Source organism: Gossypium hirsutum, chromosome D08, assembly GCF_007990345.1.
Source record: "Gossypium hirsutum isolate 1008001.06 chromosome D08, Gossypium_hirsutum_v2.1, whole genome shotgun sequence".
In the NCBI taxonomy this organism is placed as follows: Eukaryota; Viridiplantae; Streptophyta; class Magnoliopsida; order Malvales; family Malvaceae; genus Gossypium; species Gossypium hirsutum.
The window spans coordinates 63827835-63898989 of record NC_053444.1 but is presented as its reverse complement, the minus strand read 5'-3'; the positions used below and the strand labels follow the sequence as shown (position 1 = coordinate 63898989).

Genomic DNA, 71155 nt, shown 5'->3' with positions numbered 1-71155 from the left:
AAGCACTTTTGACTTCAGAAGCTATATGTTTAGAAATGCTTATATCTCCAAAAAAAAAACTTCAAGTTTAGGATCTAAAAGTATTTTTGGTGTGGAAAGTGTTTTTAAAACCATAAACAATGTTAAACAAAATACTTTTTGGATACTTTTGTGTTTAGGAAAAGCATGTTTAGAGTCAAATGACATTTTAACTTTTATTCATAATCCAATGTAATATTTATATTGGGTATATAATTATTTTCCTATTGAAATTTATTTCAAATATATAGCATTATATATTTAAATTTGTAATAGTTATATTTAAATATTTAAAATATAGTTTATATATTCAAATTAAAATTTACAAATAATTAATATTAATTATTTAAAAAATTTAAAATTTATATTTCATAAATCAAAATATTAATAATGAGTTACGATAAATTATTTTTTAATATTATTCTTTCTAATATATAATAATATTAGCAAATTTGAATATTATTTAAATGTATATTTTTACTTTACAATATTATGTCTAAAATAAACATTTTTATTTCTCAACAATATTTTTTGACAGTAATACTAAATACTATAATTTAAATCAAAATTTTCAAAAATATTTTTCATAACCTACATTTTTTAAAAGCAACCAAAAACTAACCAATAGTTTCCTCTAATTTCTCCTCTCTTTAACATAATTCAAAGGTTACGGATATTAATACTTAATTTTTTCTACTATATTCAAATAAAAATTTTTAATTTATGATTTGATCTTTAAAATATATTTATTTTTATTTCGGTATTTTAATTTTTTTTTTCACTTTAATACCTAAAGTACTCATTTAACAAATGTTAGAAAAAAATGAATAGTTTTAACTAATAAAAAAGTGCCGCCTGACATTCTTTTATAAATATATAATTTTTCTTGATAAAATATATATAAACCATTAACAGTTATAAAAAATAAAAAAATCTAAAAAGTATGTCAATTATAAAAATGGAAAGAAATTATAAAAAAAAGTATATAAATAATCTTAAAAATATATGTGAAATAATATAATATATAAAAATTCAGAAAGTATATAAAATCTGAATACATGTAATAAAAAATTATAATTTTTTTTAAAATGCAATGCAAAGATAAAAAACTATGGCTTCGATTTGTTCTTTTTTTTTTAATTATATTTCGTTTTGCTAATATGAGATTTTGCAATGAGAATCCGACGGCAGCAAACACGACAGCGACTGAAGGTGGCGGTGATGGCGGAGGAGATAACTGAGATTCATGAGGTTTCAAGGAGTTGCTCAGCATCTATCAAGATTTCTTCGATTCCTTTATGCAGCAGTCTCTTTTGATCCTTTCACCACCATCGTCTCAAGCATTACTGCAGCTGGAAACTGAGCAGAAGCTTTAAGCTGGTCTCCAATCGCCGCCGTATTCCGCTGTGCCAAAATCTTCGAAGTGTTTAAACAACCCACCGGTAACGCCGAACTCGTCTACCATCTCGTCCTTATCGAAAGAAGGGGCGAATATTAACGAGCAAAGTACCAAAGCTGGTGATGAAGAAGAAGAAGAAGAAGAAGATGATGATGATGATGATGATGAAGACCAAGACAAGAAAAAGAAACACTAAGTTAAAAAGCTGTTTTTTTTTTCTTGATTTTCTAAGGTATGGATTTTGGTTTGGTATATGTTTTTTAATCATTTTAGGGGTAATAATTTTTTTAGATTTTATTTTATATATTTAGAATGTAATTAGATTTTATATGTTTTTTAGATTATTTATATATTTTTATAGACATATATATTAGATTATTTATATTCTTTTCTGAATTTTTTATATTTTTAATAATTTTTAATGGTTTATATATTTTTTATAAAAGAAAATGTTATATTTTATAAAAGAATGTCATGTATTTACTGCAACATGTCAAGTGGGTAAAAAAACTTTGACCTAATTTAATACCAAATTTGGAAAAAAAAAAAAAGAAAGAAAGGATATGATAGTGAGAAAATGGGTATAAGCCCGTGAAAAACCAAATTTCTCAATGCGTCTCAATTCAATTTACTCACAGGTATCCATGGAACAATGTCCTTCTACAGTTCTTTACCGAAAGCAAACTGCTACAATTTTCAGGGTGCAGGTAACCTCTTCAGCCATCTTTTCCCAGCTACTCAAGTAACCAAAGTTATAGTTTGTACTTGTTGGCAATGGCTCCTACTCCTACTTCACGAGATTCTTGACTATTCTACCCGTTCCTAAACTTCCCATTCAATCTGCTAAACGATGTTGCAATGGTGGTGTGCATTTCCTTGTGTAGTTCAAAACAATTGGTGATGTATTAGCTCATCATCACACACAGGTAATTCACTGATTCTAGAATATGGGAAACTTGCCAATAAGAAGCCTTGCCGTTTGTTTTTGTACTTCTAATCAACAGCTACTCACATAGCACAACCAAAACGATACAAGCTTTGTTTCATAATTTGTTTGTTTATGGACTGATTGATAAATTACAAAAGTTGTGCTTAATCAAAAACTTCCCAATCATGCGTGATTCTTGTTGAGGATGGAAAAGAGGGTGAGGCACATTCAAATGCCTCCGATTTGCCACTACTGCTGAAGGGATTAGAGTTTCTAGCCTTCATATTGTCCAAGGTATCCACAAGTCGTTGGACTCGACGAACCTGTGCACCAAATTTCAAAACCCAATGTTTCCAATCAAAGTGGTGCTAACTGCATGCTAGAAGCTGCAAAATGGGTTCTCATTTTTAACTCCAAAATGAACAAATACCAATGCCGAGGACAGCTTAGCTAAATATATAAAAAGAAAAAGGGCTGCCATAGTGATTACCAACAAGCACAATTATTTGTACCAAAAAGTTGGAAGGGTATAATTAGAGCAAGGAACAACCGATCAAGATTCAAAGACCTCATGTCATGTATGGTGAGAGAACTTTTCAAGTCACTGATTGCTGGTGTGGGCTCCAATTCTTATTACGTGTAAAACTCTCAGCCTTTTCAATCGAAAAAGCCTTTCACTTTCCAGCAGCATTGTGTTGGTATTGAACTTGAAAACTACAGTAGCTAACTTGATTATTATTGTAAGTACCGACAATGCAAACCCCTTTCTCTTTTTAGCCAACAGAAAATTTCTAACTTTATTACTCTAAGTACCTCAATTATGACAATATGTGGGTGAAGGTAGTCACTAACCTCAGCCCGCCTCTGGACTTTGGCTTCTCCATTAGCCTCAATTGTATCTAGTTGCAGCAATTGCACCATAAGCAGCTCTGTCAAGCCAAGGAGTTCCTTTTCATCAACCTTTGTACCCCCATGAACAATTCCCTCCAAAGCATTAACCTTTAGAAGAAACAAAGAAAGGAAAACCCTCAAAAAGTTTCCATGTTGTAAGTAACATGAAAAACTAATATGCTAGTTAACCTTGTCAGAGAGTTGAACAACCTCTGCTCTGACTTTAGCAACCTCTTCACAAGCTTTTAACACGCTTTGATTTCTCTTCATCTCTTCAAGCTTCCTCTCTTTGCTAGCTGGGTCCTCTAAAAGTACCACCTTTGACATATCTTTGACTCCCACCATATGCAAACATTCCTCATCATCCTTTTCTTTTCCTTGGAACAATAGTCTCTGCTCCTTGGGTTCCAAACCAGTTTCTTGTACAAGAACCTTTTTCAGATCCCCTTCAATTTGAGCCAAATTCAGTAACTTAGCCTCTCATACTGTACAACAATGTCAGCAGAGCCAGTTGAAGCCATGTAAAACTTTCCTCAAATTCATAGACTACTTAACAACAAAGGACACACAAAGTTTTGAGAAACCGACACACTGGAGTGGATGGAGATGACAATAATCAACTTTAATCTAACGCCCAAAAATGGAAACACAAAGTTGGTAAAAAGAGACAAGTTGAAGTACTACCATGCACTGGCTGGTATAAACTACTAACCTTTTCAAAGTAAAAACCAAGAAAACCAACATTCTGCCACAACAGAGAAGAGAGGAACAAAAGCAAAGAAGTGGTTTATTACCGAAAGTGGATTGAGCAGGCACAGTAATATCATGGTGAAAAGAGCCATGAGAGACTTTGATCTTGATCATAGGTCCAGAAGAAGCATCCCCCATGTCCCTCTTTTGAACAAGCATGCCACCAGGCCTAAGCTCCCACTTTATCTCCCCTTTAACCACATTGTTTACTGCCCTTTTTGAAGATGAGAATCTTTTCATGGTCAGATAATAAATACTCAGTAACCATAAAAAAGAAAAAAAAGAAAAGAAGGTGAAGTTGGTTGAGAGAGAGGTGTGAGTTTGAGCTAACTGCAATGGCTAAGGCTAAACTGAAGAGGATTGAGTACGCAAACAACAAAAAAAAAAGACTTTCAGACAGACTTTCCAACAAAACTTTTCTTCTAGAGTTAGCTGTTGGCCAGATTCAAATTCCTGTGTGCGAGCGTCTTGTGTTTTTGCTTATTACATACACGAATGATGCATATAATAGCATGATTTGATCAAAGAAATATTTGTTTCTGGAGGGTACAAGATCAGAGAAATTAAGATCATAACAATATCATGATGTTGGTGAAATGAGAAATCCATAATCACGGAGCCTAAATTTGACCTGTGAGGGGTCCATACGATGAGAATTATAGGATCTAACAGCCCACGTTTCAGGAAAATAAGGTTTATCACATGATGTTACACTTCAGAGTTCAGGGGGTCCTTGATTGGTATGGTTGAAGTTAAAGTCTTTGATACAGAGAATCGGAAAGTGACGAATAGGCTGAGTCTTTTAGACCCCAAAACCCAAATCTATCTATAGACTAAGATGTTCCTATCATTTTTGGAGTGCAAAAAAGGCTGTAATTATAAGATTTTACCCTTTGATTATGATGGACAATATATATATATATAAACCACCCTTCACATCCCACCAACGATATGAGCAACTTGTCTTAAGTTTTTCTAAAACCACAATGTTTATGAGCCTATAATAACATCGGTGATGTTTTAAAAAAATAATGCTTTAAATATTCATAGCATCAATATTATAAAGTAATGGATAACATTAAGATAATTAAAATCAAGATGCAAATTCACATTATTACGGGTCCAACTAGTTAAATGGAGCGCAACTAATTACCAATGCAATTAACATATATAAAAGAAATAGAGATAAAAGAGTATTATTTAATAATACCATAAGCCTCCAAAAGGTGTACACCAAGCAAGGATTAGTTGTGCCTTTGAAATGGTGTTGTTGGTCGCAGTCATGGAATCGGCTTAGATCACGACCTCATAATAATATTTGCCCTAAAAAATATGAGAGCCATGATGAAAGCCCTCGTCTCTATTAGGCCTATTAAATGTCTTTGAGTGGTTCCGCAAGGCCTCCAAGAACAAAGTCCTCAGAATCTCTTGCTATTATGCCCACTCCACTACTATGATCTCTCTCGAAGTAGGCACCATCCAAATTGATCTTATCAGCAAGACCAAGTGGAGAAACTCATCTAACTTGCCTCAACCTCTTAGGGAGAACTGGATCACGAGTGAAATTGTGCAAGTAAAAATTAGCATGCAAAGATCAAGCCCACTTGAACTCACTTTGTAAGGAGTAGTCTTTCCCTGAATCACAAACTCATTATGCATGTTCCAAATCTGACATGGTAATTACAATAAAACTGGAAAAGTTATGAATATCCATAAAAAGCATATTATTTTCGGGCCAATAGATGCAAATAGTCGTAAAAAAAAACTCTCAAGTAAGGACCTCCTAGTGTCACGGGCCGCAGTTCAAAGCCCGTGACCATCGCACCAAATGCATCCAATGGAGGTTTATTGCTCAGATGGGGATCATTTGGCCCACGAGAACTGGCCCGATTCAAAGAGATATTGGAGAAGCCTGTCAGATTAAAGCCTGGTTGGCCCGATAGTGAAGAGATGACAACTTAGGCTAATATGGTAACTAATCTTAGAAGATAGAGAGAATCATATCTTGTAAAGATTAGATTAGATTTGATATGGCAAATCTTGTAAATCCCTAAAATCAATGGATATAGTGAATCTCGTCCGTCGATGTAAATGTATCTTGACCGTCGGTTTAGGGGGAGCTCAACTATAAATAGAGAGCCTCCCCTCATTTGTAATCATTCCATTGTATTCTGAATTCTTAAGAGTAATAGAGTTCTGAGAGCATTTACTCAAACACCTTGTGTGCATTCTTTTCTGTGGCTTTCTGTTGTTCTTTGGCTTAGCTTCTTTTGGCATAAATCGCTTCCGCTCTTCAATTGGTGCCTTGGAGGAGTTCTTAAGGAATCCTCATTTGAGTTAAGGCTGACTTAGGCGAGTTTGGAGCAAACGGATCGCCTAAGGCCGCACGGGTTGCGAGATGAAAGGTCTAGCCCCGTGACACTAGCATAATCCCTAAGTGCATATAAGATATTCTCACAAGAATTCCCACATCTTTTGCAAAATGAGGTCCTCCAACATAGGAGCAGAAGCAAACTATTAGTTGTTGTAGAAAGAATACTATGGCCAATTCTCCACCCAAAGAGTTCAATTTTTGGGAGAGTCTTGACCTTCTAAATGACCTGCAAGAACTGCCTATGTGGACCAACACCCAACTCATTAAGCAACAACCAATTATAACCAAACCATGTGGTCTAAACCCTCGAACTTGCATGATCCCAGATCATGACATCCTTATAAGGCACTATAGGCATCGACAACTATAGGACAACGTGCACATGTCAATAAATAAGCAGCGCACCATGCCTCTATCCCAAGAAGTTGAACTATCATCCACCAAATCACTAACCCTCAGATCCATAGCCATTTGATGATTATAGCAGCCTCACATCCATAGCCATTTGATGATTATAGCAACTGATGTGTGAAAGTTTGTTACCAAGTATAAATATCCAATTAAGTAATAAAGTGATAAGAAGATATAGTTCTTAAATATTAAGTTGTTAAGTACCAACTATTTAATTTTATCTAATTCGGATCAATAAAATCAATTATAATTACCACTAAAATTAAATTAATTAAGAAAATTATGAAAATTCTATTAAACTAAAATAATAAAAATCTATAAGTTTCTCAATCAATTTTAAGATCCTGAAATTACTAACCCAAGATTCAATGGCATTAACTAGACCCTTCCAGTATTTAGTTAAGTTAATCCCCCTTCCCCATTAGCTATATTCCTATACTGGGCAAGTTGGGTGAAGTCACTACGACCAGACCTATTGGATTGATTAGGGCATTAGGTATATTCCTATCCTAGCTGCCAATTAACTCGTTGTTAGGGCTACTAAAGTTAATCTTAATTTATTCAGTCTAGATCTAAACCTTAACTTTCTCTTCCAAAACAAATCAAATTTACCAAACTAATGCAACTCGTTGATTAGGCAAGCTGATTAAATAAGCACAGGGTTGAATAAAAATTAACAGAAATTAAAATAATTGAAGAGAAACTAATTAATTAACAAAGAAATAGAATCCAATATTTTTCCAAGAAAACGAAGTTCAGTTCATGTTGAATTAAGAAAACATTACAAGAAATTCAAAATAAGCTTGCATTGAGAGAAGTAAAAAAAACATCTAGAGAGAAAAATAATTATCAAACTAATGTCGAGTGCTCCAGATCTCTTTTTCTTGGTGTGAGAAACAATTCTTAGCCTCCAAGTTCATCCCCCATGTGTTTTTCTATCATTTTTCTCTTAAATCATCTCACCCCTTATTTTTAGTGTCCCACCACATTGAAATCTGATGGACTACTTTTTACTATGTGCTCTAAGCCTCCCATTTTCACTTGAAATTTATAATGTACATATGAAAATAGCAAGTAAATTTAAACTAACTCTAAAAATAATAAAAAAATTAAACAAAACATAATTAATTTGAAAAACTATAAAATACACTTAAAATTAATCTAAATACTAAAATTATCTTCTAAAATATTATAAAAAATATATTAAAATACTCTAAATATGAAAGTTATCAAAAACCTAAAAGCTCTATCCAACCTAAGGCACCTCATCTATCCCCAAAAAAAGGCTTCATATGATTTCCCTTGCCCAATCTCCAAAAATAGTTCGGGGAAAGAGCCTTGGCAGTATGTGAAATACTATAGTCCAAGCATTTGAAGGCTTATCCATCATCTTGGCCTCAAAAGTATTACCACTAGAAAAGTAGTTAGCTTGAAAAACTTTATAACATAAAAAGTCATGAAAAGTACTTGTGATGCACGAATCTCTAAACTAGTTTGCCCAATGGAGAAAGGTTGAACAGTCGAAAATTTCTGAAGCCTTTCAATTTTTGGATGGTATCTCAGTTTAAAATAACCCACCCTTTGTCTCTACCTTACCTGTCCAGCAATACTATCTAATGGCTAAAACAATGGCATCATTAGCAAATAAAGGAAGTAAACAACATAATAAGACATAAGTAGAAATGGAACAAAGCACTGATTTGATGAGAACCTCATTGCTCCCATATGATAATATCGGTGACAACTTAAATGGTAACTGGTCCATATGTTCATAATATAATGCCTTTGACCCTCAAGTCAAACCTTCATTAATATATATACACACACAATATTTGTTACAAGAAAAAACATATTAAAGACTTTTATTATGAAATTTATATCCTATATCAATAATATTTAACTTAGCGACTAACTCAATTTAAATTAACTTATAAAAATAATTGAACTCTCAAAATTCTTGTCAACTTTTCTTAATGATTCACATATAACATACTTCTTTATATATTAAGAATTGAGGTTTGTTCATGTATGTGAACTCCCCATTTTTATCCCTAATCAAAGTCAATCGGGAGTCTCTATATTATTATGAAAAGTTGATTTAATCCCTTTACTAAAAATTGCTTTAGATTAGTCCTTGAACACTAAATTTTTATTCAAATCGTGGCACTGTTAAAATTTATCATTAAATTACTGATAATTTGAACAAAATATTTCATGCACAATTGATTTATTCATGACTCAACTTGACCCATAAAAAAATCCCACTATTCCCCAAAAATCCATTTATCTTTAAATTATTGTGAGGCTGAAAATATTTGTTAATTTTGTATCGACCATAAGATAATTCAAAGATACATAGATTTTTTTTGAAGGGGCACAGGTGGTTGGACTTTTTATGAGCTGGATTGGGTCATAAATAAAATAATTGAGTATGATATACTTTATTCAAATTATTAGAAAGATATTATCATTTGAATAATTTTTTAATGTATAAAATTTAATCTCAAAAATTTTTAATAAAAGAGCCTAAAATAAACCTTACATAATAATATAATTAAGGACATAAACATGGACCGTTTATCTCTTTACCAAGAAAAATAATAGACTGGAGGGCACCATTATTCAAATACTTCCTTAATAACAAAAATAATAAAGAATTGTGCCTAATCTATACAACTATATATAAAAGGAACGCCTTACATGACCATATGTCCATGTCCAATGTGTTTTGTTTTTTTTTTTCACATGAGAAGAATAATGGCTAAATTTCAATTCTAATCCCTCTAATTTTTATGGTTAAATTTCAGTTTTGATCCCTACATTTCACTCAAATCTATAGCCCTAAGGCCTTCCTTACATGACACATGTCCAATGTTTTCTTCTCTTTTCTTTTTAAAATGATAAGACAATGGCTAAATTTCAATTCTAATCCCTCTAATTTTTATGATCAAATTTCAATTTTGATCCCTATTTTTCACTCAAATCTATAGCCGTAAGGCCTTCCCTACATGACACATGTCTAACGTTTTCTCTTTCTTTTAAATGACAAGATAATGGCTAAATTTCAATCTTAATCCCTCTAATTTTTTTATGTTTGAATTTCAGTTCTGGTCACTATATTTCACTCAAATTTGAGATTTAATCTGGATACTTTAATTTTTATATGATTTAGTACTTCAACTTTTATAATGTTAATAGTTAGTCTAAATACTTTATTTTGATTAAAATACTTTTATGAAATTTAAAAATTATTAACATCTTCAAAATTCTCTATTAAATTGAGGTTAATTACAAATCATTTCTTTGTTACATAGATACCAAGTGATTATTTTTTTCCTAATTTTAAAATGCCAAAGCAACAAATTTAACAAAAGAATTTTAACAGTGTTTACAAATGAACCTAAATTTTAAATCCAAAAATAAAGAGATTAAATTCTCAAAAATAAAAGTATGGATATTAAATTTCAAATATACAACTAATAAAAACAAATAAATAGTTGAATGAAAAGTGTGGGTGGAACCATTCTAATTTACTTGAAAGGGTGATTTCATTCTAATCTCCAACTCCAAATTATTAAAATATTTATTTTTGTCAAATAATTATATACTAATCATAAATTATTTGTCATAATCTAGTATTAGATTTAAGTTTTTAATTGAGCTAAGGTTACAAGTTAACTGGCTCCAACTTAATTAAAATAGCCTTCTTTAGTCAAACTTCATCTAATTTTTTTTTTCACTTACGTAGTCGGTATGTATCGTAATCTTAATACTATATTTAAGTTTTAAATTAAGTTAATGTCATAAGTCATCTAAATATCAACTCAATTAAGAAATGATTAAAGCATCTTGCTATATGCAAACTCAGTTATATTACTATCAAGGTGTTTAAGTTTATATATATATTTGTATATAAAACTCACTAATTGTGAGATTTACACCAAGATATGATAAATTAAAAAGGTTTTGAATTGTATTATGTAAATAAAAATTTTATTTAATTTTTATATGAGATTTTAGTAAATCTATTTACAATAATTTTTATCTGAATTTAAGGAATATGATTTGGTTTGTAGAGTTTTGAAATTCAAAGTAAGAGTTGACATGAATTTACGAAGGATATGTTTTTTAAAGATTAATATATTAATATAATAAAAATAGAATGTTTAAAAAATAAGATTAGTTTTAAAAATATGGTAAAGACGTGTAAGCGTCATGTAGAAGATTGGGGCCGGGCAGTGAGCACAGCAAGACTTGCAATCAATATTCTAGTCACAGAAAATTTGTACTAAAATCTTTAAAACGCTGACTCACACCCATTCAATTGCACATTCCCTACGCCAAAAACTCGTCATCTATGCATCAGATTCTGCAACCGGTTGACAGGGCAAAACTAAAAGAATCTTTTAAGGTTTAAAATTAAATTATAATTTTTAAGAAGATAAAATTTTGATAGTTTATATTTTTATAATTTTAAAAGATTAAATCAATTTTTATATTTTTAAGAAGGGTTAAAATGTAACTTTATTTTCATTAATTTAAAATTTTAAAAAATTTAAATGAAAAGACTTGAGACCCCTGTAAACCTTCAATTTTGTCTCTGTGGGTTGATTTGTTGGGTGCAACTGTTTCTATCAAATATTTCTATTTAGAGCTTAGGTTCTAAGATTTGGGGTTGAGTTAGTGAGATGTAATGTGATTTAATATAATATAATATATTGTTATGGTTTGTTGTTTATAATTTTTTTTTGAATTTGGTAGTAACTTTTCTAATGTTTAGAGTTTAGTGTATCTTTGGGTGTCAAATAAATTAATTCAAATAATTAAGAAGCTTGAATCATAATAGGACCTCGAATGTCAAAGTCCTTACTGTACGTCTTTTTATATTCTAAAATACTAAAATCCAAAAAAATAAAAATAAATGACAAATGAGGCGTCAAATGAGGTAAAAAAAAACTTATTAAATAATTTTGAAATATCTTATTTAAGAAAAAATTAATATTAAAATAAATAAATAAAACTCCGGATTTTATTTTTAGATAAAAATATATCTATAGTTGTAATTTTTGAAAATTAATAATTTAGCCATTGTTTTTATATTTTAAAAATTTAATTTCTCTACTTTTTAAATTTTAAAATTTAAGTTCAGATGTTAATAGTTGGTTTCTGTATTTATCGGATTCCTAATTTTAGCGGCTTCAACGGCATTGAGGATCTTCTTTTAGCTGTAATTTCATCTTCAGTTACATGTTTCTGGTGAGTTTGAAGATTTCGTCTTTCCTTTTTTATTGGCTCGTCGACGATTTCCCTTCTTTTTTTTTCTCTGCCTGAAGGCTTGCGTATGATTAATTTGTTGGTTTAGGGTTTTTCGAATTGTTTTCTTACTTAGCTCACCAGTTAGACGTAGTTTATATCAAAAGAATGAAGCATGAAGGCATATGAGAAACAGAAAGGGGTTAGTGTGGGAGAGAAGAGCAAGAGCTGTTAGGTCGATTTTGTTGTTTTAATTTGACGAGTTTATTTGCAAGTAGTGAGTAGCCAATGTATTTGTGTTTTGTATTAATTGATTAGTGTATTCGTTTTCTCCACAATAGGTATCTTTTACACGTTTTCATGTGCTGTATAATTGAGTAGCCAATGTATTTGTGATTTTTGGGTAATAGCTACTTTTCCGCAAGGTAACATGGATGATTGAGAAGAGGCAGCATGGCTTGTATATTCAGTATACTAGAAATTAGAAAATGCTTTCCCTTGTATTTTAAACATTCGTGCCAATTTCTAGTTTCATTAAAGGGCTTAACTAAACAACTATCGAATGTCGCAAACACCCTTACTAAAACCAAGTATTCCTTGCCCTTGTTTACTCAAAGTTCAACGAGAAGGCGAAAACCGAATGCAGCTCTAATACCTCACTCCGAAACATTTTATTCACCATAGATAACTTCTCAAGGGGGAAATAGGAAACGGAGTTTAAAATTCTCTAGAACAGAAAAAGGTTCATCATCAATGGCGAAAGATCGGTCAATCTCTGGTTTAGAAGCCGTACACAAGATTCAACTGCACTTCCTCGACGGAATCCGAGATGAGAAACAACTTATCTCCTCCGGTTCCTTAATTTCTCAAAGCGGCTACGAGGATTTTGTAACTGAGAGGTCGATTTCCAACATTTGCAGTTACCCTCTATGCCGAAACCCCTTACCTTCTGAGCCACGTCGAAGAGGCCGTTATCGAAGCTCTTTGAAAGAGCATAGAGTTTATGATTTACAAGAAACCAACAGGTTCTGCTCTGCCGATTGCCTGATTAATAGCCGAGCTTTTGCTGGGAGTTTACAAGAGGAGTTTGTTCCTTTTTGAATCATGCAAAACTTAATGTGATTTTGAGTTTGTTTGATGATGTGGATTTGGCCGACGAGGGTTTGGAGAAGAACGTTGATCTACCGGTTTTCAAATTTGAGGATTAAAGAAAATGAGGAGATAAAAGCCGGGGGAAGTATCTTTGGTGGGTCCTTCCAATGCTATTGAAGGTTATGTTCCACAAAGAGGATTGGTTTCTAAGCCTTCACCCCTTCACCTTCTAAGAACAGTAAAACTGGAGGTTAGTCCCCCCCCCCCCCGAATTATTCAAATTATTTATAGAAAAACTTGGTCTTATTTAGTTTAACAGATATTTGTTTTCTTACTTGCAGCGTTTGATTCTAGTAGTTCCGAGCAGGGTAATAGCAAAGGAGATTCTTTTGTTAATAATAAGATAGACTTTACTAGTGTTGTAATTATGAATAATGAATATACCATTTCTGAGAGTCTCGGTAGTCTTAGACAGAGTCAAAGAGCGAAGCCGAGTAGTATGAAAAATGTCATTAATGAGATGGACTTTACTAGTGAAATAATCATGAATGATGAATACACTGTTTCCAAGACACCCCCAGTGTCAGTTCAAGGTTGTTCTGGTACGAAACTGAAAGAAGCAGAAGGACAAGGAATTTGTAAAGACTTTGAAGAAAAATGTCTTATATCAGGATCGTCATCTGCTTTGAGGGAAAAGGATTCTAGCATTGTAGAACTGCCTTCATCTAAATATGTCTATCAGAGTGGTTTGGATACAGTTAGTGCCGAAGCAGAGTAAGAAACCCATGCTAACAAGGCCGTGGCATCAAGTGAGGTTGTGCTTAAATCCGTACTTAGATCTGCTAGAGCAAAGAAACTTAATTGTTCGGTTACTTGGGCTGATAATAAGAATGTTGACAATGCACGGAAAGGCAGTCTTTGTGAAGTTAAAGAAACCAATACTCAGAAAGGAGATTCTGAAATATGTGGCAGAACAGACAATGGTGATGATGATAATATGTTACGATTTGCATCCGCAAAAGTTTGTGCTATGGCATTGAGAAAGGCAGCAGCAGCTGTGGCGTCTGGAGATTCTGATGTCAATGATGCTGGTATTTATTTTTGTGCGCATTCATTGAATTACATGTGGATTCAAAGTTTCAGCTCAGAATTTTTGGAGTTTGTTCATGACCCCCTTTGTGTACAGTTTCTGAAGCTGGGCTTATCATATTGCCACATGCACTTGAGGCGGACAAAGAGGAGCAAGTGAAGAATGTTGATACATTTGAACCCGAAGCAGAACCTGAACAAGAAGAAGGCCCTGTAAAGTGACCAACAAAACCTGGGATTCCACGTTCTGATATTTTTGACCCAGAGGACTCTTGGTGTGATGCTCCACCAGAGGGTTTCAGTTTAACTGTAAGTCTTATGGGCCTTACAAGAGTGCCATATGATTTCTGCATTTTCTACTTTTGTTGATTGCTTCTCTTGACGTCCATTAGCTGTGAACTTTTGCAACAATGTGGAATTTACTTTTTGAATGGATAACATCATCTTCTTTGGCTTATATATATGGGAGAGACGAAATCTTCCATGAAGAGTACCTATCAGTTAATGGGAGGGAGTATCCGCAGAAGATTGTCTTACGAAATGGTCGTTCTTCTGAAATCAAAGAAACTCTTGCCGGCTGTATTTCTTCGTGCTTTAACTGCTATTGTTACTGCTCTCAGACTGCCTATACCAATATCTACTTTGGAGCAAGGAATGGTACTAATTATGAACCTGTAACTGTGAAATGGTTGTATCACATTGAGAAATTTATGATAATTCTGTTTAGGACCTTGAGGACACTAAACTGTTCTATTTGAGAGTTTTATTGTAGTTGGCCAAAACTTACTGCTTATGCTTATATATAAAAGCTCTTTTTATCAAAAGATTGCTTGCAGTTCCAATAGCCTTGAGTTGTTTCTGAATGTTCTTTAAATGTGCTTTTTTACAGGGGCGCCTACTAGAAACAATGTCTTTCGTGTAAGCACTTCCAGCATTCAGAATGAAACAGTGGCAAGTAATTGTGTTTCTGTTTGTTGGTGCTCTTTCAGTATGTAGAGTACCTTCTCTCACTCCACTCATGACTAATGGGAGGATGCTTCTTCAAAGGTGAGGTGCTTAGATTGTAAATGCAGCCTATTGATAGTTTTCAGTATAAAATTATAAGTGGAATTCTTGAAAAAATCAGCCTTGTGTTAGCTAAAGCTCGATGTTATGCTATGTGTTGACACATGAGAAGTAAATTCCCATTACAAATATGGAATCTTCTCTAGATTTACAATCTTTGTTTGCTGTGGTAATCTGCATTTAGGCTGATTAGCATCTTCAGTCAGTTCTTTTGCATTTGTATCAGGCATGACTCACTTGAAGTATTTGTGTAACTTCTTATTATTCTATATATATGTTGCCAGAAAATGGTCTTCTCTAACTTATTTGTGTCTCCTTTGATGCTTTAGTTCATAGATTTAACAAACTGCTATTGCTGCATATATTCAATAGATCATTGAGTGAATACTTTGTAAAGCATAAAAAATGAGTTGATCGTTTCTTTTCATTAGCTAGAAACAGTTTCTAGATTTGATTCCCTAAATTTGATGGTAAAAACTTCATTTTTGTGATGCTCACTGCTCTTTGATGGTTGCATAGGTGCTTGATGGTGCCCAGATAAGTATGGAGGAATATGAGGTTATGAAGGATCTCATAATACCATTTGGCCGAGCACCTCACTTCTCTGAACAGAGCAGGGCTTGAAATTGGGTTGAAGTCATTCTTCCTTAATTCTTGCTGATGGTATTTTGAATAACCTACATAGTCTTTCTTTTTTCTTTTCCCAGAAGTTTATCTGAAATTATTTCATTTAAATACTTGATTGGAACAACAAAGTAATTTGATTATTTATGCTAATGATTGCAGTGAAAACTCATTTTTTGGGCACAACAATAATTTATATACTCAAATGATACTGGTGGGATTTGCAGTCACTGGAAATTCGTTTTTCTTATGATTAGTTTCTACCGATAAGGAGAAGAAGTTGCATAGTCTCACGATCTCCAATCAACTCATTTGAAGGCGACATGTATATCCCAAAATAGTAATCATTTTCATTTGCCAATGTGACGGAGTGGACAAATATATTTGCTTGTTGAAGGACTAAATCATATAGTATTTTATTTTATATTTAATGGGTTTAGGTATAACTTCTTAAATATATTTAAGCTAATTTAGGTGATTTAGTTATTTCTTATTAATAATAATTTTACTTGTTTTTTCAGGTTTTGCTTGAAGTGAAGGATTAGGATGGTAATGGGATGGATATTGTTACTCTGCTCCACTATTGTTACTTTACTTGAATGCATCCATCTCCGCCGGTTCTGCTTTAATTTAATTGTTACTACTTATTTTTAATTTTTTCAGTAGTAAATATTTAAGCATAATTTTTTTAAAATTATTTTAAAATAAAATATATGATTTTTTTTATATATTGTTATTACATTTTTACTCTTTTAATAGTTTATATATATAAGAATAACACTATAAGTGTACGTATTGGAGTGAGTCGGAGCGGGGCAAATAATTACCATAATCACTAGTCAAAAAAAAAAAATCCACCCGTCCCTCTTGCATCCACTTTTCAAATAAAAATACTCCATTTATAGTGGGTTGGTTCGAAATTCATAGGACGGATTTTGTCATTCTTATAAATGATGCATACTAACAAATTCGGCTGCAAAGCTTAAACAAGAGTTTTACTGGAGTTTAGTTGGATACGAAAGTTCCATTGCCAGTTCAGGCCGCTGCATGTGGAAATTTAATCTCGTCTCAATACCAGTAAAGTGAAGGTATTTCTTGATTATAATAATAAAAATAATAATAATAATAATAATAATAAAGCAGAATTGCAAATGCAGATATGTTTGTTGAGAATGCTGCTTATGATTTAAATTGAATGGATTCAGTTTAGGGAGACTTACCATTTATCCTTTGAATTTTGATTTTGAAGATAAATGGGAGGTGTTATCGTATTCGGAAATAATGTGTAAATATGATATTCCGTGAGCGGTTTAGATTTAATAATTCTAATTTTTTATATACCATTTATGACGTCGTGTTACCATTCTTTTCATATCATCATAAAGTTTGCTTAAAAATTTTGAACTCCACCACCAGCAGAACTGTTTTCATGAAGTTCCATTGGTAGTATATGGAAAAAATTTTCATGAAGTTTTGAGATATTTATAGTTTCTGTTATGCTTTGTATAGTCATTTTATATTGGGTATTGATTTCTTTTGTTGTTGCTTTTACAATAACGAAAGCTACTTTAGCGTCATTGTTTGATTTTTCTTTTTCCATTCTTTTGTAACTTGTTTCAGATGCTGTTCAAGGGATGGGGGATTAGGGTAGCAATACAAATAGATAATGTAGTTGAGACTGCAAGCCTATAAAATACTACTAGCATATGTACAAATATGAATACAGTTACAAGGAAAAATAGACCAAAATCCAGAGAGCAGAGAGAAGATTGCGTTAGTGCAGCGAAAACCCACACCACAATTTCCCCCATTTATGCAGTATTGAATGTGATGTTTCCATGATAAGATTGTTTGGCAATTAGGAAAAAATTAACATCCAGGATTCTAGATGATCTGATCTCTCCCCACTTGGGCACTTGGCCTTATTATCTGTTTTGTTTTCTCTCTCAATATGATAACATGCATATACATATACACGGCTGTGTATCCATTTCATTTTTTTAATATGACTCTTCTGTATTCAACAGTTACATTGAACTTTAGATAAATAGAGCTGGGCCGAACTCTTAACTTGTTTTTCCATTCACTATAACTTGCATAAGGTAAAGAACTTCTTACCACTCAACTTGGTAAATATTGCTATATATTTTGTTTTTTGTTGCCCAAGAATTAATTAATGATGTCCTCAATTAATTTAAAACTTAGTTCTATATATTCTCAGATAGATAGGTATGCATGCTTTACTATCTTCTTACCTGCTGGCTCAGCTCTGATTTAGATTAGGGTTTAGGACACGTTGAAGAGAACCTACATTAATTATCATAACTTCTTAATTATATTAAGTAGTTAAAAGAAAGAAGAAGCATGCAAGCCATTAGAAGCCAATGGGAAACTTCCAAGTGAAGTTAATTAAGGGTAGTAGGACCCCCATTTGTAAATGCTCCTCCAAAGTACCCATTAAAGAAAAAGGATGCAGACAAAATAATTCATGCAACGAAAAGCACAAAGAAGACAGATTGTTCACTTTCTTTGTGGAGGGTTAAATCATGAGTTGAGGGCCAATGCAATGCTAGGAAAGGGGACCATTTATTTTTCTTTTAGTTTTTAGGCTAAGATCGTCTCACTGCCTTTTTGGTGGGATAATATAGTATTAGTATTTTTAGTGGGTGGGGGAAAACCCCCCTGTTTTGCAATGTTACTGGCTCCTCTGAATCAGCTTTTCTACACGTGTGTAGTTTGCAATTGGTTTTTTACCTGTCTTTTCCATTATTAATAATGGGGGGGGGGGTTTGATGATTATCATCATTATTCACCTAAAAGTAGAATAAAAAGGATGTTGGTGATTTATTTTATTTCATCATTTGAATCCAATAATTAAAACCACAATCTTGTTTTAATTTTTTCGTAGAGGTTTGGCAGAGATGGTAAAGTGTTTTAACACTAATCAACTCATTTAATTTCCCTATAGACCAGAATTATAGGAAGAGGGGAGAGCTAGCGCACATGTGCATATTTATACATATGTAGGGCAATAAAAATTGAAGAAAAAAAGAAGAAGAAAGAGACAAGGCCCATACCATTTGGAGTTTTCTCATTTGCCATTACTTGCATAATAGTATCATGGTCCCAACTGTTCTACAAATATATATTTGAGATTGAAATTAATAGTCCGACACTTTATTAATAGATCATTCGACTCAACTGTTGCCAATAAATAGAATTCTCAAATGCTGTTTTATTAAAGTTTTCAGCAGGAATAATATGACATAAAGAAGTGGGTACTGATCTTTCTTCTCTTTCCCTTTAGAGGTAACGAGATATGGGTCATTGCCTGCCGTAAATTCTATTTGCCCCATTTTATAAGAGAAATTTGGTTATAATTCCCACAAAAACCATAGTTTAAAATTTTTCCTAAAAAAGTCTATAGATATCAAATTTAAAGTTTAATTTTTTTTATCATATCAACTACTATGTTGGTCGATTACAAAAAACTTTGGTTCGGCATATTCTATCTTATTCTGTGATAATTATATTCGCTAAACCCTAAATTCTAAACTAAAGAAATAGTTAATTCTAAGATATTTTTTGAGGATTAATAGTTTAATCCTAATGTCCATGCGCTGATAGCATAATTTCTTCCAAGAAATAAATGATGTTTATAAAGATATTATATATAAATAAAAAATAAAAAGACAATTATTTTCCTATTTTGATGATAATGTAATTAGTTCTGTCACTTTTTTATGTTAAAAACTATAGGTTGAAGCATATAAATGCGCTAAAGGCACGTCGGCCTGCATAATTATCATAAATCCACAAATAATAATTAGTTGATAAGCAGAAAGGTAAGCATTATTAATTTAGTGGGGAGAGATTCACTTTTACTTTTCACTTTCGAATCTCGATCAAGTGCCCAAAAGAGAAGATGGACCACCCAAAACCCACACTCATTTTCCCCATAAATATCATCAATTACTGCACTTACAAAAAAGTTTAGTGTCAATAGAAAACGACTTCTCTTCTCCACCTTAATATAATATATGTGAAAAGAAGAAGAAGAAAAAGGTCCCAAATTATCAAATTAATACATGCCAAAACCCTTTTAGTTTAATCCTATTAATTTTGTCTAACCTACTTTTTCACACTTAATTATTGGTTGATGGCTGATAGCCATGCACTAGACGGCGTACACGTAACCCTCACAGCCCCCACAAATTCTGCACAACCGCATCTTCCCCCCATCATTAATTAATAAATATGTTTTTTATTGGACATAATTAATTAATAATATGATTTTTTTAATGCAATTACTAATATGATGATAGTTTACTAACCTTGAACTGTGTTATTGGACTCTAAGATTTCTTTTCCCTGCCGACTGCACGGCATGTTTTTATATTCATGAGTTTGGTAAGTTTGGAGGGTGTAGTTTGATACAGATATTTCTTGCTTTGGCCTAGAGTGTTACAGGTTTACAAATTTTAGGATTTATTAATACATTAATGATTTTGGCAGTAAATTCAGTATTATTTCCGTTGTAATAATTTAAAAAATGTTAGTTTGAAAATATTTAATTTGTGTATTTTTTTTCGATTTAAGAATTTGAGATTTACAAGTAAAAATAGGCTTTGTATGAAAAAAAACAAATTTAATATTATTTTTTGTCAGGATTATATCTCCCAACTCTATCGAAAATCTCAAAGTACTTGAATTAAGTGAAAATCATGCACAAATTGAAGAATTTGCACATGATTTTGCTCAACCTCATGACATATGTCATATAAGTTATTGATGAGAGCATGCTTCTCCTTGAGCCAAACACTTTTAATATGTAATTTTAATAAAGAACTATTAATTGTCAAACAAATGTTTGACATATCGATAATGAGTGTTCATCCTTATCATGAGTTTGAGTCGTAAAGATTATTTATTTGTAATATGTGTTAGTGATATGCTCTTATGAATTGTAAAATAAATATATTAATTGTTAATAAGGAAATACTCTCTTTATAATTTTTGGTATAAATTACCTTTTAAAAAGAAAATTAATTTAGGTACAAGATAAATAATAATTAGGTGATTGAATGAATTTGGTTGGGCAAGAAATAAGAGCTTAAGAGTGCAAAATGGCGTGAGGCTGAGCTTATGATCCCAAGTCCAAACGTGGAGTGGCTTAAATAAAAATGGCAAAAGACAAAGGACAAAAAACACATCTCCTATCTATTATTACTTCTTTGTCTAGTACTTATTATTATTACTGTTATTGCTATTATTATTATTATATTGAAGGCCTAGGGTGATGTTGATATTGATGACAGAGAAACATTCCACATTTCCCCACCCTCTCTCCCCTTATAAAAATCATCACTTTGAGCATGAATTTCCAGGCAAAGCCTTCTACTTCCACTACGGGTGCTGCCTATCCATATCAATCATAAACCTTTGGATTTGTAACTTTAGATTTTATTGATTGGTATCAGGTGAGGTGATGGACCAATCAAGTTCAACTCATCACCCATGTTTTTAGTCTCTCTTCCTGCTCCTTTCCTTGCTTATATATTATATATATGAAACACTAGCTGTTGTGTTCATTGAAGTTTTATCATATAGAATGGGATATGGAGAGCTTATTATACGAAGCTACGACCCCCAATATGATAGAACTCGAGTTGAAGATTTCGAGAGAAAATGTGAGGTAGGCCCAGCTAAGAGAGTGTTTCTCTTCACTGACACTTTGGGTGATCCCATTTGTAGGATCCGAAACAGTCCCATTTACAAAATGCTGGTACGTACCATACTATTTTCCTTTCTTATTACTTGTCATATGATTGATCATTTTCATTTTTTTTCATGCTAGGTAGCCGAGCTGGGCAACCAGTTGGTTGGTGTCATCCAGGGCTCTATAAAGCTTGTAACAGTTCATAAACCTCCTAATGATCTAGCCAAGGTGGGCTATATCTTGGGTTTAAGGGTTTCATCCCTTTATCGTAGACGAGGGATTGGTTCGAGCCTGGTTATCAAATTGGAAGAATGGTTCATTGCAAATGACGTTGATTACGCATACATGGCGACAGAGAAAGATAACAAGGCCTCGGTCAAGCTGTTCGTAGACAGGCTCAGTTATGTCAAGTTCCAGACACCAACCATTCTCGTAAACCCTGTCAGCCATCGGATGTCCCGGATATCATCCAATGTTGAATTAGCAAAGCTCAAGGTTGAAGAAGCTGAAGCTATATATCGTAAATCCATGTCGTCGACGGAATTCTTCCCGATTGATATAGGCAACATACTGAGGAACAAGCTAAGCTTGGGAACCTGGGCCGCATATCCTAGAGGTGAATCATGGGGTGGAGTTCCTAGTAGTTGGGCAATGCTTAGTGTATGGAACAGTGGGGAGCTTTTCAAGTTGAGGTTAGGGAATGCACCCTTATCTTGTTTGATGTACACCAAGAGCTCACGGTTGATCGAAAAGCTTGTACCTTGCGTTAAGCTGCCATGCATTCCCGATTTTTTTCGTCCATTCGGGTTCTACTTCATATATGGAGTGTACCGTGAAGGTCCATTGTCAGGCAAGCTGGTGCGGACCCTGTGCCGATTCGTGCATAACATGGCTTCAAAGTCCAAGGATTGTAAGGTTATCGTTACAGAAGTAGGAGGTAGCGACACATCGAGACTTCACATCCCGTACTGGAAGTCACTGTCATGTCCAGAAGATTTGTGGTGCATAAAAGCCTTAAAAAATGAAAAGAAGAATAGCCTCCATGAATTGACAAAAACCCCACCAACAAGAGCTCTTTTTGTTGATCCAAGAGAGGTCTGAAACAAAAGCAAAAACCCTGACCAAGGTGAGAGCTAAAATCAAAACCCCACCTCATGTATTCTTTGACAAATCCAATCCATGTCTATGGTGGGGGCTTTCTCTTGTTCCTTTCGCATCGCTCACACTAAATCTCACAAGATTTCCTTAATTAGGTGCCACCCTCGGTGTTGTAAGTTGTAACTCTTTTTTCTTTTGCACCTCAGTGGTCCAAACCTTCGTTCCTCCTTAGGTAAAATATATCGAGGGGATTCGCATTATCATGAAAGAAAGTAAAAATACTATACACGTTTCAAGCAAAAGCTTTCCTACTCAAAGATTTCGGTGCCCATTTCTTTTCTTTGTTTATGTCGTAGCATTTTCGAGCTGGCCTAGAAGATGTTAAGCTCACCATTTCAATTCGGGTATATCTTCCATTTTCAGTAACCCTACTTTATACATGCACAAGGAACAAGGTTGGGTAGGGTTTTAGGTCACTTGTCAGGTCCGTGAGACCGTATTTAGACAAAGCAGCATACTAGGCGACCCATCTATTCTTTCCTACCAAACATGGAAGCCTATTGTCAATTCCCACCGTTAAGTTCAAAGTTCAAAACATTAGTCAAAGTTTTATTAAGAATCCAAATCAAACATTATCGGTAATCTTACAGTAGGCCAAATAGTGTGATATCATTACTGTCTTCATTCCCACGATGATTTGATCCTCATTTGATAAAAGTGTATATATATATATATTGGCCGATCATTGAACTACTTACGTAGTATCTAGACGGATATAATACTATATTAAAGTTTTCAAAATATTTAAGCCATGACTACGACAGGAATGACAATAACATATAAAATTATAAATAAATTTTGATCCAATTTATAATATCATATATATAAACTTTAATTTTTTTGTGATTTTATGTACGAAATTTTGATTTGATTCAATTTTTATAAATTACTAACAGCATCATCGAATTAGTACTAGTTTACGTTCATGTATTGTATACACAAATAATTATATTAATCTAATATGAAAATAAATTTATGTATTTATCTCTTTAAATATGAACAAGTGAATCAAAATTAAAGTTTAGCGTATACATATAAACTACAATTCAAGTTTCATGCTTATAATTATATTAAATTAAAATTCATATATCAAATTGCATATTAAATCAAAGTTTTGAAGCCTTGTTCTATTCTTAAAAAAAAAAGTTTCGATACACTTAAGTAAGCATAATATATATTAGTAAATAGTTAGAAATTAGTAAATTATATATGCTAATAATATACGACGAGACAACATCATGGAAACTTGACATTGACAATGGAAATAAGTTATCCCACATAAATGAAAAGTTAGATAGAAGCTGCTTAACCGAAGAGGCCAAATTGTTTCTAATGTTGATTGCTGGTCTGATTTAATTAGCATTGGACTAAGAGACATGCAAATCTTGACTTAGATTTCCTTCCATAAATGATATTGAAAAGGAAAAGAAAAGAAAAGAATGATTAGTTAAACAGTTCCATCTCACAGTAGAGAGAGACGATACACATGGTGAGAACTTATACGATGGAGGCATTGAGGGTGAAGTAAGCTAATACTAATAGAGCCCTTTGCCTGCGTTGGGTTGCAATCTAAAACAGTGAAATCAACGAAAGAGATAAGGGGCACTTTGTTTGGTATCGCTTTGCTTTGCCGATGTTTCCTCAATTTGTCTCATCATTTGGTTCACCAAATAGAGCCGTGCATGAATAAAGACTTATGGCTTTTAAGTAAAAAGGGTGTGCAATTATTAGTACAACAAAGAAAGTTTGGTTTGGATTTGCACGAGTCCGGTTTGTCTCCAATCCTCTTCTAACCTTTTATTCTTATTTTTTATTGGTGAAACCCTCCTGATATTAATATCCAATATATAAATACATATCATAAAATAAGAAAAATGAAGATCCGGCTTTGAACAATTCATAATTTAAACAAGCCAATTCTTTTTATCAAAGCCTATTTTTTAAAATTAATATTTTTATTCAAATTCTCTTAAATATCAACTAAGTCGTTGGAGGGCTAAACAAAAATTGATCCAAATCATAACGTTTTTATTTCATGAGTTAAGAAACTGTTATTGAACTTAATTATATTTTTATTTAATTTATAATTAATTTTAAATTCTTTTCAAAAATTATATACGAGAGTTATTTTTATCTACTTGAGAACAAAACTCAATTTTGGTTAAAATAAAATCTCAAATGGAATTGAACCGTGCACCACACAGAAGTGAGGAAAGCGATAGGGGGTTGGTCTTAGTCATTATCTTGTTCCTGAGGTGGTCCATATCTAGTTTTGATTGGAAGAAGCCTTGGGCTTTTGCTAATTATCTGATTGTTTGAAGAAGATGAATGGGGTGACCCACTCCTCTGCATTTATCACTATATATCTGGGTCATCTCCATAATTTGTTTTTTCCCTTCCTTTTCTTCTATGCCTTTTCTAGTTTGTATGTGTTCTTTTTTTACCAAAATTTGCAGTTTGAGATGAACCACACACACACACAAAAAGAGCCTTTTTTTTTTTTGTTTAAGGTCTTCTTCATCTCAGGTAGCTTAATTAATTACTAGCAAATTTTTGTTTCAATGAGAAATGTAGATTAATTTCCTCAAGTTGATGCCATTTTTTTTTTAAAATTTGGAGAGACAGTACAAGAAACTTAGTGGGTTTCACTGTTTGGGCCATGTGGTTTAATTTGGGCCATATGAGATTGATAACAGGTCCAAAAATCATTTGAAACATTGCTAGGTAATGTATGGATATATTTGTTCATTGAATGGCCCAATTTAAAAAAGCCAGAATTCCCGATAACCTTAGCGGATGAACGTGTTGTGTTGGAAGATTAAAAAGCCGGCATCTCCGCTCCACGGTTTCTACTTTTTCAATACTTAATAATAATAATGTATTAATTATTAGAGTTGAAGAAGATTGTCTGATTCGTCGATGGAGTTTTAGTTCGATTGGTATAAATATTGTTGTCAATATAATAAGACGTAGATTCAAGTGTACTAAAGTGCATTATCCTCCTATTTATTTATTGGAGGGCTATAAATAGTTCTAAACATTATATAAAAAAATAGATATAATCAGAATTTATAATAAGATTATTAAAAAATTCCTAACTTACCCTTTCAAATTTTGATATGGATTCTTTTTACACATAAATAGTAGAGATTAAATGCTTATTTTTAGTTGTAACTTATTTTAATCTTTAAATTAAAATAAGTATTTTTAATTTTTACAATAATCATTCCAACTAAATTAAAATTCAATTATTTTATATTATTTTAATTATATTGTATCTACTATATTTTTTACCTCCCATTCTGCGAGTGAAAAACAGTTTTCCGAATAACAGTATTCACTAAAATTAATTGCTTATTTTAAGTGAATGATTAACTTCATGGTAGTTTTTGACACAAACCATAGTTTTACTCTTAAGTAAATTTAATGTTAGTTATTTATTATTTAGATACACTATTATTTATGTATTTATTTAAGTTGATGTCACGAATTAACCAAATATTAAAATAAGTTATATTATTTGAACGTACTTTAGTCTTTTTACTTTAACAAAAATCAATAAAAATATAGATATAATAAAATTTGAATCCACACCCATTGAATTAGTAAAACCTTAAAATTACAACTCAACCGAAGCTTTATTTTAATATTTGTATACGTTTTTATTTTAATATGCACGGTTTATAATCTTCATCAGTTGTATATCTATACTATTATTTAAGTTCCTGGCTGAGTTGGTGTCACGAGTCAATCAGGGACCAACACGATTAGAGATATTACAAAAATGTTCTTCTATAATTAAAATAAGTTTTATTATTTGAGAGTACTGCTGTTTTTTATTTTAACAAAACCCAACAAAAATATGCATATGATGAGATTTGAACTGACGCTATTGGTATCAATATAACTTTAACTTTGCCACTAAATCAATAAAAATATGCATATGATTAGATTTTAATATAATATTTACATTTTAATTGTATGATGCAGACTCTAGTACCTTCCTCAATTGTATATATATCTACATTATTATTTTAAATTTCATTTTACTCACAATTTAATTTACTTTTTTTATTTTAATATCATGCATATTTCACGTTTAATTACTAATTAGTTTCAAACCATACGTTTTATTATTTATTTTCTGTTATTTTCAAACATACATTTATGTTCTAAATACGTGGTGATAGAATTTCTGGTACTATAATTCAGAATTTATTAAGTTAGTGTCACCCTTAATCGAGTCACCAACTCAATAATGAAATTATAGGAATACCCCTTCTTTAAATGATACTATTATGATAGAACTTGTAACACCCCTAACCCGTAACTGTCGCCAAAATAGGTTAAGAGGCATGACCGAATTTTCAACTCAGTTCAGATCGGTAATTCATCAAACATTTAACAAATATCATTTCATTTCAGTAATTATCAATCATTCATAAGCAAACTTGCCAAAACATATCATCTTATACACATTTGACCATTATAACAACTAAGTCAAATCTCATGGCTTAAGAACATCAAAACACATAACTATACAATAAGCTAAAGTAACCTAAAACATATTCCCATAAACTAGCCTATACATGCCATATTTACACAATGAGTTCAAAAGTACCGAGAAATCGATTGGATAGTGTGATGCTTATCTCCGACATCGTCTGAATCGAGCTAGCTAACGAACCTCTATAAAACACGAAGAAATAAATTGAGTAAGCATTAAAGCTTAGTAAGTTGATATGTAAATAATAAGCAATCTGTTAACATGCTTTAACCAATCCTCACAACATGTTCTCAAGATAATACAATCAAAATTTCACATAGTTCCACTATTTACTCATGTTCACTTCAAGTTGTCCACTTGAGTCATAGTCACTAAATTATTTATATCTTGCGCTACAAAACTCCAAATTAAGATCCGCTTGATTTTCCCGAAACTAGACTCACATATCTTTTTACCATAAAATTATCAAAATTTTTGGTTTAGCCAATAAGTACAGTTAATTCTTCAAAGTCGTCCCTATTCTGCGGTCTGACAGTTCCGACCCTTCTTCTCTAAAAATTAATTATCTCTTAGTACAAGATTCAGATGATATTCCCGTTTGTTTCTATTGAAAATAGACTCATTAGGAATTTTAATCATATAAATTTTAACTCATAATAATTTTTATACAATTTTTAATGATTTTCCAAAGTCAGAATAGGGGATTCCAAAATCATTTTGACATTATCTCACAAAAATTCAAATATCTCATAATACGAGATTCTTTTGCTTACACTGTTTCTTCTATGTGAAACTAGACTCAATAAGCTTTAATTTCATGTTTTATTCAATTGCTGCTGTCCAAAATTGTTTTATTGCAAATTTTGCTCTTTCATGATTTCTTTCATACATTCATAAAATTTCGTTTCCAGTTCCATCATATTTCATCTATACAACTCACATAGCTCATATTCCATTTCATTCTCAATCATATAATCGGTAACAGTATAATGCCCGTTGAACCTAATGAAACATCGAAGGATACTCGGGTGATACACACTATGTGCATTAATCGGTAATCCGTCAATTCATTATCATTTCCGCTCTTTCGAGCCATGATTGGTAAGCTCATTCCGAGCTGAAGAACAGTAAGTTCTATCAAGCTGAAACGGTAAGCTCATAAGAGCTGATGTTGACACCATTTTTTTGATTGAAAACGGGGTCGACTTGGGTTTTGAAAAATGAAAACAAAAACGGGAGTCGCCACCAATCCTTTTTTATAATGTGTGATTGGGTCACCTTGAGAAATGGTTGTTTTTAATAAATGATTTGATTTTATTAAAACAACAGTTTTGGTCCGCGAAATTTAGAAAATGGGTTCGGGATTCGGTTACGTACGAGGAAGGATTAGCACCCTCGTAACGCCCAGAAATTGGTACCTAGTTGATTAACTAATGTCTTGATGTCGAAAATTGAAAATTTGGAAAAATTAAAAATACAATCCTTGTGTTAAAATAAAAAAAAATTGGAAAAGAAGCATATTTCACGTTATTCGAGAAAGAGAATCATATCTAGTAAGTTAGGACACAATGTCTCGAATTCCCGATACGCGAATGAAAAATATTTATTTTAAAAAAAATTTAGCCCTCTCGGATTTAAAAACGAGATCACGACCAGTAAGTTAGGACACGATCTTTTTTATTCTCAATATCATCTAAAACTTGAGTTTGAAAAGATTCACGTATTTAGATTTATTGTGAAAATCGAAACCCAGTAAGTTAGGGCACGACTTTCTCAAATCTAAATAAAAAATAATGCCTTTATTATTTTTTTAAAAAATCCTCATCTCGGGAAAATAACGTGTCATATCCAATGCGTTAGGACACAATATATTGAATTCCCGATAATGAGCCTTTTATTATTTTTAAAAGAGTAATCTCGATTATTTAGATTCAACGAAGAAAATCGAAACCCAATACGTTAGGGCTCGATTCTCTCGAAGATCCCAAATACCGAGTATTACTTATTTTTAAAATTTCTTTTTTGAAATCTAAATAAAAATGGGTGTAATGAGATGATGATGATATAAGCAAAATAATATAAGCAACGGCTACGAAGTAAAATAAATACAGAGACGAACTAATATAATACACAATCACAAACATATAAGCAATAAAATTAAAACATTCATTCTAAATAATGAAAATGTAAATAAAGAAATAAACAAAGAAAATGTATAAAACTATAAAAATATAAAAGATACATATATATGTATACATAAAATTATGGAAATATATAAAAACATGTATATATAAAAGTATGTATATATATGTATACTTTATATATTTATGTAAAAAGAAGAACTATGTACGTATAAACATATTATGTAAATGTATTCACGTGTATACATATATATATAAAATATAAAATATAAAAACATATGTACATATTTTAAAATTATTATATAAATATATATATAAGTAAGTATATACATATATACGTATGTAAATTAAAATATGAAAAGTATATACATAGGTATATATATGAATCATAAAATATATAAAGAACATATATAAAATACATATTTAAAAATATGAAGAATATGTAAGTATATATATATATTTTTATGAAAACAAGATATGTATATAGATATATAAATATGTATATAAATTATAAAATATGAAAATACTGGTATGTATATAGATTCAAGATATGCACGTACATATATACAATTAGATCTAAAATTAAAAGAAGTATAAATGAGCAACTAATAATAATAATAATAATAATAATGATAAAATAGAAAAGATATGAAAAAGGGACTAAATTGAGCTAAAAACAAAATTTCGGGGCAAGTTCGAAATATAAAAAGACCAAAATGGACGCGCGAAAAACCAGGAGGGGTCAGAATGGAAATAAAAACTAGGAGGGGACTAAAATGCGATGAAAATAAAATTATCAGGCCTAATTAAAAGAAATAAAAACAATTAAAAGGATTTAATTGAAACAGGTGTAAAACGCGGAAGGACCAAGATGGATATTTTTCCATTTTTAAAGGAAAACACGCGGATCCCTTTTGCTGGAGCGGGTCGGGTTGCGGATCAGAGGTCCAAAACGGCGTCGTTTTAAGGGCCTCTGAACCCCCCACCCCCAAAACGACTCGTTTTAAGGGGTTATTTAAGCCCCAAAATTTTTTTGAAAATTCATTTCTGCTACTGTTTTAAAAAAATCAAAACCCTTCCTTTTTTTCTCAAAACCTTTCCCCTCCTCCGGCCATGGTTTCCGGCCAAAAGCCGCCGTCGGCCCCACCGTGGGTGGTGGTTGGCGCCCTTAAAAAATCAGTTTTTTAACCCAGTTTTCAAACCCCACTCAAAGGCCGAGTCTTTGAAACGGGAAGCCGAGAGAAAAAAGAAAAGAAAAAAAAGGTCTTTGGCCTCCTTTAAGTCCGAATCTAACGACGGCAAGGAGGTCACCGACGCCGGGCTCGCAAGGTGACCAGGTACGCTCCTTCTCCCTTCTCTTTTTATTTTTACTTTCGCAGATAAAAAAAATAAACAAATAACTAAAAAGATCTAAAACAAAAAGAACAAAAAGTGAAATATCACCTTTGAAACCTTGTTTTTTATTTCTTTGAAAGTTTTTGTACAAAAATAAAAAAGGCCCCCTTACAAAGAAATTGAAAAATGGCTTTTATAGCTGAGATTACAAGTGTTTTCTTCTAGTTTTTGTCCATTTCTCTATTGTTTCTTCTTTTGCACCTTGGTTGTTGCGTGTTTGCAGGTGGAACAGGTGAGTGGTGTTGATGGAGCAAGTGGGAGGACGGAGCCGGCGCGGATGGGACGTGCGACGGTGGCAGAGCAGGTCAAGGGTCAAAAGCAGGTGCGGCGCTAGGGTTAGGGGGCTAGGGTTTTTTCTTTTGTTTTTTTTCTGAAAATGGGTATTGGGTTTTGATAATTGGGCTAGGTTTGGGTTGTATTTGGGTTTGGTTTAATTTGGGCTTATTGGGCTGCTTGGGCTGGGCAAAATATTGGGCTGTATAGCTGATATATAGGTAAGCTCATACAAGCTGTGGTGAGTTCGCAACAAATGTAGGAGCTCGACCAAAATGGTAACCCTAGTGGCATGTCACTCGTATCCTACGATTTTCTATAGTTCAAACAGGGCTCGGTATTACTCAATACATTTCAAATTAAGCAATTCTATAATGTTTATTTCAACCATTCAATTCACACATATATATACATATTCATTTCATACAATTGCAATTAAATGAAAGTTCGATTCTAATTATATGAACTTACCTTAAGTTGCTCGGATTGAAATTATTGACTATTCGTCCGCTTTTTCTTTTCCCTGATCTAATCCCAATCTCGACTTATCTTGATATGCAAGCTAGAATGTAACACCCCCTACCCGTATCCGTTGTCGGAATAGAACACGAGGCATTACCAGAGTTTACTGAACATTTTCAATAATTCTGAATCATTTATTGTTCATATTCTGAAAATAATCATAACGTCCCTCTATTGGGAACCTACTGGGATTAAATCGGAATCATAGGAAATTTTTCGTAGAATCTTAAATATATATATAGATTTTAATTTTTTTTTGAATTTCCGAATTAGGTGCAGGGTTCATACGGGCGTATCACATAACAAATCTTTTCATAAGAAATTGCATAACTGAAACATTTCCACTCTTTCATAAGCTCAATTATATTTTCATCTAAGCACTTACCATTCTAGTGCACCTTATAATTAAACATATTATCATTCAACAGTAATTTGGCACTTTCCTAAACTTCAAGCAACAACATTGGTTAGCATACTTTAATATTGACAAACTTATTTTCTCGTCATGTCTCACTTAAATTTATTACTCGTCTTAATACACATAATTTTCCTTGTATCAACGTATCAAAGATAGTCTCATATTTACATGTCATGATACATATCATTTTCTTGTTGTTTCTTCTTAAATATAAATTATTTAATTCATTATGACAATATTTCATGTACCATAATTTTTTTATAAGTTCAATGTATATTTATTCCAGTAGCAGTTCATAATCTTGAATATGCATAATTATCAGGCAAGTTTCACACACATGTATTTTCCATGTCATATTTTAGTATATCAAATAATTATCATTTCTATGTATTTCAAGTTTAATTTCATGATTTTATGTACTTATCATTTTCTATTTTTATCCCGTTGAATTTCTCGAAAATTCGATGGATTTTCAAGGGTATACTTTAGTGTACAAATTCGAGTCTGTCAATTCATATTCATGTGCGCACATTTTTCAATTCAGATAGCACACTCTCGCGAACCTCATTTATTACAGCGCGATTACCAGTCCAAGCTAAATCCCCTGTAATATAAACTCATAGAGTATTGTCGGGATTACCAGTCCAGGCTAAATCCCCTGCAACGACAATTACTCTAATGAGCTTGGATCTGAATTACCAGTCCAAGCTAAATTCAGACCCTAATTCGAATTACCCGTCTGGGCTAAATCCATTTTCCACATATTCTTCGGGAGGGCTATATCAAGATCACCCGTTCGGGCTGGATCTTTTTCACACATATTCTTCGGGAAGGCTATATTAGGATAGGATCACCCGTCCGGGCTAGATCCTTTTTACTGTCAATTCTTTTTCAGAGATCCATCGAATTTTCCTTCCATTCAACCGGGATTTCTTCCCATTTTTATCAAATATATCAATGTTTCACATCAATGGCCGAACCTAGCATGCTTCCATGGTGTTTTTCTTCTTTGATTTTCAGTGGTGAAGATGGAAGAAAGATGATATCTTTCTTTTCTTTATCATATTTTAATTACTTATTTACTAATTTACTTAATTAACCTTGATATATAACCTTTAAAATCACCTAATAAATGTCCATATTTTTCCACTCAACATGTCAATGGTTTAATTACAACATAAACCCTCTAACCATTTAATTTCATAGCTTTTAAACCCCTTTAGCTTATAGAACTCCAATTTTACATATTTTACAATTTAGTCATTTTTATCGAATTAAGCATGCAAATGATAAATGGTCCCTCTACTACGTTTAAAATTTGGATTTTGTATATATACGTACTTTAATTTGACATATTTTAGTTTATCTACTTTTATAATATCGTTAGTTAGTCCAAATAGTCAACACCCTTAATATTTCGATTAAAATGCTGAGGTGAAAATTCTTTTCTTAGAAATATCCATTCTAAATTATGCCAAAATAGATTTTGGTGTATTAGAAAAGTGCTTTTAAGAAAAATTCACGTCAATATTTTAAAAGGAATAGTTACGGATATTAACTCTTTGGACTAGCTAAAGTCATTCTAAAAGTAGAGAACCAAATTACGTCAAATTTAAAATATAAAACTAAATCCTCAATATAAGCATAGTAAATGACCAAAACTGCAATTTAACCATTTGTTATAATAACTAAAGAAAGCCTCTTCATAGGTGTCACGTAGAGAAGGCCTTAGGGCATTCCTATTATATATAGAAATATAGATTAGGGTCGTAAATGAATCCAACAAACTTTTGTTTATCTTTTGTTAAATTCTAAAGATGGTCCATATTGATTTGTGAACATTTAATCTCTACTTTTATTAGCTCAAATTTGGTCTTTTTACTTTTTAAATTGCTATTTTTTAGTTATTTGGGTAATTTTTTTTGTTAACTCTGTTTAAAAATTAAGCATCTTTATAGTTTTTGGAAATTAACCCTATTTTCCCCCTTTATTTAAACCATTAATTACTTATAGCTATTCAATTTACACAAATTTAATAATTTTTAAATTTATGTAGTCCTCTCTCCAACTCCCTAGCTTTCGATTTATAAAAACTAGTATGATTCCTCAAGTTTTAATGCTAAATTATAGAATAAAAATTGAAAGGTTAAAATATATTTTAAATCTCTATACACATCGTACTAGTCTTTCTATTTTTATTTTGAAAATTTTAGTTACTCTACTTTTCAAATTAAAAAAAATTGGGTTCAATTGTTACCGCTGTTAAAATTCTTTTGTTAAATTCACGGGTGTAACATTTTAAAATTTAAAAAAAATCACTTGATAGAGATGTAACAAAAAATTTACATTGAAAATGCTCATGTGAATTTTTTTTTCTTAAAAACATCACTTCAAATTTGATAAAATATTTTTTTGTTGGAATAGTATTCTTAAAGAAAAAAATGGCATAAGCATTATAATTGAAATAGTTAACAATATTATTTATTTAAATTAACTAATGAGATTATAAAAATAGAGGGACCAAATTATGTCAAAAATTAAAGTATAAGGATTCAATCCAAGTTTCAACATAAGATAGGGGCCAAAATTAAAATTTAACCATCATCTTATAAAGGAAAAAAGAAAGGAGGTAAACCCAAAAGATGTGTTTGTCTCTCTCCAAGACTCTAATATTTTAATAAAAAATTTGTAAGGGTATTCAAATTATATATAATCATATAATATTTTAATAAAAAATTTAACGATATTAATTATTTGGATTAGCTAATAATATTATAAAAATATAGAGGCCAATTTATATTAAAAATTAAATTTCGAATTAAGGCGTAAAAGAGGAACTAAAAATGAATATCGAATAACGAATATCAAAACACTATGTTAACTTTAGAGGACAACGTCCACTACACGATTACACCGATCAGGACGAATTCGTTTCTAAGACAGTGAATTTACCAGGACATAGTAAATTTATTTTATCATTTATTTTCTAGTTAGTGCTAACATATTTATTTTGCAGATACAATATTAAGTTACTAACTTATTATATGATTTTTAAATTTTTAATACATTGTGTAACTGGAGGATGGCGACATGGAGTAGCGATGTTATTGGGGGTTTTTTTCTTTATTTTTTTATTTTTATGTTATGGTAGATTTAAATACAAGTCCTTTCACATTCTATTTGTGGTTTCATGGCTTTATTGATTATATATCTTAATTCTGTTTATAAGAATATATCTTTAAAATTCTAATATAAGTATAAAAAAGTAATTGTTTGGTAGACAAATATAATGGTTTGAAGCAAGTGTTATGAGTCGAGGCAATGTAATAAAAGGGAAAAGACGACTCCACTTCCACAATAATGCATGCTTTCAACCCAACTTTTCTCACAAATATTTTACAACTGCAATATGCAAATCACACTCATCAAACACCCAGTTTTCCTTTTCGCCAATAATCCAAAACATTAAAGGAAACACTGTGTGAATATAAAGACACTCTTTTAAAAGTAAACACCATAATTATCTTTATTCAATTTCATATTTTTATTGGGGTTTTTTTTTAAATTTAATTGACCTCATTTGATGGAATAACTTCATTAATAATTTATACATACTAATCCAAAAATTTTATAACGAGTAATTGAGATAAAAAACATCTTTAAAACGTTTGATTATTACCTTAAATATGAAACAAATTTAAAATTTGTGACCAACATCAAACTTACAAAAACGCAAATGAATCCTTCACACAAGAGTTACTCCATCAAAAGGAGAGCAAGGTAAGCACGTCATAAAAACAACATACAAGCATGATAAAGAAAAACCCATCAAATTTTAATTTTTTTAATTAATATCTTAGTATAAAGATGTGAGAATTTGAAGAAGCAAAGGGCTCAAAAAGGCTGATTGGCCTCTTCCTCCGATCAGAGTACACATGTTTGCTATATACATAAGGATTGCATAATAACATAAAAACACTTGCGCTATATTTCTAGAGGAAATTGAGATATTTTAATTATTAGTTTTTGAAATTATAGAAATTGTATTTATTCATATATAAAACTTTTATGCTCAAAAATTGTAATCATGTATGCCTAAGGGTGAAACCAAAAATAGTTTTCAAGGGAGTTAGAATAGAGTTATAATTCTTTTAGGAGGTCAAAATACAATTTTATTATTATATTATCTTATAAATTTATTATTTTTAAAGGACTAAAAGTGAAATTTTACCTTTTGAGAAATTAGGAGACCAAATGTCTCCCTTATGTATGCTTATTGGATTAACGACTTAAATCTAAAGTTTAACAAAAAAAAAAAACTACTAAAAAGTTTTAAGATGGTTATCTTTTTAATAAATCAAATCCAAGCCATCTACATACAATCAACTTAAATCCAAGTTTATTGTAGAAATGATTTTTTATGATTTATGTTTACTCTCTTCTCTATGACAATTTTTATCTATAACAGCAACAATCATAAAATATGAAGTACACTCTTCACTGAATTAGTTCTCTATAATAACTCATTGTCTAAAAATTTAGTAAAATTAATTATATTCGCAAGTGAAATAAGAATAAATTATATTCCTAAATGTTATAATTTTATATAAAAATCTATTAATCACATTTTATCTAGCTTAAATAATCTTTAATAAATGAAATTACATTTACAAATTTTATTACAGACATAATCTAAATCTCACTAATTAATCTTATTAATAGATGATTATTTAATTTGAAAATTAAAAAATAAATATAATCATAATCTCAAGTGTTGATATAGGTGTATAACAATCACATCTTTATAACATCTAAAATTTTGATAGATAAATGTGTTGTTATAAAGAGAGTTGACTGTAATAGATACATACGTGTTTATCACTTGATCCACACACTTTAAACATACTCTACATCATATTTGAGGGGCATTTAAAACTAAAACTAATAGCTAAACTGATGGAATGATTTAATTAATACGATATTGATATTTTAAGTTTAGAGATGAATTTAAAATGACATGTGAAATTCTTACAAGAAAATTAAAAAAGAAGAAGCCTTAATGCATCATTTATTTATTCTTTAAAGTTTTTTCCACTTTGATTTTTAAAGGGGTTTTCTTGTTGATTAAGACCTCAACCTTTTTGTCACTCACCAGTTTAGTCCTTTTGGCATTAGAAATGACGGTTAAGGTTTTCTGCAAAATTTTTTAAAAATAGGAAAAATTAAGTGATCAATATTTATTACCCTAGTCATCTTTTATATAATTATATAATAAAAAAAATACTATATTCAAACTTTTTTATTTCCACTGTTTAATTAGATAAAAAATTATTAACTTTATTTTGCTAAATATAATAATATGTAATAATTTCCTTTCTTTTCCATAACCATTATTAGTCCAAAGTGTAAGTGTTCATAGTTGACAAGAAACAAGACGAAAACGTCCGTCGTTAAATTCCACCCTCTAATTAAGTTATCAAATTTTCATTATTGAATTCCCCGCCAGACACTATCAATCCTCCTTCCCTTCCTTTCCCCGTTGCTCTCTCTTTCTTCTTAATTTCTTCGAGGGTGCAACCATGGCATCGTGCGTGAGCGACACGGCTCGAGCCCTCGGCTGTAGGGACGGTGCAGCCGCCACGCACCTCAAGTTCATCTCTCTTTTCGTAATCTTCTTCACCAGCGTCATCGGCATAACTACCCCGGTCCTCCTGGCCCGTTATTTCCAAGGAAAACCCGTGTACGACAAGGCAATTCTAATAATCAAGTGCTTCGCTGCCGGAGTCATCCTTTCAACCTCCTTGGTCCACGTCCTCCCAGACGCCTTCGCCGCCCTATCGGACTTCCAGGTCGCTTCTCGCCATCCCTGGAAAGATTTCCCCTTCGCCGGCCTTGTCACTCTAATCGGGGCTCTGCTCGCTCTTTTTGTGGACTTAACGGCTAGCTCACATGTGGAGCACGGTCATAAACCCAGTGGAGACTATTTACCGGTGGGAACGCATGATGTAACAGTGGGAAAAAAAGTGGGCAACACCAATAGTGATTTGTCGAACGAGGAATTAGTGAAGCTTAAGCAGAGACTGGTTTCCCAGGTTTTGGAGATTGGGATAATTTTCCATTCGGTGATAATCGGGGTGACGATGGGGATGTCCCAAAATCAGTGTACCATCCGACCTCTGGTCGCTGCTCTCGCCTTTCATCAGATCTTCGAAGGCATGGGCCTCGGTGGCTGCATTGCACAGGTATCACTTCAATTAATTTAATGTTTGATTTTAATTTTTGATGCAGTGGACCAGAAATATAGTTGTTTTGATTTAGACCCATCCCTTTCTCCTGTTTTATAAAATTCAATTTAATTCTTAATTTTTTTTCAATACCAAGTCTTCAACTTAAATTTACTTCAAACTTATGTTTAAGACAAACATTTTCAGTAGATTGCTGGCCTTAGAGCTAACTGTTAAGTGTTAATTTCATACTGATCTTTTGTGCCTAACAACTATTATGAGTACAATAACTACTCCTATAAATGACATTGTTATGAGTTAAACTTTAAAGCATTAATTAACAAAACCCTTTATCATGCAGCTTCAGATACTTGTACTTAATTACTGAGTTTCTCTGCCTTACCTTTCTTTTAAGATTACAGAGTCTATGAATATTAATTCGAATTGGATGAAGTGATGAGGACTGTGGTTTGTGAATGATTTTTCAGGCGGGTTTCAGAATGGGGACAGTGGCGTACATGTGCTTAATGTTTTCCGCGACGACCCCGATGGGAATATTGTTGGGAATGATGGTGTTTTCGGTGACGGGGTACAATGACAGTAGCCCTAATGCATTGATAATGGAAGGTATATTGGGTTCATTGTCGTCGGGTATTCTCATCTATATGGCTTTGGTCGATCTCATTGCTGCCGATTTCTTCCATAACAAGTTGATGGGTTCACATACGTGGTTGAAAAAGGGTTCATTCATTGCCCTTGCTCTTGGCTCCACCTCTATGTCTATCCTTGCAATTTGGGCTTGAAAATTAAAACGATTACAAATTTCATTTCATCAAATATGGCAATGGCATGGAGTAGATTAATCAGTAGTTGAATATCATATATATATATTGTTACTTAATAATCAAGTTACAAGTTTTCGACAACCATAAATATATATGATAGAGAGAGAGAGAGAGAGACAGTGCGATTTGTAATCGTGTAAATACTTCACTGTGCGTGCGTGTATGTGTGTGTATATATCAATCAATTCAAAGTTAAAACTCCATATGAAATGGATGGTGAGAATGGGTGTCAAAAGGTGGGGGGAGAGACGTGTAAATGTAATCCAAAATGCACATTTGTCTAACTTTGTTTGATATGCGAGCCTAGCCATGATTCCATTAAGTAAAGTGAAGATGTCATAGGTGAGAAAATGGATGAGGGTGCAACTCAGTTCATGCATGAACAGAGATTTCTTCAACTTTCTAACCATTTAACAAATTTTAATGATTTGTTTTTTTTTCCTAGGTAAAGCAAATAAAAATTCCATTTCAATCCTACAAGTTTAGAATATGATGTCATACATTTAATAATTTATATATATATATGTTTTTTTATATAAAAAGTGGAAATTATTCAAGATTAAACTTCAAACTGATTTTTATTCAAATCTATCATTTCATTAGAAGTTTCTGCGAAACCACTCTCATTTTCTTAAACGTTATCATTCTACACACTTTATAAAAGCTTATATAACTTTAGATAAAAAAATAATTTGGAACTTAGACCGTGTGGTCCCGTAGCTCAGTTGGTTAGAGCGTTGGTCTTATGAGCCGAAGGTCGCGAGTTCGAGCCTCGCCGGGACCAACTTATATTTAATTTTTTCCGGTCCCAGTCCTATATTCTGGAATCTGGACAGTTTCTAATATATACCCAAACGGAAAATGCCGGAAACTCGAGAAATAAATTATTTCGTGATTTGATCCCCTTGAATTGGATTTTTGGTTCCACAACTTGTTAAATAAGATTCTCTCCAGTGCAGCAGCTTGAATCCCTTGCTCTTAATTTCGTTATTCAAACCACAATATTCTGATAGATTCCACTCTTTCACCATCCCAGGTCTAAGATTACATCAAATGTCTTTTTTTAATTGTTTTATTATACCACTTAGTTTTTTTTATTCCACTTATAGGGTATAGGACAACAATCCATTTATTTTTTTTAGTATTTTGTTGTTTATTGTCATTTAGTATTTACTAATATTTATATTATATTAAAATCCAACGAGAACCACTTCACACCGAAACTAGTAGACATGTATATATCATATATATATATTCACCTTGTGATTTTGATTTGGAATATGATGATATCAGATTATTGCTAACATAGCAAGAAAACAAAAAACCATTGAAGGGATTTTCATGTCAAGTGGTTCTTAACGTGTACGATAGCCTCCTGTTAGAATTAGAAGTTATTTTGTGCCCCGTCTCTTTGTATACACATCATATGTAAATTTAAGGGACCCTCTTTCCCTTTGTATAATTTACATTTCTCTTATGATTGAGATAATTGGAGTTAGAGTTAGACATGATAGATCATACCTACTTCTAGCAAAGAAGTATGAGGCACATTCAATACCACATCAGGTTCCCTGCAATTCTTGCTCAGAAAAGAGTATACCACATTTATGGCAAATTTCTTCACTATGGAAGATGATTTCTTTGCCTTTGCATATGAATGGCCTAGTATAAATGCAACCCCTGATTCTTTGGCTCTCAGTATATGCAGTGACTCATCTTTAAGGGGAGCCCCTCCTCCATGCCCCTTCCAGATTTTTGTCTCCAAAATATCACTTGACTTTGAATTTGTGAAACTATGATCCTGGTTTTGTGCATCAAATTTTTCAATATCCATGTTCCCTACCTCTCTTCCACATGATGATATAAAAGTTGTTTTCAAAGTAGTATCTTCTTCTGCTTCCACAAACTGTACTATTCCCGACACCAATCGGTTCTCAAAATCGTAGTTTTCTTGCTGCAGATCTTTGTAACCGTACCTGACGATGCACCGGAACATGCAGTACTCCTTTGGACCTACCCTACTAATCATCAACCGGTCTTTTTCGCTAATGTATGGAACTTGTATAGATTTGACACAAACAAAAACCAGCACCTGATGGAATGCAGGTAAGTTTGTGACAAAGTGTCCAAAAACTGCAGGGACCCCGGATACCAGATTAGTGTAAATAAGACCAATCCCAGGGACCCTTACCATGCCAAGGCTAGGGCCTAAACACACGATCCTATTCATCGATACCTTGTTCTCCACATCAAATTCGTGCTTCTTAGTCGTTCCATAGTTCCATATATACATTATAGCCATAAAAATGAAAGAGAGTGCTAGAGGAATCCAACCCCCTTCTGGGATCTTGTAAACAGATGCCGAGATGTAAAGCAGTTCCATCGATCCAAAAATCACTAAGAATGCAACTGCAATAGCTATCCTTTGCTTCCAAACGATTATCATCACCAATGCCATCAAGCAGGTTGTCACAAACATAACTGTAGTGACTGCCAGACCTACACACCGATCAAAACAATCCAAGTTCATTTGTGCACAATGATCTAAGATGAATGAACAATATTGTATGCATATAATCTGTGAATACCATATGCATGACCCATCATGTTGGTGTCTCTCAATCCTATTGTCACAGCTAAACAAAGACACATTAATATCCAATTGACCTCTGGGATATATATCTGCCCATATATTTTACTCGAAGTATGAATGATTTTCACGAAGGGGAAGCAATTCAATGCACAACACTGGCTTATAATGGAGAACGTAGCTGATATTACAGCTTGACTTCCAACAACAGCAGCAAAAGTTGCCACAATGAACACTGGCCAAAAAACAGCTTCTGCATGGAAAAAAGAATTAAAAGACATTATTATGGCAAGCAAAGCATGATGGTCTCAATTGCGTACTTGTCTTAGCTCTTGCCTGGTATGGCTTTATAAAAGCTTCTCTGGATATCTTTATGGTGTTTTGAGAGGAAAGCAGCCTCTCCCATATATGCAAGAACCAAGCAGGGATATACCAAAAATGAGAAAGCTACCTGGGATGTTAATTATATAGGTGCTAGATCTCATTAGATTAAGTTTGAAGGAAGCTAGAACAAGCCATGCTGATTAACTAACAGATGGAGCCTGGTTTATCAACTAAAAGTTTAAAGTTTACCCTTATTGACAGTGAAGAGAAATGGCCCAAATCAGCAAACATTGTCTCCACACCTGAGCCAATTCGAATAGATGTTTGTTACAGCTTTCAAGGATTCGGTTTTGAAGTAAGTAAACCATAGCAATTACCTGTGATTGAGAGAACCACTCCTCCTAATGAGATCCATCCTTCTATGCCTGTCCTCTTAAGGAACTTCAACATGTAAACTGGAGAAAGTGCATGAAATATGTGTGGATTCCATCTAAATATGTTATATATACCAATACTGCTAATGCACAGAAGCCATGCTGTGACAATCGGAGCAAACATGAAAGCAACTCTGTTCGTTCCGTGATGCTGAAGTGAGAACAGCCCCACAATGATGACGCATGAGATCAAAACAACATAATCTGGAAGAAAAGCGAATAACATGAACATTAAGAGATTGTAATCGTTTTTACAAAATAAAAAAATTTTAAACAAAGTAAGAGGCAGGACGTACTCTCATGCAGTGCTGTGATCTTAAGTCTGACTCCTGAAACTGCTGAAAGAACTGAAAGAAGGAATGCAAACAAATCCATGTAAGAGTATCCATATAAGAAGTAAGAAATGATAAGAGTGAAATTTCAAATAATTTGGTAGAATACAGTATGCTGCTGCAGAAGTTGGAATCACAGATTCAGGTTTTAGAAGGTGCAAGACTGATGAAGTAGATTTATAGTTGAGATAAAGTGGCTAAACAACACCTCGGCTACCTGATATTGTAGGTGTAAGTACCCCATCGCCTATTGCCATACAGGTCCCAAGAAGAACCAAAATGAACAAGCCAGTACGAAATCTAGGGTGTTTCTCAAAGAATGACTTGAGAGCAGAGCTCTGCCATGTCTCCACGGATCCATGTGTTGCATATGCAGACAACTTTTCATCTGTGGCTTGTTGATTAGGTAGAATGCTTAGCCTCGCATGTCGGCACAGCAGAGAATACAACGCAAATGTACCACCTAAGTAGCAAATGAAACCTTGAAAATATGATAGCTGCCTTACTTTTGTTGTTTCTAATGGAGTAAAATGTATCTGTAGCATACTATAGGTAGCATTAAAATCTACATGGAATCTATATTATCACTTGGGAAACTTGAGGGACAAAACTCAATCATTTCCATTGGTAATCAATTATTCAAATTGTAAGAAAGAAGAAAGCTGACCTTCACCATTATCATCCGCTGACATGACAATCAAAGTATATTTAAAGAGAGCAATGAGAGTAAAAGTCCAGAAGATGAAGGAAAAGACGCCATAAATCTCCTCATCATTCTCATGAAGGCTCAGCTTCCCTGAGAAGGTGGTCTTGTAAACATAGAGAGGAGAGGTGCTGAGGTCACCATATACAACCCCAAGACTTTGATAAGCTAAAGTTGCCACCGTCATGCATGAAGCCTTCCTCAAATTCTGACCCACAAAACCAAAACTATATATCAATGTTTCAACATATTCAATGCTGTGATAATAACGCACCAAAATGAGTAGAAAAGATAAAGTGAGATGAGCAGGGTTATTGAAACTGGGGGACTCTATAAAGTTCAAAACTTTATTCTACCTAAGCAGCTTAGTTTAATAATCCATAGCAATCTTTTTTGAGGTTAAGTTTCTCTACCTTGTATCCACCATATTCAATCTATGAAGCTGAATGCTAAATGCATAAATTTCAGGAAAAAGTTCACTCTTCCCTAGTTCTCATTTGATTGGAAGGCTGACATAAAACATCCCAGAGAGCTACTCAAGTCTCTGCTTGAAAACCAAAATTTCACTCAAAGCTTAGGGACAAATTTTAACCAGAAACCATTAAAGAGCCTGTTAATGGGTAAATAACTGTTGTTCTTCCATTACATATCCTAATTTCAAAACCCACACTTTATCTTATAATAAACATTTTACTCATCCATGAAAGGAAAATTTTAAAAATCTCATCCATTAGAAATTAACAGCAGAACACAGGGAGAGAGACAAAAGAAACTGAATAGAAAATGACTGCATCACATTTCCTTATCCATTTTGGATAAGAAAAAGACTTAAGGGTGAACTATGAATGGCAGTAAGCCATGGTGCAAAGAAAGAAGGTTCTACCTGTTGAGATATTCCTTGTTCTAAAAACTCTTCTGAAGGATTCATGACTTTGGCAAGATTAAGTGAGTGAAGAGGAGAAGGAATTGGAAGAGAAGCAAACCCTTTGAGAAAGAGAATTTAAAGCGGAAGAGAATTAGAGAGAATGTAGGAAGTAAGCAGTAAGTAATGAAAGAGGCAAGTGCTGTGTGCGTCCAAAGAAGTTGCAAAATGCATTCAATGCTCTTTTATCTCACTTACTATTTTATAGGTCTACTAGTTGCAGTCTAAGCTTTGAAATTTGTACTAATAATAATCACAAAAAATAATATATAATATATACAATTATATACCAGAATCTTAAGATACAATATCACACTCCCTGTATCTTTTACAGGGAATCATTGACAGTTTCCTGCAATTGTTTTTTCCTTACCATCTCATCAATTTACTGTTTGGCTAAATTCTTTTTGGCATAGTTTTAACTTTTTAAACAATCAAGAAATGACCCCCCAACATGAAATTTATAGAATAAACAACTAATGTTTTTTTAGTACAAGATTCTTTGTTCATGCTGATAACTGGCTTCATTTATTTCAAAGCTGTCTCCAACACCAACCAATCATAATTAAAAGGAAACATTAGAGAGAGAAAAGTGAAAATTTACTGCTCCCAAATTTGGTTTTAAATTTTGTGGTCGACCAATAAATGATAGAATATAATTAGACCTTAAATAGCATGTTTAACACCATCTCTTTGTTCATGAGGATATAATATATTGCTTAAACCAAGTAATCAAATTCCCAGAATGGGAAAAAAAATCATGATATTCTTTTTTTATCTGGTTTTTTTTTTCACATGTTCAGTTTCAGCATCTTTTTGGAATAGCATGACCCTTAGATAAGCATAAATCTTATACTCTGGCATCATAATCTAAAAAATTACCTAGTCAAGTTGTCATGAAACTTTCATGTATAAAATATTAGCCTCCAGTTAAACTAAAACGATGGACATAAACATATTGCTTGCTACTGGATTTAATTTTGGTTAAGAATAGGTTAAACCTTTAAAACTAAAAGGTCACTCAAGTCAAACCTTAAGAAACTTGTGAATATTTTAACAAATACTATTTTAAGTTCAAAAATCTGAAAACTGCACAACAGTGGAAGAGTTGGCTAAGGAAAGAACTTGATTGTGTCATGATCAGAAAAAAATGCTGATTCCAATTATCCATAACAGTGTTTTTCAGTCTTCTCAATTTGGCCAATGAAAAAAAAATAAGTACATATAAATAAAACAATAGATAGACCAATGGAAAATTTTTTGTTTGTTTTGCATAGTAATTAAAATAAAGGGGCACCTGGAATTGCAGGTCAGAATCCAAAGATTATAAACATGGTGAAGTAACCATCAAAACTGTCCCCTATGGCTATGTTTATTGACAAAATAGCCAGCTGATTTGATTCAGACTAGTAGGGCAGGCGATATTTTTTTCAATAAATTCAGGCTATAGATGATCAAATGTCAGGTGAAATAGTAAGAAACTCATTATCCTCTGTTTGAAGTTTTAAGTTCAAATATTGTGGATAAAGAAAGTAGTAATAATGGAACTTTATCTTTTGTTTAGAAATCTAACTCGATTTAACTCTGAATTTAATCAAGACCTAATGTAACTATTGGATATGAAAGAACATTAAAAAAAAAAAAGGAGTAATCAAATAGGTGAGGAAATATGAGCTGCTATCTATTAAATTGACCAAGTGTAGTGAATGTTAAAGGACTATTTGGAGTATTTGTTTGTTTGCTTTAGCTTATGGGGTCCCCTCTTCCCTTGGGTTACTTTGAATCTTTCTAGACACAAACACGATATTTCCTTTCCCCTTCAAAACTGAGATAATTTGTCTCTTTTTCTTTTTTTTTCCCTTTAGTTTCTTCATTTAGTATTTAGAAATTGAAAAGCCATCTCAAACTGACACAAAAGCTATTTGGGCATCCTTTGCATTTTCTGCAAGATGCCAAAACACCACTAATTTTAAACATTCTTTATCAACTAATGGGATGGGAGTGAACCCGAAGTGGAGTGTTTTTTGTATGTGAAGAGAAAAAACACATGGGTTGATTGAAGAGAATATGGTATAAAAGTTGGTGAGTTGGAGGAGGGAATTCAATGGCTGTTGCGCGGAAGCGTGTGAAAGAGTAGAATTATTGTACTAAAAAATCACACTAAGTTCAATTCCCAGGAAAGAGAGGTGGATCACGAGGATCACTTAAGTACCAAGTCTTTCCTAGCCAGAATATCCCTCTATCGTAATTTAATAGCACAATAAATCACTACAATCAAATTCACAAAATATGAACAATAAATAGTAAAGAACACCAGAATTTTAACGAGGTTCGGCAAATCTTGCCTACGTCCTCGGACACTACCAAATATATTTCACTCCAAAAATACAAGTGAAACTTTACAAATAGGGAGAGAGAACAATGCCTTAAGTAGAGAATGGCAAATGTGGGATGATGAGAATGAGCAATGGTTGGCCTATTTATAGTTGAGATTCAAGGGCCACCTTGCAAAGTCACTATTCACTTAGGGACCAAAAATTGCTATTTTCCCATGCCCAACACTAAATAAAATATTTGGTGCCCATAACTTTGACCTTTCCAAAGTATGGGTAGGTATGGGAAAGGTATGGGCAAGGTATGGGGTATGGGTATATTCTAATAATCTCCACCTTGAAGATTTGATTAGGATAATCTTATCTTCACACAATTCTTTCTGCTTTTGACAACAATACTTGATAGTGCCTTCTTCAACTGTTAAACTTGCAGGATATTAATCAAGTTCAAACAATGTTCGAACTTGGTTGCTGTTACCACCTTGGTCATCATATCTGCGGGATTATCTGCAGTCTTGATCTTCTGAAGACAAATTTTCCCCTCTTCAATAATTTCCCGCACAAAATGGAATCGTACGTCGATATGTTTTGTACGTGCATGATAGACTTGATTCTTTGCTAAATGAATAGCACTTTGACTATCACAATACACGTTAATATGCTCCTGAACCAACCCCAAGGTTTTAGCCATACCTTGTAACCAAACAGCCTCCTTTACAGCCTCTGTTACAGCCATGTACTCGGCTTCTGTGGTTGACAATGCAACTGTAGACTGTAGTGTAGACTTCCAACTTATTGGTCCTCCAGCAAGTGTAAACACATAACCGGTGGTTGATCTTCGCTTGTCCAAATCACCGGCATAGTCAGAATCAACGTACCCAATAACACCTTTACCAAGTGTATTATCCTGCTTGAACAGTAATCCAACATCCACGGTCTTCTGAATATACCGTAGAATCCATTTCACAGCTTGCCAATGTCCTTTTCCAAGATTATGCATATACCTGCTCACTATACTAACTGCCTGTGAAATGTCGGGTCTTGTACACACCATTGCATACATCAAGCTACCCACTGCATTAGAATACGGAACTTGCAACATGTATTCTTGTTCCGTATTCGTCGAAGGAGATAGTTGTGCAGAAAGCTTGAAATGAGAAGCCAACGGGGTACTTACAGGTTTGGTCTGCTCGTTCATACCAAACTGCTGTAGTACTTTCTTCAAATACTGCTTCTGAGACAAGCTAACTCTGCCATGAGCTCTATCTCTACATATTTCCATGCCGAGAATCTTTTTAGCTTCTCCTAGATCTTTCATCTCAAACTCGAGATTCAGTTGAGTCTTCAATCTTTCAATCTCAACTTTGCTCTTAGATGCTATTAGCATATCATCAACATATAAGAGCAAGTATATGAAAGTTCCTTCTTGTAGCTTCTGAAAATACACGCAATGATCAAATTTACTTCTTGTGTACCTTTGCCCTTTCATGAACTGATCAAATCGCTTGTACCACTGCCTCGGAGATTGCTTCAATCCATAAAGCGACTTTGTCAGTTTGCAAACCCAATTTTCTTTTCCAGCAACCTTGAATCCATCTGGCTGAGTCATATAGATTTCCTCTTCCAAATCACCGTGTAAAAACGCGGTCTTCACATCAAGCTGAACTAGTTCAAGATCATATTGCGCAACCAAGGCTAGCAAAATCCGAATAGACGAATGCTTCACAACTGGAGAAAACACTTCATTGTAGTCTATTCCTTCTTTCTGAGCGTAACCCTTTGCTACCAATCTAGCCTTGTATCGAATTTCATTTTTACCAGGAAATCCTTCCTTCTTTGCATATACCCATTTGCATCCAATTGCCTTCTTTCCTTTGGGCAGTCTCACCAACTCCCAAGTCCTATTTTTATGAAGAGACTGCATTTCTTCATTCATAGCTTGCTTCCACTTTACACCATCAGAGTTACTTATTGCTTCTGTGTAAGTGGAAGGAACATCATCATCTACAATTGGAAGTGCATAGGCCACCATATCGTCAAAGCGAGCAGGCTTACGAATCTCTCTTCTTGGCCTCCTATATGCAATTGAATCTTGTTGCTGTAGAAGTTCTTGGGTCGAAACTTCTTCATCATTTGTTCTTTCAATATTAGCTGGATCATCATTAACCTTTTCAAACTCCACCTGCTGCAAAGTACTACTGGTTTTGTCATCCTTTTGTGAATCCTCGTTCTTCATCATGGTTGATTCATCAAAAGTTACATCTCTACTGAAAACAATCTTCCTTGTATCAGGACACCAGAGACGGTATCCTTTTACACCACCAGTTATACCCATGAATAATGCTTTCTTTGCTCTTGGGTCTAACTTAGATTCTTTTACATGATAATATGCAGTGGAACCAAAAACATGTAAAGAATCATAATCAGTAGCAGGTTTACCAGTCCACATCTCCATAGGAGTTTTTCCATTTATTGCAGCTGATGGTAATCGGTTAATTAGATGGCACGCATATGTAACTGCCTCAGCCCAAAATTCCTTGCCCAATCCAGCATTGGACAACACACATCGAACTTTCTCCAGTATAGTCCGATTTATGCGTTCTGCCACCCCATTTTGCTGTGGTGTATCCCGAACAGTGAAGTGTCGCACAATGCCCTCATCTTGGCATACTTGTAGAAATGGATCGTTTTTGTACTCAGTACCATTATCTGATCGAAGTCGTTTGACCTTTCGACCTGTCTGAGTCTCCACCATCTTCTTCCACTTCAGAAATGCATTCAAAACTTCATTTTTTCTTTTCATTAGATACACCCATACTTTTCTTGAATAATCATCAAGAAAAGTGACAAAATAGTGCATACCTCCCAAAGAAGCCACTTTGGTAGGTCCCCACACATCACTGTGAACATAGTCCAGAATTCCTTTCGTATTGTGAATTGCTGAACCAAATTTTACCCTCGTCTGCTTGCCCAGAACACAATGTTCACAAAATTCCAATTTGCAAGAATTTGCACCTTTCAACAAGCCTTGCTTCGCCAAAGTCTGCAAAGCTTTTTCACCAGCATGTCCCAATCGCCTATGCCATAACCTGGTAGCTTCTGAATCTGCATCTTTCGCAGAAGCTGTTGATGTTGATCCAATAACTGTACTTCCATTTAAATAGTACAAGTTATTTCTTCTAGTGCCTTTCATCACCGTCAATACCCCAGCTATTACCTTTAGTAATCCATCTCTCAAAGTGATTGTGAGCCCTTTAGATTCTAGGGCCCCTAATGAGATGAGATTTTTCTTCAAGCTGGGTACATAGCGAACATCTGTCAGAACTTGGATTGAGCCGTCATGGTTCTTCAATTTGATTGTACCTACACCCATTGTCTTACAGGCACTATCATTGCCCATAAAAACAACTCCACCTTCTAGTTCTTCAAGACTAGAAAACCAGTCCTTATTAGGACACATATGGTAAGTACATCCCGAATCCAATATCCACTCATCCGTTTGACATGCCATTGCCATGCCAACCAAGCTAAAGTCTGACTTCTCATCATGCTCCGCTACACATGCATTAGAAATAGACTTGCCCTTTTGTAACTTAGGACAATTCTTTTTCCAATGCCCTTTCTCACGACAAAAGGCACATTCATCTTTGGCGGGTCTCCCTTTGGACTTACCCCTTCTACCAGGTTTGCTGCTGTGTGAACGACCTCTTACTGTTAAGACTTCTGCAGTTGTATCTCTGTGATCTCTTTTATCTTTCTTTCGAGTCTCAGATCTATACAACGCACTACAGACTGCATCAAATGTGATTGAATCTTTCCCATGAAGCAATGTGGTGGTAAGATGATCATATTCATCAGGAAGGGAATTCAACAACAATAATGCCTTGTCTTCATCTTCAAATTTCTCATCCAAATTTAGCAAGTCTGCTAAAATTTTATTGAATGAGTTCACATGGTCATTCATCGACATACCGGGTGCATACGTGAATCGATAAAGTTTCTTTTTCATATAAAGCCTATTTTCAAGACTTTTCGTTAGAAACTTTTCTTCCAGTGTATCCCATAACTTCTTCGCTGATGTCTCCCTCATGACAGAGTACTTCTGCTCTTTGGCCAAACATAGGCGGATTGTACCACACGCCTGTCTATTGATCTTGGCCCACTCCTTGCCATCCATATTGTCAGGTTTTTCTTCAAGGGCTATATCTAGCTCTTGCTGACATAAGACATCCAGGATCTCACATTGCCACATACCAAAATTATTGGTACCGTCAAATTTCTCTACTTCAAATTTTGCATTTGTCACAGTAGTCCTTGCTGATGACGATGTTGCTGCCATTTTTCTCCTCAATCCCAACTACTGTATACGTGAACAGTACCGTATATGTGAATAGTGCCGTATACGTGAATAGTGCCGTATACGTGAATAGTACCGTAAACGGTCGTATTTCCCAAGTACGAATCTGGCTCTGATACCAATTGTTGCGCGGAAGCGTGTGAAAGAGTAGAATTATTGTACTAAAAAATCACACTAAGTTCAATTCCCAGGAAAGAGAGGTGGATCACGAGGATCACTTAAGTACCAAGTCTTTCCTAGCCAGAATATCCCTCTATCGTAATTTAATAGCACAATAAATCACTACAATCAAATTCACAAAATATGAACAATAAATAGTAAAGAACACCAGAATTTTAACGAGGTTCGGCAAATCTTGCCTACGTCCTCGGACACTACCAAATATATTTCACTCCAAAAATACAAGTGAAACTTTACAAATAGGGAGAGAGAACAATGCCTTAAGTAGAGAATGGCAAATGTGGGATGATGAGAATGAGCAATGGTTGGCCTATTTATAGTTGAGATTCAAGGGCCACCTTGCAAAGTCACTATTCACTTAGGGACCAAAAATTGCTATTTTCCCATGCCCAACACTAAATAAAATATTTGGTGCCCATAACTTTGACCTTTCCAAAGTATGGGTAGGTATGGGAAAGGTATGGGCAAGGTATGGGGTATGGGTATATTCTAATAATGGCCGACCTCCCTGTTTTGGTGGTTCAATTATGATTTTATGAGAGAGCAAGTTTCAAACAAGTTGCAAACTGATAAGACCATAGGCTGCTGATTGAGTACAAGATGACCATGTATATGACTTATCATAACACTTATTTTTCTCTTTCTTTCGTGCCAAAGTCAAAGGTCATAGCTTTGTTAAAGTTTCCATTTCCATGATGGGCGAAATAATTGGATAATGATTCACACCAACAGCTGCATTATTAGTTAGGAACTAAGATATTAGATACATCCATCACAACAACCAAATCCCCCATCTGTCTATTCTCATGAAAATCATTAGCTTACACTAAAACATTAAAATGATTGGTTTTGAAAATAGTGACTGAGGCACAAAGAAAAGAAAATTTAGAAAATTGGATGATTAAAGGACTAAGATAGATATTGGATGTATGGTTTATCAACCTTAACAACCAAATCACTCTACCCTTTGATTCTATTGCTACATATCCAGCACAGAATATAAAATTATATTATCCAAGACCAAGTCCAGCACCCGCCGTACAATGAATGATTGTCAAGTTCAGTTTTAGTACATTGCACGAGGGGAGGAGAAATTGGAATTTTATAAGGTAGAATAGCAGATGTTGGTATTTGAGGGAGAGAGGATAGAAATAGATGTGTTAGGTCTGACATCCATATCACTCATTTAATGTGACCTAGCTCTTTCATTTTTTGTCCCCCCCCCCCTTCATTTCTTTAAGAAAACTCCAAACCCATTCCCAATTTCCAATATGATTATGGGTTTGGACCCTTTTTTTCCTTTTACCATCAAAGAATTTGGGTTTAGGTCTGACCATTGCCAATGCCCATACCAAAAATCCTGTACATTCAAACTTCAAGCGCTAAACAAGGCAGATGGCTATATATATGGTCAAATTCTTGTATTAGACCATGTAATTTTCATAAGTTAATGAATCTAGTATCTATACTTTGATTTGTTTATTTTCAATCCTGTATTTTTAGATATTGAAAATTTAATATTTTAATATAATGCTATGTCTATTTTTTATTCACATATTATTCACAAAAAATTAATTAATAGATTTAACAATTATTGTTCACATTAAGGCTAAAATTTTGAAATTCAAAAAATATAACCACTAAAAATGATTTAATTGGTGAACATGGACTAAACCTATAACTTCACGCATAATACATAACTAATGATATAATTTAATCAAAAAGATTTAAATTTTAGATTAGGTCAACACTAAAATTTCAAAATATGAAAAGTGCAAAGACAAAAGGATCAAATTAAAATATAAATATTAAATCTACAATTTACACAAAATACGTTAGATGTGGGGTAGAAAGTAGTATTAACAGAGGGGTGAACTTGAAACTAGGCCTAATCATGGGTCAGGCCACCTAGCCCGGCCAGAAGGCTCGCTCGAAATGTAGGAGGGTTTAGGCAAAAATATAGGCCCAAAAAATGGGCTTCGACAAAAAAATAATGCCTGTTTAGAAAACGAGCCGAGCCTAGGGTAAGACATTTTTGGCCCAAGCCCAGCCCGACCTGAATTAACTAAAGGACAAAAAAATATGCTCTTCCTTTTTTCTTTTTCTTTTTTTGAATGTTATTTTCTTGATGTTTTCTCCCTATTTTACTACCATTTTACTATTATGTTGCTACTATTTTGTTATTATTATTTGGATATTGTATAAAACTTATTTTATTATTAATTTTGTTATTATTTTAAAGGCATTTGTTAATTTTGTTGTTATTTTAGAGGCATTTGCTTGTTAAATTATATTTATCTTATTGTTATTTAAGTCAACAAATTTTTTAAAATTTATTTTCAATTTGTTAAAAAATATATAAAAATAATATAAAAATTAATACGAGCAAACCGGGTAATGCCCTAGTTTTATCATTTTTACTTGGGTCAAGCTTAGACAAAATTTTAAGCCCATTTTTCAAGCCAAGCCAAACCCTAAATTTTTAATTTAACCCAACTCAAACTCAACCCAGCCCATGAACACCTCTACTCGAGAAACTAGTGAATAATCTATTGCCACCCCGTCAATAAGTAAAATATTTATGCCTTACTACTTACTACCACCCAGTAGACATGATATAGAGCCAGAAGGATCACACTCAGCTTAAAAGATCCCATCGTATACGGGTCACCTAAACTAGCATCCGCCTTTTAGCCAATTCTTTCTGGGTCAGGCAATCCAAATTTCTTGCGCACAAACAAGGTTACGAATTTCATATAAAGAAATCTAAATTTAAAAAATAAAGAAAAACTTGTCTATCAATAATAAGCAATTTAGACAATTTGGAGATAATAATAATACTGGGAAAAACCCGGTTGAATGCAACTCTCCCTCACAATACTCAAAACCGCGAAAAAAACTCTCAACAACATGCAATGTATGTAAACATGACTCGGTGTTTGAACAAACCTCAACACTCACACCTAATGACACGCAAAGGAACTCAAACCATTCCAGCTTATAAACATACTGACCCATCTAGTTTCCTCTGCAGGAGATGAATATGCAAGACATGGGAGGTGACTAATCTCACCATATATCCCAAAAAGCATATGGCACAGAAAACAAACACAACCCAACCCCTTTTTTTAAGTTGATGCTGGCTCCCCATCTTTCTTCTCACTATCATCTACTTTTTTTGTATCCTCCTTTGTTTCCGTTTCTTCCTTTGCTTTAACATCCTTCTCTTCCACTTTATCCTTGGCTTCCTTTTCCTCAACACTCAACTTCTCAAGTAGACCAGCTGCAGCAGATGCCTCTTTATTTTCCTCTGTTGATTTTTGTGATTCAGCAACTTCTCGGAACGTTTCCATGAAGCTTTTGCAATCTAAATTTAAGAATGAAAACAAAAACACTCAGTAAGGACCAAAAGGATCTTATTACCAAAGACGCAAGAATTGTCAACAAAGGGAAATAACAAACAAATGCAGCCAACTACAACCCAAACCAATCTCTAAGTTTAACTGTTCCTGTTACTCTCGTAAAACACATTTTTATTGTTGCTAAAAGGGAAGAAATAATAAAGCCAACTACTCTTCTCTAAACATTTATCACCACATATCAAGCTCTCAAGTATGGCTATTATATCCAGATCTCAAATCATACATGTAACCATTTCTATAACCTCTGCCTAAATGACTTAAGAATCAGCTCAAGGAAACAAATATTCATGAATAAACAAAGTATTCAGGAATAGAAATTAAAACAACAAATACTTAGAGCACATTTCTTTTACACAAGCATAAACAGTTAATTTTGAAGTTCATCAACTGGAAATCCAAGGGAACCTATCTTATTTAAATGACACCTTATAATCATTATAAAAGAATGCAATGTCGCACCATCTTATTAGTTTCCAAGTAAAGAAATATCATACACACACAAAGATACTACTAACTCAATCCAAAAATTCCTTTTAAGGTATAATTCAAGTCAACTTCAGCCACCTCAGCAAAAGGTGAAAAACTGAAGTTCACTTAAACTTTAAGAAACAGGCCTATAACATTACTCTACATATAGGTGTAAAGTTATCTTATTATTACTGATATTTCTTACTTCTCCGCATATTATATCAACTGCACTTTTTCCACTAACCACTAAAGACGTAGAAGTGCTCATAAAGAAACAAAAGGTAAATTTCAATAAATTATTGCAGCCATTAATAAGCACAAAAAAACCATATACAATAGCTTCTTTTAAATATCATAAGTTCCTAACACAGATGCATGGCGTTATTAGATGCAAAATCAACAACAATCCGCCTCATATGTTTTGACTGTCTTAATAAAAGGTGAAAGCAGTATGCCAATCCTTACCAGAAATTCGTAATGCAGTCTTTTTTTTTTTACAGTAACTGCTTATTTTAGACCGATACAAGGTCAAGTAGAATGATCACAATTTTGATCCCAACAGCTTAGAATTAAACCAAAAACCTTTGAACTGTGTTCAATCAAGCATTAACACAGTTAAGAACAAAACCAAAATTAGGTAAAATATTAGAAGTCACAATGAAACTGCTAGTAGAAAAGCTCAAAGCTCAACTCTATAACATTATGTTAATTGAATTATTAAACCCTAATGTGCAGGTCCAGATCTTAGTCTAAATAAAGAATTGAAACAATATTGATCCAATTTCAATTTAGCAGATACATGACAGAAAAGTTAATTAAAATTTTTTTTACTTACTTTCCACTGACGCAAAACGAATGCAGAAAAGTTCATCTTTCAGTTCATCATCAGCAAAGTCAGAAGCGTGCCATAGGCACGATTTGTCGTTTCCTGCGTGCTCCTGCACCGTCATCGTTGCCAACACTGCAGAATATTGTTTACTTTCATAAAATCACGAATTTATAAAAAAAAACAGAATTGAGGATGAGAAAAAGAAAGAAGATAACGAACCATAATGATTGGCGCAGATCTTGAGAGTCTTAGATTGCCTCATAACAAGGCGAACTTTTCCAGTCTTTTTGTGCTTCAACAGCTTCACAGTACCAGCGCCTCTCTCTTTCCATTGATTCCCGTCTTTATCAAATCGGTACAGTTTCGACTTCCTGATAAAAATATAATATACAATTCAAACCATTCGAATTCCAAGATTATTCCAAAATAGAATAAGAAAATGAATGGGGAAAATAAAAAAGAAAAAGTATACGTACAGTTCGAGTATGGCATCTTCTTCTTCCTCGCCGGTGGTAACGGCGACTTCCTCAAGCCTGACGATAGGGGCAACTTGAGCACCGGTGTCTTCATCATCGGCGGCGGGTGCGTCATCGTCTTCTCTGTGCTCGTGATCGGGCTCTTTGCTTGCCATATTTGATTTGTGGAGAGTGAGGCGTTTGGATGGTTCGGCAGGGGAAGATGTATTGGGGTTTAGGGTTTTCTTATACAATGAGGGAGGAGGCGTGAGGTTTACGCAGAGCAGAGAGTCGAGGTTTACAGTAGTAGTAACTGTCATGTGTAGGCTGGTTTTTAGTTTCTTTTGAGAAATTGGGCTTGGGTAGGTGGAGCCCTAATTTTTAAAGTGAAAATCTCAACCCTAAGGCAAATGGCCCAATATTTTAGTCTTATCAATGAAAGCCTTCTCTGGGTCTAAAGGCTTGCAAATACTGATGAATTAAAATAATTGGGTCCAATTACATTTATGAATTCCCGTAAACCGTTCCTTTTGGTATGCACAAGCGATTTAGGAACACATGCATCTTAAAATGTTTTGTTTTTTGTTTTTTAATTACAAGAAAGGGCAAAACTCTAGAACGACTCGAACTTAAATCACACTTAATTTAATTTTGATCGAAACGGTTTCGAAATTTCAATTATGTCTTTACTCTATTTTACGCTTAATTGCACCTTTTAACTTATGGAAAATACACCTCACTAATCTTTTCATTGATTTTTTGTTGGTTTTTTTTCATGTGTTAGGTTAGAATTATGCGAGGTGACATATATGATATTTTTTTCTTTTAATTTTTTTAAAAAATTACAATATTTTATAAGAATTGTAAAAAATATTACAAAGTTATAAAAATTATTAAAACTTAATAATGTTTGATAATTTTTTTACATTCTAATAACCTTTTTTAACAAGGAATTTAAAGAGAAAAAAATGTTATAATGCCACGTGGTGCAACCTAAACATGACACATGACAAAAACAACCAACAAAAAAAGTCAACTATTATCGTTAATAGTTAAAGGGATTTGATTGTAATTTTCCAAGTGAATGGTGCAATAGGTGAAAAAATGGTAAATTGATTTTTTTGAAAAAGTTTGAGGAATTTTTAAATCCTTAAAGTTAATATTATAGAGGGATGAATATCAAAATTACAAATGAATTTTGTTTTCAATATGCAATTCGATATATGAACTTTGATTTGGTGTAATTATATACACGGAACTTTATTTTTGGTTCAAATGTACACATTAAACTTTGATTTTGATTCAGTTGTCTACATTTAAAGAAATAAATATATCTACTTATTTTCATAACGGATTAATATAATTGTTTGTGTGCGTAATATATAAATATAAACTAGTGCTACATAGATAATGTTGCTAGAGGTTTGTAAAAAATTAAATCAAAGTAAAATTTCATGTATAAAATTGCATGAAATAAGTGTCACACAACAAATCAAAGTTCATGTGTAGTTTTGATATTTATCCATTTGATATTTGAGAAAAGCAATATAATTTTTAATATTTCCACATAGGAAAAAATACACATGATATAACATGTGTTAATAATATCTAATTGGTTGAGGGTGACAAACCAACTTTTTAGATTATATGAAACTAGGATACCAAATCAGCTCGTATCTCTTACAAATCATTAATACCATCTCATCTTCTTCTTCTTTTTCATGAATTGTAGTATTGGTGATTAGCGTTGAATAAGGTACACAATTTTCAATTAGGATTGGGAAGTGGCAGGAAAATTTTAGTTAATTATACAAATTTTGTATTAAAAATTTCAATAAAATGATGTGTCGATGACATGAAAAAAAAAAGATGAAATGACATTAAATGAGCTGACTTGGTATCTTAGTTTCATATAATCTTTCTTTTCTTGTCACAATGTTAATGCTTTGGCCTTTAAACTTAAATATTTAACAATTTTCTTAGTTATTGACAAAAGGTTACATTAATCCTTATGATTTTATTTTTTCTTTTAAATATGAGAAATATAATATAAATATATATTTTTTATCATTACAAATTTGAAAAAGGGGTCACTAGGACTTAAAACGTTGATTTTTTGTGTGAATATATAATAATTTTGTCATTTCAATTATGACTATTTGTTGATTTAAGTTTTTATTTTTATTTTATATTATATCTAAATATTATAAATATAATTAAAGAAATCAAAAATAATATACAATATAATTGATTAAGACTTAATTTCATAACTATCGAAACTAATTAGATGAATCAAATTGATTAGACTTTTGTCCACCCCAGATTAATTGTCATCCATTAAATATAAAATATAGAACTCAACCCTAGAATAAGGTCAAATTGAATGTTTGTGGAGAACATAGAGTCATTGGAAGTAATGTACATCTCAGCGTGAATGTGGTAAACTTAGACAACCACATCCGACTATTTAAGAAGGTTCCTTAGTTCATACACTAATTTGTCACAAAATGTTACCACTTTCTTCTTCACATGGAAAACAGTTGTAGCATCTTATTGCCATTTTTCTTCATCCAAATGCGTGTAAACCAACATGCATGTAATGTGAATGTGCCCCTTTTTTAACTTTACAACCACACTGAAGCTTCCAATACTGGACCACGCGGCCAAAGGAAAGTCACAGAGCAGCAAATTCGTGGGAAGCTTCAAAAATGGACAGCGAACCAAATCTAACATCGTACTTTACAATGGAGACAGATGAATTTGTTGGCATTTCTTGCTTGAAGTTTTCCATTACATTTGTTGACAAAAGCATGATATTCTAAGGGACCAAACATCTTAACTTCCAGAAACTGCTGCAATGACTTGGTAGCTATCCACCTGGAATTTACGAGACAATCATCACCCTCGTGTTCAATTTCCAACTACTTCTGGCTGTTTCCTCTGCTTTTTGTTAATTTCAACCATATATTATTAGAATGGTTTCCTGTGAACCAAATCTTAGCGTGTAAAATGGAAATGACATTTAAGCTGATTTTGCACTTTGATAAATAGAAACATCATCCCGCAACGCAATTTGTGTGTTCAACTCTATTATCCAGTCCGCGCATTTTTACACCCTATTAAACCAACTGTTTGCGCCACCCTTTAAATTGCTCAAAAAGTTGGTGCCATTATTCACGTTAGTGGCAAACAGCTAAATCCTTAAATTTTAACTTCATTTATTTTTTAACACAAATTTTTAGTTCCATCAATACCTTAAAAATTTTGAACTTAGTGACTTTTTTAAATTTCCAGAATGTTTCATTAATAACCAAGTATATTCTTGTGATGACTGGGGGAATTTTGAGGCTGAGAAGAAAAGGTAAAGAATATAGTAAATAAAAAAGAGTAATTAAAAAACACCAATAAAATATATTTGAATATTCTTAAATTACAGAAAAATAGTTGTAATAATAAATTACAAAACATGTAGATTCTCAACTGTCCTTTCCCCACCGCTAACTCCATCTTTTGTGACCCATACAGACAGCTCGAACCAGTCGAGCACTCGCATCTCCACCCACCGCACCGTAACTCACCACGCGACCATTTTGACCTTTTCGATTGCTTGTAATTACTACACTGCCACTCCATTGAATGAGTGCCATCAGAGCAATCGGCAGTTCCCAAATTTGTCCCTTCAATCATTTCCTTCATTATTCTCATCAACTCCGGATATTCCGTACTTAAGCCTTCCTCACAATTCACACCTGATTCACGCGCGTAACTTCTTACCGCCACCCATCCATCCGATTCCCAAACTACCCCTTCTTCTGTAGCTAATTTACTTATCCTCTCCCTCGCCCAAGTTTCGAAATTCCCCGTATTTTCATCCTCTTCGAAATCCGAGCTGCTGAAATCGAGCACGCAACGTGGAGATGATTCTCCGATTTCACTCGGTGCTGAAGCCGATGCTACAAAGGGATGTTGTAGCAGCTGATCGCAGCTCCATCTTTGTGTTCGATCCCTTATCAAACACTTCTCAACGAAATCCTTACCGAGTTCAGATAACTCAGCCGGTAACCGAGGCAATTCGTCCGAGTTGGCGATTCGAGTCAATGACTTGAGACCCTGATCCTCCCAAGCTGGCTTTCCGGTTACCATCTCGATGACGGTGCAGCCTAGGGACCAAACATCACTCTCCGGTCCTTGATACTCACCGCGAATAACCTCCGGAGCCATCCAGAGAGGACTTCCACGTGGCGTGATCACGGTCCCACACCTGTCACCCCTGCTTTCCTTTACAATTTCAATAGCCGAGCCGAAATCCGCGAGCTTTACGGAGCTGAAATCCTGTCCAACCAAAACATTTTTCCCTTTCACATCGCAGTGTACAATGCCTTGGCCGTGCATGTACTTCAGAGCCGATAACAAGCACCGCGTGTGCCACCGCAAAACCCTCTCGTCCAAGTCAGCCAACCGTTGTTTGACGATCGCCACGTCAGAGACGGTGCCACCTTGCATGTACTCCACGTGAAGATTCCGGAAAGCCGCCGCCGAGGTTTCATTCTTCGTCACATCATCGCCGAGATACTCAACAACGTAAGGAGAGGAAAGGGAACGGAGGATTCTAATTTCATTCTCCAAAGAATCCAATTGGCTGGGAACACCCGTTGCTAAATCCACAGACTTAACAGCGAAAACAGCACCGTCTGATCGGTGGATCGCCAAGCTCACAGTACCAAAGGCACCTTTGCCTAAGCATTTCCCCCTAACCCAAGAAGGTTTCTTGGAGTTGCTCTGTTTCTCCATCTCTGAACTTGAAAAAAAAAACTGTTTTTCTTTTTCCTGTATGTTTTTAGGTGTGTGTTTTTCGAGGACCCAAATGGGTATTTAAGGATGCGTAAGAAGGTATATATTTTAATAATTATATTTAATATTACGTGGAATTTAGAAATGGATAATACGGAAAACGGTTTAATAATTATGTCACGAGTTTTATTTTATTTTTTTATTGACGTAAAAGGGAGTGGGAAGGTGGAGGCAGGAGGGAGGGTGATTTTATATGGGAGAGGCCATGTGGAATAGATCTCAGCCGTTGATTTAGGGTATGTTACTTGCAAGGTTTGTTCTGGGCATTGATTGGTTGATGTTAGTTTGGTGTTATGAAACATGTGGTTGACATGTCATGGTAATAGCTTAGAGGGTTCGTGGAAAAGCAAAAATTTTGGTGAGCTAAATAGAATATTTCCAAAACCACTCATTCACTAGAACGCGTCCCAAATAGTTCCCCCCGCTCCTCTAGAATATTAGCTTTAGACATCTGTTATTGAGTACCTTAAATTAAAAGGGATTTTCTTAGATTTAAAATATTTGTACTTGATTAATCACATGATATGAAATAAGATACGGAAAATAATGTTATGAATTATTTCATATCTGATGCATTGTTAATTCATATCTTGTTTTATTTTATTTCACGTGATTAAATTGCCGACGTTATTTTGGCAAAAGAAAATTGCCAACATTGTTAATACAGAAAATTTTATAATGTAGAATAGAAGAGTGTTGCCCTCTAGACATGAATTTTTTTTAAAAAATTTATGAAAATTTTAAACTTTTTTTATAATCTTGCCTTTACGTATTTTTTATAAAGAACGTATAAAATGTTTGTCAGATTAATGTTGATAAATTATTAAAAAAACAATTTGATTAAAATTTAAAAATAGGTAACCAAAGTAATAAAAAGTAATTGAAACCAAAGCGATAAAAAAATTTAAAAGCCAAAATGAAAATTGTCTGAAAAAAAAAGTATAGTTTAGTAAGCACAAAGCTGACGATCTCCCATGATCACCTTACTCCCAAAATGATTAAAGGGGATGGATGAAGCAACACGTGGTTGTGATGTAGGGGATTAAAAAATAGTGAAGAGGTGCCAAGTTGGTGGCCAAGAGGCAAAGTCCACTAGATTAAGATGGAGTCAAACAAAAGGACAAGAGGGTTGAGTTCGGTTTGGAGACTGGTGTTTCAATCCGGGGCGTAACCATTATTAGCATACCTGGCGGGAAATGGTAGGTCCACGTCGCAAACACCAAAGAACTTAAGGCTGTGTTTTGGCAAGACAGATCCGATCCCATCTACAGCTGTCTAAATCTCTCACCCCACGTTGCTTGTGTGTTGTGTTTGTCTGGCCTTGGCAGTGAAGAGTTTTTGAGTTTGAAAGTTTGTTGACGTGCACCACCATTCTCCCTTTGAATCACAATTAATTATAAAAATAAATTTAAAAAATGATTGTAATGACAACATCCAATCGAATCTTGTGAAAGATACGTATTTTGGTGGACACCCTTCCATGTACTCAAAGAGTACCGATGTTTGACACTCCCTAACTTCCTTAAATTACAAATTGCAGCATTTTAATAAGAGGGGGTCCCTGAAGTCGATGAGAGCTTTTTGGACCGTAGCTACTTGGTTTTATTTCTTGGATTGATCACGTTTCAAGTTGGATTAGGATAAGATTTTATGATTTCCCATTATATTTCAAGTATTTGTAACAAAAACTGAAGGCTAATCATGGTTAGACACATGGTCTCTTAGGACTAAATACAGGGGTATAGCCCCTTTCACACCCTGCTTGAATGGTACAATTATAACTTCTGTCCCTTCCAAATGTTAATATTGTTTTGCTCACTGTTCCACGTTAGTGAAAGGCCATGCCTGTATTGATTTATATTTGAAAGACTATTACAAATCATGGATAAGGAGATGCCCGAATGCAATGCTTTTGCTTATTAAAATACAAAGGGAGCAGCAAAGCAATATTCCCACTATAATCACCTTAACAAGGTCTTGGAATTGGATAAGCTACAACAATTTCCTTACTACAAGGGAAAGATGGGAAAAAGAAACGAAACATATTGTTGTCCACTAAACCTTGAATGGGCTAAAACGAAGGAATGGAAGCAAATTGTGTTTAATTCTTTTATGGGAAAAGAGAAAGGAGAGAACATTTCCACTTGGCTCGCAAAGAAAGACAGCCTTTGTGGTTGAAATATTTGGGGGAATTTGCCAAGTGTGGGTGCTGTCGTGTTTGTATTTGAAAGTTCCATCTTTAATCTTAAATGCTAATTAATGAAGGGAAAGCAATTGTCAAAATGAATATACATAGTTGTCGTCAGGTAAAAAGGGTATTGTTCACTGAACCCATATCCATGTAGATTCATCTCGCAAATCTTCGTAAGCTATGACGTTTTATATTGTTCTATTGCTTATTTGTGGGCACGCGCCTGCTACTTGTCCCACACCACAATCAACTGGGTGGTCATTGTTGTCAACCACCGTTATTATGAGCTGACCAACGACTCGATAACTTCATTTCACATGTGTTCGGGTCAACGGTCGTGGCAATCTCATTATGCTGTTGAACTTGATTAAGAACCTTCCATTTTATTCCACATGGATATCGATTGCACTTTGTTAAAACCAAACCATGTTCTAGAGTTTTCATGTTAAAGGGCTTTCCTATAATTATACTAAGTTTTACCATCTCTCGCCATTCTCTGATATTACCATGATGGTAAGCACACACATCACAATTTTAGGCCTGAAATAAATCATTATAAAGACAAAATAATTTTTGTATTTTAATTTTGAGACATTAAATCAAGTATTGATACTAGTTTCTAATGTTAGATGTGTTGCACGTGATTTTACGTGTTTAATATTTAATTAATTTTTTAATCGATGGATTTTCATTATTTTAAAATATAAAATATATTACCTTCAACTTAAACATATAAAATGTCACATGCGTAATTATTTAATAATTTATTTTAATTTGTAAATTGATTTATTTGGGTTTTACTAATAATAGTAAATTTATTATTTTAAGGGTAAACTACAAAAATAGTCACTTTTGTTTGGCACAGGTTACATTTTAGTCACTTATGTTTGAAATGTTATGTTTTAGTTACTTATGTTATCACGTTGTAACATTTTAATCACTGAGCCGTTAGTTTTTGTTAACGGTGTAACAGTAAACTGATGTGGCACGTTAAATCATCATTTTAAACAAAAATTTTAGGTTAATTTATACAATCGGTCCCCATATTTTTTTGTTTGGAGCAATTTAATTTTTTCTTTTATTTTTTTTAACTTTCTTTCTTTTTCAGTCTCTTATGTTTCTCCCTTTGTTTTCCTCCCTTCTCCATTTCTTTCAACATAGTTATTTTATGTTTTATTTTTTTGAACAATTTAATTTTTTCGAGTGAGGCGAGCTTGTGGACTAGTTACAAATGGAAAGCATAGAAAAGCTATGTTAAAAGAAATGAAGAAGGGAGGAAAATAGAGGGAGAAGCATAAGAGAATGGAAAAAAAAAGTTAGAAGAACATAAAAGAAAATTTTTAAATTGTTGAAAATGAAAAAATATAGGGACCAATTGTAGAATTTAACCTAAAAATTTCATTTGAAATGATGATTTAATGTGCCACATCAACTTATCGTTACACCATTGTCGACAATTAACTACTCAGTGACTAAAATGTTACAACACGTTAACGTAAGTGACTAAAACGTAACATTTCAAACATAAGTGACTAAAATGTAACCTAAGGCAAACAAAAGTGACTATTTTGGTAGTTTACCCTTATTTTAAATGAATGCATTTTTAACGGTGGGACTGTTTTGATTCACATTTTTTATTCTATGGAAAATGTTTTCATTTTTATTTTTGTTGTGTTTGGTTGAGGAAAATAAGTTTGGTCAATATAAAATGTTGAGTTGGTCAATAAAAAAGGGTAGCATTTTTATGTAAAACAATTTAAGCGTTAAAAGTTAGTAAGTGATTTTATAACTTTTCTCGTTTTCTCTACAAGTGTTTCTCTTTCAATATTTCTTTACAACTGCTAACATTCTCATCATATACAATTAATTCTTTCTATAATAGCCTCATTTATCTATCAAAATTTTACCTGTTATAGAGAGGTGATTGTTATACGCCTATAAACAACATTTAAGTTTACTAAAGATAATGGAGGATTAAACCTGAAATTCATGTTTACCATACATATACTATGTACCTCTTCCTAAAGATATTGTGATGGTTCAACATCGCCATAAACAAGCAATCAATAGCTCAAATGTTGAACACTTACGAAGGCATTCCGACACGAGTTTGCGAAATGTTGAGACTTCCATGGGGCTGAAGAAAAAGGATCGATGGACCATGTCATCCATTGGGGACAATGGTTCCCTCTACTTCGCCGTACTCCCAATGTTTACATGTGACTCTTGTAATAATAATAATAATAATAATAATAATAATAATAATAATAATTGAAGATGAAATCACAAGCATGAACAAGGACAAGAAGTAGAGTCCCGGCTTAGGAAGTAGGGTTTTGCCTTAATGGTAGCAAGCTTGACCATCAACCTTCTTATAAGCTTGAAATTTTGATATGCCTCTTAAAAAGCAGTAATTCTCTAGCCAGGCGGCTATCGGACTTGAATAGGTTTAGCCAAGCCCCGAGTGTTCTCAATGCATACAGCATGGTTATTTTTTGACACATTATAGCTAAAAATACAACATAATTACAATAAAACTTGGTCCTAATTGGTTCTTATTTGACCACTTCCAAAAAAGAAATGTCCTTGTTTAGCCTCTTTCAAAGGTTTAGAACCAAAATCTGAAACTCTCTGACAAAGAACTGAATATCCAATTTCAATATGCATAGTATCCCCACAGCATGCATGAACAAAATACAAGGCTTATCAGGGAATGCATATAGAACAGAGTGCATGATTCATAAATGCTTGAATCTCTTTGAAACGCTCAAATTTCCCATAAATCTGGTTTATGCAGAATCAACTAATGAACTAGTTCTTACTCATTGAAAAGAATGATCCGAAAATGGCTTCTATAAAAAGAAAATATCCTGATTTACAGCTCTTAAGGTTAAAGAATGAATGTCAAATATATAAACAAGTTTACAACTGAGTCTTTGGTTCAGCCGTGGGTATAAAATTCCCCACAAAAAATGGTCAATAAATACTAAATCCTGCTGCCTACCAAAATAAACCAAACCAATTTCCACCAACTAGCTCTCTAAATGGTTTATTGTATAAGGATTCTATCTTCCCCTATGAGTTAATTGGCTGCCTACTTTTTTTTTTCTTTTATAAATTAGGGAATTAAAGATAGCACCCCAGTTGAACCAGCATCACGCTAACATCGTCCGACGAGCCTCGTGAAACTGAAAGCTCAACAAGCTTTTTACAGGCACCCAATGGATTCACTTTATTGATGCCTAGACATGATGGACGAGCAATGTCAACTGCTTCTTGGTTAGAAACCTGGACAACAAACAAACTAGGAGATTAATATGCAAAATCATATGCTGTAAAGATAGTAAAGATATGAAATAATTTGAAAGAAAATAAAATAAATCTTCAATACCATACCTTATCCCATAAGCCATCTGAAGCTAATATCAAGAACTCGCATTCAGGTTTGATGCCAATTATCTTTGTCTCCGGCTCGGATATTACCCACTGTTTAAGGTGCTGATCTCCAATCCCTCTGGAGACAGCAAGAGAACCCTGAATTCTCCAAACACCACGGCATAAGTCCACATAGCCACCCTGCAGAAAACAAATTTCACACAACACATCAGATCAAGTTTGTTCTGAGATGCACACATGAATTACAGATTGTGAACAAATGCAAAGGTCGTTGATTTACTGAGAAACTGCTTACCGAAGTCTCGATTCTGCTCTTTTCATCCTCCCTTGAAGGTCGGTGATCAGAGGTAAGAGGTTCAGCGACACCGCCTCTGCTCATAACAGCACGACAATCACCCGCGTTGGATACAATAAGGTTCCCATTCTGGATCAAAGCTGTCACACAACATGTGCCGCCAGAGACGTCTTCCTTAAGAAACTCAGCATCTGTTTTCAAATAACCATCTTTAACAGCTTCCTTTACGCCACTCCTGTCTCCTCTTCTAACTACTTCATCTACGATGTTCTTCTCCAACTTTTGTGCTGCAAACTCTGCAGCTTTAGCACCTCCATGTCCATCAAAAACACCAAAAAATGCCTGCAATCATCACATCAAACCATGAGCCTCACCAACATAAAATTCATGATTCCATGCCAAATCATTGCTTGATCCAAAATCAATTAAACTATTTATCTCCACTACCTGTTCAGTTCAATAACATCTAATTCTAATGGAACCTAGAAGAATTAACAAACATGACAAATCTTTTCTTTCTTCCTCTTAAAGAACTATCCCCCCCGGTCAAAAGATTCCATTTTTCCCACTAATTCTAGTCAAAGACTAAGTTTTCTGCAGAATTTCAGAGTTCTACAAAAGCATACTTTTGTTCTTTCTAAAATCCTATATTAACGTGCTATCAAACAAAATCATAAGGGAAGAAAAAATAATTACCTGCTTTGAATCTCCTTGGAGTTCAACAGAAGCTGAAAACCTATCTTCCATAGCTTCTCTCCTGCCTCTTTTACAATAAACAGAATAACCATCTCCTTCTCTCTCTACCTCTCTCGCCACTTCACAGGGAGTAGCCGGAACCCCAAAACACAAAGCCGTCGTGGACACCGGTATATCCAGCCTGGATGGCCTCTTCCTCTTCAATATCGTCGAACCCGAAACCGAAGAAGACGATGGCGTTGACAAAAGAGACCCAGACGTGGGCTTTTGTAGCCGAAGCCGAAAAGGCGAAGACGGCGAGGAAGGAGACGGAGAAGCAGGAGAAGAAGAGGAGGGCTTGAGGTGAGTCAACGACAAGTTCAACGCTTCCGGCGACTGAGAGATGATCGAAGTTTTGCTACAGAAAAGAGACGACGACGGAGAAAACACAGGGGAGTTACATACAGCGACCGAACACGACATCGCGTTCTCTTTCTTCTTTCCTTTATTTTTCTGTTGAGATTTTCGCTTGATTTTTTGTTCTTCGCTTGTTTTTTTCTTTTTATCAACGTTCGAATTAGGGTTTGCTTCGTTTTCTTCCCTGGTGAGAGAGAGAAAGAGAGAGAGAGAGAGAGAGGAGAATATATATAAATAAAAGGGGAAGAGAAGCTGGTCTTTGCTTTGCGTGTTAATGGCGGAGTGGTTATAGTTAAGAGATGTTGACCACAGACTTTTAACTTTTGGGGCACTCCTTGGGTGGTGGAATATCAAAGTTACCCCTCATCTTCATCTTGTACGCAAAATTGGTATTTTTTTTTTGTTAATTTTGTGAAATTAGAATAAAAAAAAAGGAGTTTTTTCTTATGTGATTTTTTTTCAACGCCTTTAATATTTGATACGTCATTATGGAATCTAAAAGCAAAATTTTTAGTGAAAGTAAATTGAAGAGATTAGTGTAATTAAACCATTTAGATGTAAGAATGAGAAAATAGTATGCAATAATAATGACATTAACGAAATTCATTAAAAAAGGAATCAACATACTTGAATTATTGATTGGGATACTAATAAATATGAAAATAAATTCAAAGGTTTGAAATCTCGAATCATTCTCATTTATTAACATAACATTAACTGAGGTCAGCTTGCATCGAAAGGAAGAGAAAGTAGGGGTTGTAGGCAAAAGAGGAAAAGGAGTGGAGCATATAGAACCGAGTAGCCGACGGAAAGAGTGCCCTATGAATGAAGTTAATGGAAAAAGGTCAAACACGTAAATAGCTGTAACCATACGTGCATCAACATTATTAGAGCACAGCTACAAGTTTATGTTTGACTCTTTTGTCGCCCACTTAATCAAAAAGTAGCTGATAAGATTGGAATTAAAAGGTCCCCTCAGTGACCGTTTTGTTTTGCTTTGGAGCCATCTATCTAAGGTTACCGTTGCATTGACAGTCCACTAACGACCGTTGCTTCTCCTACTGCTAACTGCTCACCTCATCTTTCTACAACTAATATCATATGTGGTGTAATTAAATTAATATTTTAATATTTAAAACAGTGGCACGTTCAGGGAAGCTCGCAGGGCCGGCCCTTAAAATTAAAACTTTTTCAGGACCTGTAATGGTAAAATTCTTTAAAAAAAAATTAATTTAATTTTTTAAAAATTATAAATATATAAACTATTAAAATAATAAAATTATATTTTTACTATTATAAAAAAGTATAATTTAATTTCGGCTTTGCTACTATTTTGCAAACCAATTCTTTTATAATTTATATTTTATTAATACTTTCTCTTTTTCTATCATTTTTTCCCTTCTTCATTACTCTTTTCGCGACAAGATTGTCCACGGATTACGAAGTCTCTTGTTCAACCGCATCACTTGTGGTGGATGTTTGAATAGTGGAAGAGCAGGTGTATCAAGTAATATAATGCTTGCCATAAAAGCTGCAAGTTTGCTCGACTCTGGTCTCCATTGAAATGCTACAACCTAGCTTCCCATTGTTTTGAGCAAACCATATGAATGTGCTGCATTCCTCTCTCATGCTGATTCCCAAATCCCATCATGCGTTCAAGCCCTCAAACATCGCCCAAGCCTCACGTTCATCTCTCCTCATCCTCGCCAGCAACTGCCATGCCATGCCACCATCCCTAACTCACCCATCAGATCTAACATTGCATCGCTTTATTCCATCTACAATGCCGTAACATTCTCGATGGAGTTTGCAAATTAGTAGGAATCCAATCCTCTAGTGGAAAAGAAAAGAATTTTACCTCACCATTAAGCGGTCAACTCGATTTCACAAAACAACCGTCGCGGATTGTAGAGCTTACATTCCGCAACATCCGACATCCTTCCCCATTTGCTAATAGCTGCAACAACCAGAGGAATTGCTTTACAAGTTGAGGACTATGTCCATGGCTCTTCCAATTTAACTCCCAATTGGCACTGGTTAGATTTTCATCAGTTTGGCTACCCACAAGGCCACAACCATCCATTCCCCCGCCTCCTGCCCTCCTCCCATCCTGGTAAAATCCCAACAATTCATAATCAAACATTGCGAACATGCCCCAATTCCAATTAAAATATTTTTTTATTCTCTTTTTTTTTTCATTTTAACTTTTTATAAACAAATACAAAAAACTAATATTGTATCTTAATTAGTTATTGTACTAATTTAATTATAAAAATAAAATATATAAAGTGGTGTTGAGGAGCATCGACTCCTTCAATAGAAGTCTTCAAAGTATTGTTCGTCAAGCAATCAGTAATGCCCTTAACAACGAAGGTCATGTCCTCTTGTTTAAGTTTTGCCCCTGGCTTTCGTAAAAAGCTATTGTATGATTCACGGAGAGAGGATGCCTTGGGGGAGATACTGTTGTTCCAATAGGGTCGGAAGCGTGTAAATTATTGTACTAAAAAATCACACAAAGTTCAATTCTCAGGGAAGAGAGGTGGATCACATGGATCTCTTAAATACCAAGTCTTTCCTTAGTCAGAATATCCCTTCTATAGTAATTTAATAGCACAATTAAATACTACTATTATACCCTCAAATATTGAAAGAAAAATAGGACAAAAAGAACATAAGAGTTTTAACGAGGTTCCGTAAATTATACCTACGTCCTCGGGCACTAACACCAGATGATAACTTTACTATCTCCAAAATATTACAAACAAATAGAATTCCTTAAGAATTCTCAAATGGGAGAAGAGAGAAAACTAAGAGAGAAAGATTGGTTGGGATGAATTGAAATGAGAAATGAGAAGTCCTATTTATAGTTGAGGTTTAAGGACCAA

General features: G+C 33.6%; 7 protein-coding genes, 1 non-coding gene and 1 pseudogene across 11 annotated transcripts; 4 read left to right on the top strand and 5 right to left on the bottom strand.

Moving 5' to 3' along the window:
• Positions 1-2013: 2013 nt before the first annotated feature.
• Positions 2014-4628, bottom strand: LOC107933766 (BAG family molecular chaperone regulator 4). Of its 3 annotated transcripts, none has more exons than XM_016866049.2 (4): positions 4031-4610; positions 3426-3682; positions 3198-3344; positions 2014-2668 (listed from the first exon to the last, which is right to left on the bottom strand). In XM_016866049.2, exons 1-4 carry the CDS (start codon positions 4224-4226, stop codon positions 2510-2512), a joined length of 759 nt encoding a protein of 252 aa, XP_016721538.1. In that variant the 5' UTR covers positions 4227-4610; the 3' UTR covers positions 2014-2509. The 3 variants fall into 3 exon arrangements, with proteins under 3 accessions (XP_016721538.1, XP_016721539.1, XP_040954745.1); XM_016866050.2 differs by having other exon boundaries at positions 3447-3682; positions 4031-4609; XM_041098811.1 differs by having other exon boundaries at positions 2514-2731; positions 4031-4628.
• A 7324-nt stretch (positions 4629-11952) lies between these two features.
• On the top strand, positions 11953-16886 carry LOC107933778 (putative RNA polymerase II subunit B1 CTD phosphatase RPAP2 homolog; annotated as a pseudogene).
• A 4388-nt stretch (positions 16887-21274) lies between these two features.
• Positions 21275-23378, top strand: LOC107933762 (probable N-acetyltransferase HLS1). Its single transcript, XM_016866047.2, has 2 exons — positions 21275-21679; positions 21752-23378. Exons 1-2 carry the CDS (start codon positions 21506-21508, stop codon positions 22712-22714), a joined length of 1137 nt encoding a protein of 378 aa, XP_016721536.1. The 5' UTR covers positions 21275-21505; the 3' UTR covers positions 22715-23378.
• Positions 23379-37410: 14032 nt separating this feature from the next.
• LOC107933808 (zinc transporter 6, chloroplastic) lies at positions 37411-39299 on the top strand. Its single transcript, XM_016866091.2, has 2 exons — positions 37411-38269; positions 38740-39299. The coding sequence occupies exons 1-2, from the start codon at positions 37607-37609 to the stop codon at positions 39052-39054; spliced, it is 978 nt and encodes a 325-aa protein (XP_016721580.1). The 5' UTR covers positions 37411-37606; the 3' UTR covers positions 39055-39299.
• A 507-nt stretch (positions 39300-39806) lies between these two features.
• On the top strand, positions 39807-39880 carry TRNAI-UAU (transfer RNA isoleucine (anticodon UAU)). Its single transcript has one exon. It is a non-coding gene; the product is annotated as a tRNA-Ile (tRNA).
• Positions 39881-40445: 565 nt separating this feature from the next.
• On the bottom strand, positions 40446-44623 carry LOC107933748 (potassium transporter 1). 2 transcript variants are annotated; one of them, XM_041098809.1, is made up of 9 exons: positions 44363-44623; positions 43444-43687; positions 42994-43257; positions 42741-42791; positions 42388-42648; positions 42260-42312; positions 42023-42137; positions 41685-41939; positions 40446-41595 (listed from the first exon to the last, which is right to left on the bottom strand). In XM_041098809.1, the coding sequence occupies exons 1-9, from the start codon at positions 44405-44407 to the stop codon at positions 40598-40600; spliced, it is 2286 nt and encodes a 761-aa protein (XP_040954743.1). In that variant the 5' UTR covers positions 44408-44623; the 3' UTR covers positions 40446-40597. The 2 variants fall into 2 exon arrangements, with proteins under 2 accessions (XP_040954743.1, XP_016721523.2); XM_016866034.2 differs by having other exon boundaries at positions 42994-43239.
• A 9428-nt stretch (positions 44624-54051) lies between these two features.
• On the bottom strand, positions 54052-56780 carry LOC107948269 (ran-binding protein 1 homolog a). The gene is made up of 4 exons (XM_016882765.2): positions 56467-56780; positions 56210-56361; positions 55997-56122; positions 54052-54638 (listed from the first exon to the last, which is right to left on the bottom strand). Exons 1-4 carry the CDS (start codon positions 56763-56765, stop codon positions 54400-54402), a joined length of 816 nt encoding a protein of 271 aa, XP_016738254.1. The 5' UTR covers positions 56766-56780; the 3' UTR covers positions 54052-54399.
• A 2953-nt stretch (positions 56781-59733) lies between these two features.
• Positions 59734-61327, bottom strand: LOC107933750 (mitogen-activated protein kinase kinase kinase 18). Its single transcript, XM_016866035.2, has one exon. It carries the CDS (start codon positions 61234-61236, stop codon positions 59749-59751), a length of 1488 nt encoding a protein of 495 aa, XP_016721524.1. The 5' UTR covers positions 61237-61327; the 3' UTR covers positions 59734-59748.
• A 4995-nt stretch (positions 61328-66322) lies between these two features.
• Positions 66323-69092, bottom strand: LOC107933816 (probable protein phosphatase 2C 25). Its single transcript, XM_016866103.2, has 4 exons — positions 67875-69092; positions 67179-67520; positions 66884-67063; positions 66323-66775 (listed from the first exon to the last, which is right to left on the bottom strand). Exons 1-4 carry the CDS (start codon positions 68334-68336, stop codon positions 66614-66616), a joined length of 1146 nt encoding a protein of 381 aa, XP_016721592.1. The 5' UTR covers positions 68337-69092; the 3' UTR covers positions 66323-66613.
• Positions 69093-71155: the final 2063 nt, after the last annotated feature.

Excerpts from the sequence above, each read along its gene's own strand:
- LOC107933766 (XM_016866049.2), bottom strand. The coding sequence starts at position 4,226 with ATGAAAAGATTCTCATCTTCAAAAAGGGCAGTAAACAATGTGGTTAAA. Across the intron at positions 3,345-3,425 it reads TTGTTCAACTCTCTGACAAG|GTTAATGCTTTGGAGGGAAT; the intron begins GTTAACTAGCAT and ends TTTCTTCTAAAG. Across the intron at positions 2,669-3,197 it reads AAGTCCAGAGGCGGGCTGAG|GTTCGTCGAGTCCAACGACT; the intron begins GTTAGTGACTAC and ends TTTGGTGCACAG.
- LOC107933762 (XM_016866047.2), top strand. The coding sequence starts at position 21,506 with ATGGGATATGGAGAGCTTATTATACGAAGCTACGACCCCCAATATGAT. Across the intron at positions 21,680-21,751 it reads GTCCCATTTACAAAATGCTG|GTAGCCGAGCTGGGCAACCA; the intron begins GTACGTACCATA and ends TTTTCATGCTAG.
- LOC107933808 (XM_016866091.2), top strand. The coding sequence starts at position 37,607 with ATGGCATCGTGCGTGAGCGACACGGCTCGAGCCCTCGGCTGTAGGGAC. Across the intron at positions 38,270-38,739 it reads TCGGTGGCTGCATTGCACAG|GCGGGTTTCAGAATGGGGAC; the intron begins GTATCACTTCAA and ends ATGATTTTTCAG.
- LOC107933748 (XM_041098809.1), bottom strand. The coding sequence starts at position 44,407 with ATGAATCCTTCAGAAGAGTTTTTAGAACAAGGAATATCTCAACAG. Across the intron at positions 42,313-42,387 it reads AGTGGTTCTCTCAATCACAG|GTGTGGAGACAATGTTTGCT; the intron begins GTAATTGCTATG and ends GAATTGGCTCAG. Across the intron at positions 41,940-42,022 it reads CTTTTATAAAGCCATACCAG|AAGCTGTTTTTTGGCCAGTG; the intron begins GCAAGAGCTAAG and ends TTTTCCATGCAG.
- LOC107948269 (XM_016882765.2), bottom strand. The coding sequence starts at position 56,765 with ATGACAGTTACTACTACTGTAAACCTCGACTCTCTGCTCTGCGTAAAC. Across the intron at positions 56,362-56,466 it reads GAAGATGCCATACTCGAACT|GAAGTCGAAACTGTACCGAT; the intron begins GTACGTATACTT and ends TATTTTTATCAG. Across the intron at positions 54,639-55,996 it reads TCGTTTTGCGTCAGTGGAAA|ATTGCAAAAGCTTCATGGAA; the intron begins GTAAGTAAAAAA and ends TCTTAAATTTAG.
- LOC107933750 (XM_016866035.2), bottom strand. The coding sequence starts at position 61,236 with ATGGAGAAACAGAGCAACTCCAAGAAACCTTCTTGGGTTAGGGGGAAA.
- LOC107933816 (XM_016866103.2), bottom strand. The coding sequence starts at position 68,336 with ATGTCGTGTTCGGTCGCTGTATGTAACTCCCCTGTGTTTTCTCCGTCG. Across the intron at positions 67,521-67,874 it reads TCCAAGGAGATTCAAAGCAG|GCATTTTTTGGTGTTTTTGA; the intron begins GTAATTATTTTT and ends TGATGATTGCAG. Across the intron at positions 67,064-67,178 it reads AGAGCAGAATCGAGACTTCG|GGTGGCTATGTGGACTTATG; the intron begins GTAAGCAGTTTC and ends TGTTTTCTGCAG.